The sequence below is a fragment of the Tauraco erythrolophus genome, chromosome 27 (genome assembly GCF_009769465.1).
Source record: "Tauraco erythrolophus isolate bTauEry1 chromosome 27, bTauEry1.pri, whole genome shotgun sequence".
NCBI classification, from domain to species: Eukaryota; Metazoa; Chordata; class Aves; order Musophagiformes; family Musophagidae; genus Tauraco; species Tauraco erythrolophus.
In genome coordinates, this window is record NC_141491.1 from 4,943,263 (window position 1) to 5,011,770 (window position 68,508).

Below are 68,508 nucleotides of genomic sequence, written 5' to 3' on the forward strand. Positions count from 1 at the left end.
TTGGGATTCAGTGAGGTTCTCAGCGATGCGCCAGAGTTGCAGGGCTGGTCGAAGTGGGAGGATGGACAGACAGACGAAGGGAGGAAGGACGGACAGGCAGCACTAGAAACCGATGCCCCTCGCCGCGCTCGCGTGGAAGGGGAAACTGGATTTTAACTGGTTTTAGGGGAAACTCCCCAGTTTATTGACTTCATTCTTGGCACCATCTTGATGAACTCCTCTCTTCCATTTCTTAAAAGAATTCCTTCAGTAAAAAAAATACAAAAAACATAAAACCCCACCCAGCTCATTCTAAAAAGCACAATATTAAACTTAAATTAAATTTAAATTAAACCCCTCCGCTGTACGCTGCCTCGTGCTCTAATTTTGTGAGTTATTTTGGGCACTGAAAAGACAAAAAATAATAAAAATTAGGTAAGTCCTGCTGTTGGTATTTCGAACTTTTATACCTTAATTTGGAGTCCTGCAACCAGGAAGGGTTTATGTGTGCGCTGGCGGAGGGAGAGCTGCAGATGTAGGTGAAAATATTAAAAAGGGATTTCTTCACTTTTTTTTTTCCCCTTATGATTTCCACCTGTTGCAAGAAACAGGGGGAGAAGGAGAATTTAGCAAGAAGGGATAAATATCTATTTATTATATATAATATATCTGGGAAGCTGCTTCTCCAGAGGAAAGTACCGAAAACCAGCAGCCGCCCACCTCCCTCCGCCCAGCTGCTGCCGATTAACTTCCCTGCTGGCATTTTGGGATGCCATAATAAACCAGCTTCCCCTCCTCCCGCCCCTCTTTTCCTCTTTAACAAATGAAATTCTGCCTCACCGAATTGCTCTGTGGCTAAAAGGTTTCCATGACGATGGCATCTTCCAGGCACCGCAGCAGCTCCGGCCCCGGTGTTTGCCCCTGGATTCAGCCCCCCGACCTGAAATTGGGGAGACGAAGGAGTGCGAGGAGCCACGTCAAGGAATTGGCACCACGCAGGGCGAGGAGGATGCGTTGGTGGCAGGGGATAGCCCAAAGGGGCATGGAGTGAGTTGTGCAGGGTCTCAGCACAGGTGGGTGGCTTTTTTGGGTGGTCTGTGATGGGGGGGGGTCCCCGTTGGCATTGCCCCAGCTCCTTGCTGAGCAGGAGAAGGACAACAGGTCCCAAAAATCCCATCGAGGTAAAGAAGCTGAGCCACAAATTAGTGGCTTGGAGACTGATTGCAGGGATTTGGAGCTGTTGGAGGGGGGCAATTTCCATGCCCCCCAAACAAACCAGCGCTTTTCACAGCTGTGTAATAAATCCAACTTTTGTTTCCTTGCACCATTGACCCCTTGAAGCCACTGGCTTTGCCCCCCTCCTCGCCAGCCCCTTGCTGAGGGTACCCAGGGGTGAAACCCCCTGCGAAACCCCCAACAGGAGGGCTGGAACATGCCCCCGCCCCACAGCCAGGGCTCACCCATCCTCTGCACCACAATGTGCTGCTTTACCCAGGGCTGGAAAACTCTTCTCCTCTTCCAGCTCGTGCGGGAGAGTTTGCAATTTAATGGCAAACCCCAGAAATCAGGAGGAAAAAGCCCCAATGAACCCAGTTTGGGTGAAATTTTCCAGGAAAATCAATTATCTCCGTTATTTTTGGGCGCTGTGCAAGGGGATGTGCAATGCAAAGGAGATTCCATGTGTCATCCCCCCCCTCCCCCAGCTAACTTCTGAGTTATTTTTTTTCCGCTTTTAAACTGATTTTGCACTCAAATTTTAGGCATTTCTATCCCCAGTTGCACCCCAACGCCCCGGTTACTCCTCCTTGGTGGGAACTGCCCCCTCCTGCCCCAGGCCCCGGGGTACGGGGGATGCTCCAGCCCCGGCAGTGGGGCTGGGGTGGCAGAGGCAGCGCAGCCGCCCCAGAGCCCCGGCACCATTGGAAAAAGGGAAGAAAATGGAGCCAGTGTCCACTTGTCCTCAAGCAATCGGTGTCTCTGGGAGCCAAGATCCCACTGCTCGACCTCTCCCCATCCCCTGGGAGAAGGCGACCGGACCCCCTTTGGGTGCTGGGTTTGGCCCTTTCCACATCCTGGAAGAAACCCTAAATATCCTGAACTGTTGGAAAACTTTTCCCCCTCCCAAAAAGGCTTCGGAAAGAGCCAGTAAGTGGCTGGCACAGACAGCACGTGCCACGAGGACCGAGGCAGGGAGCAGGATTTGGGGGAACGAGGCTGCGGCACAGCCGGTGCACGCGGTGTTTGCCAGGGCAAACCGGACAAACCTCTGGGTCTGGTCCCGAGAAAGGGCCAGGAGGAGATGCAGCTGGGCTCCTTGGATTTGAAGCCACTTGGCACCCCCTCTCCAGCTCTGGGCTGGCTGCAGCCCAGTTCCCGGTGGGACCATTCCGCTCACCGGGTTTGAAACCACGGACTGCAAGTGGGAGAGACATGAACCACTGTCCCATGTCCCTGGCAGCACTCTGAGCTGGGGGCGAGGGGTTGGGATTGGGGAGCCCTTCCTCCTCCTCCAGCCCATCCACTACTCTTCAAGGCTCTTTTCCCACCTCTCATCCCATATTTTAGGGCGGCTCTGGTCTCACCGCGATGGCTTCTGCTCTCCTCCACCCTCCTCTCCATTTTATTTTGTCCTCAGGACGTGCCTCAGCCCACTCACCTGCGACGGCAGGAATCGCTCGGGGCTCCGTGACTGCAGCTCCTCAGACCCCACACTTCAATAAAGCCCCGGTCGCAGCCAACAGGAAAAGGATTGCAGATACAGGTGCTGTTTATCCTCACGAACGGGGCGGCACGGGAACGTAGTGCAATTTTTCCCTGTCAATTCCATAAAAGCATCATTTGGGAGAGCAAAATAAAACCACCGCAAACTCGCTCTTGGGTTACCGAGCTCCATGAAGCCATCCCGAGGTGTTTCAGCCCTCGAGCATCCCGGCTCTGCTGCGGAGAAAAGCTGCAGCCGCCAGACCTGGGACCGGAGAATTTGCTCCCGTTAACACTCAAAAGTGTTTATTCCCACGAGGCTTTGCCGAAGCAGGGAGAGGGGCTGCACCGTGCCAGGACACGGGTGAGCCAGGGAGGTCCCCGCTGTGGGGGACAAGCAGGACACGGGCACTGGACCATGTCCACCGCGGTGGTGGCTGGCCCTGGGGAGGTCGGGGACCTGCCCCCCCTGCCAGGCTCTCCCCGGCCGGCGGCGCCGCCGCTTCGCTCATCCGGAGCCCGTGATGGAGCCGAACATATTTCCGTCGCCGGACCACACGTGGCTGTGGCACGAGGCCACATTAAAGGTGATAATTAACGGAGAAATAACGAGTCCTGCAGTTCATGGAGTCCCTGCAGTGGCTCCCTGCCTCTTCTGCTCCATGCCAGGCAGGACCTGCAGCTCCTAAAACCCGGGTGAATCCCCAACTGCCGGTGGGTGCCCCTGGTGCCCCCAGTGCCCCGGTGCGGCGGTGACGCTGTGCCTCCCGCAGACGCAGAGGTCAGCAGGGAGGTCACCGTCACGGCAGCGCAGCCAGGCCCCTCCAGTGCCACCGGCCACTGGGACGCTCCGCTCCACTCCCCTCCCCGCAGGGACCCGACTTTTCATCCGGAGCCACGTTGGTGTTTCCAGGCTGGGAGGAGAAATCCCACTGGGGCAGGATGGGGCCTCATCCTGGCACGTCCTGGGACAGGGATGCTCAGCAGGATCAGGGGTACGGTCACTCCCGGCTGTAGCAGCCTCAGTTTCCAAAGGACAACAGGGTGCTCACTCCAAAAAGGGTGCTGAGCCCGCAGCAGGATCCGGCCCGGTCAGGGAAGGCAATCCGAAATCCAGAGCATCTCCCGCCAGTGCTGAGGCCAGAAACAACCCTGATGGCTCTCCTGGCCCAGACTCAATTAAACCTCTCTGCAAGGCTGAGGGTGCAGGGAGCAGAGCTTGGGAGAGGTGTCTGGGGACCCACGTGGTGCTGGGGACACGGGTGTGATGGGACACAGACCCTGGCCGGGGACAGGGTTGCATGGATCTGGTGCCACCCACGGGAAGGAGCTGGAGAGCCAGCCCTTCGGAAGCGATGACAACAAAGCTGGGGCAACCAACGCAGTTAATTAGACTCGTCCGGAAGTAATTATATTTGTTCCACTCCACTGAACTTTAAAAAGTAATTAATGGGATAGAAGGTGACTGAGGGGGGTTAAAGGTTTGTCGACAGCAGCACAGAGGGGCACAGAGGGAGGTTGATCCTCCCACGAGCTGCTCCGACCGACAGCGAACTCGGATGACTACGCCGAGTCTCCCAGCACAATACAAAGACGAGAATCTCGTCCTTATTTTCCAGGTGGGGAAACTGAGGCACAAGGGGGGGTACTTGCCCAAAGCCCCTCATCAGGCCAAACAAGGACTCACCCCCCAACCCCACCACAAACACTGGCCAGATCACGTAGTTCAGTTGTTGGGTTTGGGTTTGGTTGGGTTTTTTTCTTTTTCTTTTTTTAATTCCTCATGTTAAACTAAGGACCACCAGCTCCGTCGCTCGGGAGAAAACAACAAAAGGCACAACAAAAATAAAGTAAAAGTCCAAATACTTGAGAAAAACAACTCCACGTTAGGAAAGGATTTCTTGAGACACTGTTTGGAGTTTTATTGGCAACAAGGCTCTGCCTTTCACATGCTTGGCCCCGGCCTCGTGACCCGCTGCCTTTTCCCACTGGGAACCGGAACGGAAAGCAGAGGGACCAGGAACCTCCGTGTGCTGCCGAGACAGCCCGCAGCGCCCCGCTGGAGCGCCGGGAGAACCCGGGTCTGTCCCCCACGCCCCCCCGCATTCAGCCCTTGGCACAACGGCGACGGCGCTTGCCTGCGGGAAGAAAACGGCCCGGTAAAACATTCAGAACTGGTTTGATTTAAAAGCAGACGGTGGGGAGGCCAGCCTGGTCCTTGCCAGCCCCGCGGGAGACGTCCCGGGAGGATGCGTCCGCACGGCTGGGGAATGCCGGATCCGGGATCATTCCTCCTCGGAGTCCCGCAGCAGCACCGGCACAGTTCTGCCCTGCAGCACTCGGCCAGGCACGTACCAGCAGCCAACGGCCTGGATACCCTGTTTCCTCGACACGGCTCTCCCCTGCTTCCCGCTGGGAGCTCCCATCTCCTGTAAACACCCAAATTCTCTTGTAGGGGAAGCCTTGAGATCCGTATTTCCATTGCAACCTCTTCCTGGCAGATCCAACACTGCAAAAAACACGTCGGGGCAGAAACGCCTGTGGCTTCCAACTGTCCCCCACCTCTGGAGGGGTCCAAAGCCCCGGGACGCCGTACCCAGGGGCCCTTCCCAGGCGTGGAGAGGATGGGGAGAACAAGGATTGCAACGTTATAAATATAAAATCATTATCTGCTACAAACAGAAAACGTATATTGTACATCTTGACCCATATACACAAGAACACAATATACATGGAACGCCTCGGAGGAGCGGGGGCTTTGCAAGGGGATTTGGGAGATGCTGCTCCCCTACCAGTCCTGCCCCCCCCCCCCATGCTGGAGGGGACTGTACCGACAGCACATCAGTCACCAAAAGTCTCGTCAAGCAGCCGCACATGATTCGAACCGTGCGTGGATGGAGTGGTCTCCCCCATCGCCGTGCCCACCCCGCTGCCCTGGGGGAGAGGGAGGCGAAGAGGATGGAGAGGAGAGAGGGCAGGCGCGAGGGGTTCTCTCGCAAACCCACAAAGTGCTGGGGGTCTCCAGACCCTCGGAGCGAAGCTTAGGCCCTGAGAGAAACTTCTTGCCCTGCTGCCCTCGGGGGGAAGGTGTTCCGGCCAGGTGGGTCTCTGATAAGGCATTTTCATCCGGGAGTTGGAGCGAACGGTGTCGAGGAGAGAAAGGAGCAGATGGGGCAGCGCACGTGGTGGCGGGTTAACACGAGGCAGCCAAGCCAAGGTGGTCCCAGGTGGCCAAGCCAGGGCAAGGGGTGGAGAGGACAGGAGGGCTTTGTCCTCGGCTCAGTTTATCTGTAACGCTGCCCCCCCGTCCCCCTCTCCTCTCTTCAAGCCTCTTTCCCTGGCTCGAGCCACCGGCACGGCGTGGAACACTGACGGTTGTTGGAGTGGCACATCCAGGCGCGTGGAGTGGCAGACAGGCACACGTTAAGAGTTAAGACAAGAGTCGATGTGAGCTTTGTACAGCGAGGAGCAGCTCCCGGCCGGAGTGTCCGAGGACTTGGGACGACAAAAATGCCACAGTGATCAGATCGGGCCAGGAAGGAGGAGTGGGACTGGGGAAGAGGAGGGAGTCGAGTCCTGGCACCTATCGGCGGTAATGATTGGGGGCGTCTGCAAACATGTACTTGAGTCTGTAGGCTTCAGCAAGCAGCAGTCCGATCTCTTCGTTACCCCAGTGTATCGTGGGCAGGTTTTGTAACAACATCAGAAGGCCCTGAAAGAGGGGATGGTGCTTAGTCTGGGGCGGCTGAAGGCAGAGCACAGATCCAGAGCAGGCTCGAGGCCAGTACGACCAGAGGCAGCAGCACCCAGTAACTTTCGCTCACCACCACTCGCAGGTCTGAAAGGCTCAGAGACAGCATTAAGACGTGCTTGTCTTTAGATACGAATCGGTGAAGCACCTCAGATGCCACCAAACCCCTTGAGATGAAGGGTGCTACCACAGCGTCACAGCTGGACACCAGAGGGCAAACACGAAGGGACTTACTGTCATCACAGCCCAGGCCCAGGGAAGAGCTGGTATTTGATGTCTGAACCCTCCAACAGCTCAGTTCTCTGTCCTCAGCGCTGAGGTTACTTTTAGGCAAAGCTCCTGAGACTGGATGATACTGGAGCCAACTTTGAGATGACTGTTGACTGTGTCCACACTGAGCTTCCAACCGGAGCAATTCCCACCCCTCTACCCCCAGGGAATTAGCCCCGGCCCCAGGGACTTACTTGGAAGTCTTCCTCATCGAGGATCTCCTTTCCGCCACTTGATCAAGAAGGCGGCGCAGACGTACAGGTGGAAATGTGAGAATCCTTCCGGCTCCGACTGCGGACAGCAAAACTCTGGATCAGCTCTTGCAGCTCAGCTGGAACACGACTAACCAGGACACAGACGTCCTACTGGGCCACCCATCACCCAACTGACTATAAATGTCCCTGGGCCACACTGCTTCGCTCCCCTCATCTCCCCAGCTGCACGGTGCTGCCAGGAGACCTCCATCCCCCCGTCTGCGGGGAACTGGTCCCCCAGTGACCAGCCCAGCAGGGAAGGCGATGTGAGCCTGCGTACCTGGTAGGTGTCCCAGAGGCGGATGGTGCAGCGAAGAGGCAGCTCCCTCATAAGCAGATTGTTCATCCAGCGAAAGGCAAACTGCAGGTATTCGACCTCGTACTTCCTAAAGTGATTATGTACCTGCTCTGAAACAGCACATTTCACTTACACACCTGGGGACCACAGTGCCCCAGCTCCCACACATGGCACTGACCCCGGCACGCCGGCTGTCACGTGCTTTCAGGCTGAGACCTTGCTCTCCCTAACACCTCCACTTCTCACCCTGTGCTACCTGGCCAGCAAAACCCCGTCCCCAGCAGGTTTCTAGCCGCCTCCACGCTGCCCTGGTTCCACCTGTGTTGTAGGCAAGTGTCTACCCCTGCCCTGAAGGTACTACTTGCAAAAGAGGCCTGCCGCTGTTGTGACAAGAGTCTCCAACCTGCTCAGACCCCTTTGTCACCTACCATCGATCCGGCTGACGAGTTCTTCCAGGGCTTTGACTTTCTTCTGGATCCCCGGCTGTGCAAAGGTGTAGTTATCCTGTGAGGAGAGGCCACGAGTCAGAAGCAGCAGCTCTAACAACAGCTAGAAATGCCCAAAACCAGATCCCCCCCTCCACAGGTAGCCGAGATCACCACGAGACGAGGAGACACAGCTCTTGAGCACCAGGATCATCTGTCCGCTGTGAGGTCCCTAGTCAGGGACCCTAGTCAGATTTAGCCCAGTGAAGCAGCAAATCTCCTTAATGCTAGGACATACAGATCGCTCAAACACAGCGAGATGACAGCACTGCTACCCAGCAAGGAGAGAAAAACCTCCACATCCCAGAGGCTCACCTGTATCCCGTCCAGCAGCTTGCTCATGCACCAGAAGCTATCGGCTTCGATGCTCCGTAAAACATCCTGCGACAGGTTCGCCACGTCAAAGTTCTCCACATCCTCTTCTGCAAAACAGAGGGAAGAGCATTAGGAGGACGGGACACACCAAGGGGCTTTATATAGCCGAGGCAGGGCAAAAGGCACTACAAGCTCCCTGTGTGATGTGTGGCCTGCCTGGCACAGCACCCATGCCCTGACCTACTCCTCCAACCCAGGCAAAGGGCTGAAGGACCCCAAAAGACTCAGCAGCCACGATCCCAACCCAGCCCAGCACCCCAGGGGACTGCGGGAGGGATCCTACAGCACTGCTGCTGTTGTTGTCCCTCTGGGGCGAGGGCTGTGCATGGACAAAGCTCCTGGCATGTGGGACCCTGCCCTGGGTGACAGCAGGTCTCTGCCAGTTGGCAGCACCACAGGGAGAACCAGGAGAGGAGAATCCCTCACCGCAGCCAGAAACCAGGGAAGCAAACGCTGCCCTTGGCCTGGGGCAGCACAACAGAGCTCAGTTCCCACTCCAGTCAGATTCATCAGCATCATCCCAGGACTGAAGCACAATAGTGGCACCCAAAAAGCAGCTGCCAACCCTGAGGACCCATGAGGAAGAAGTGCCAAAGCCTCAGAAACCTCTACAGGAGAGCAGGACTCTTGGGCACAGTTGCAAGAACCCAAAAGCACACAAACACTTTCTTGAAGAGCAAAAGCCTCCAAGTTACACCCAGCACGGAGCTTCACAGCAGGGCCACGCAGCAGAGAGACTGCTCAGCTTCATAGAGCTGCTCTTCCTCCTTGAGCCCCGGCTGGCAGGAGAGCTCCAGCACACAGAAGCAGCCCTGTGCATGGAAGAGCTTTGCTGCAGGGCAAGCAGAGATTCGTGCAAGCTTGTTTTTTGAACCCAGTGAATTGGCAGCCTAAGAGCTAACAAGGGTTAGTGGCAGCTCCGTCCCCAAAAGGCACTCACAGAGTGCAAAAGGCTTCCCTTGCTTTTAAAAGGGCTTATGAACCCCCAGGAAGGGCCAGGGAGAGAGCAGGGGCCTCGAGGGTGGCACGGTGGTGAGGCTGGCTGAGTTTGAAGCAGGGATCACCTGCTCCACGCCAGGCTCCCCTTAACCTGGACTCCAGAGGGCAACAGGCATGGGAAGGCAGTGGAAGGTAGGGATAGCCAGGAGACACAGGTCTGGCCCTCCTGGTTCGGCTGACCCAGCAGCTCCCTGCCTTCCTCCTCGGGAGGAGAGCACCCGTCACGCTGCTGATGGAGGCCTTGGAGGGAGCTGTCACACCGCTAAATCGGATCAACAGACACCAGGGCTGAACTGGCTCATCTGCAAACCCAGAGGCTCAAAAGATGCTTGTTAGAATTTCTATCTTCCTTGGAAAAGAGCAAGAGAGGGAGAAGATGGGGCTCAGGGCTGGAGCTGGGCCACCCTCTTGGCTCAGATACGGCACAGGGCAGCCATCACAGGTTGGCAACATTGTGGAAACCAGCGCTCACAGATCCTGCCCGCAGGAGGATGGGACGCACAGAGCCAGAGACTGCAACGCTGTACCTACCTCTGCCCTTCCTCTGGGGCAGAGCTCAGCTCCAGAGCAAACTGCCACCAGGAGCTTTAGGGACAAGCAAGGGCCTAACCCTGTGTTAATCTGGCAATTTTGCACTGCAGAAAGAGCAGCAAAGCTGTTTTCCAGCTGCAAGTCACCATCCAAAACTATCACTCTTCTGCTGGCTTCTCCGCAGCCACTCTCAAACGTTCCAGGCAATGAGAAAGGCAGGCAAAATCTGTTTAATGCCCATCTCCTTCCCTAGATAATGTCCCACACAGAGGAAGGAGGATGGACAGGTGAAGGAGCAGGACAGGGCCGCATGTGTACGGCCAGGCCTGGTGGGAGAAGCAGGCTCAGCCACGTAGGAATGCAGAAGACCTCCCTGTGCAGCTTCAGGTATGAGGGCAGTTATGGCACCAATCATTCTTATCCAGCTGGACTGAGTTGAGATAATGAACTACTAATTACTAATCAACTCAAGGTACCTATCCTGCCTACAAGAGGCAGGCCATTTCCTCCTGGCTGCGGAGGATGCAACAGCGTCCTTGGTGCCGCAGCCCAGGCTGGTGAGCGACAGGCAGTGATGGAGAAGGGGATGCGGCGACCTGCCCAGGTGATGGGGGGACACCCTGCTGCTTGCACCAGTATGGGGACAAGAGGAGCAACCCTGCCAGCACCCCAGTGTCAAAGCAGAACAGTGGCAGGAGATCCCCAGCATGAGCCAATGAACATTGCAAGAAGCCTTGGAAAAAAAAACAACCACTCCAGGTCTCTGGAGCGTGTGGCTCAGCACAAACATCTGCTCAGCGGCACCATTAGAGGCCCCGTGGAAAGAGTGAGATACTCAACATATGGCTCCAACAGGGACTGAGAAAGAGCCAGTGGCGCAGTGACAGCCGCCTGCCGTGGGGCTGGGGGCAGCCAGGACACTGCTGCCAGTGCCACAGGGTGCCCAAGGGCAGTGGGGCTTGGGGGAAGGAAGGTTCCTGTGAATGACACTTTGACAGGACTCAAGGCTGACATAGAAGGGACATCAAAGTCTCCCCCAAACCCTGGCCTCAAGTGCCAGGTAGGGCATAGCTTGGAGCAGATTAGAGGAGCCAGGGCTCCAGCCTCCCACATCCCTGCTTTCTGCAGGGCAGCTTTAATGACTCCCCATATTGTGCCAGCTGGGGCCTGGAGCAGGATTAGACCCCTGGAAAACAGTTAAACCCAGTCTCAGCTCACAGCTCTGCACAGCAGTGGGCAAGTCTGCACCACGTGCAGTGAGCGACAGGTCCAGGGCAAAACCAGAGCTCAGAACAAGGCTGACATTACACCCTGTCGCAGGGCGATCAGTGACGCCGAGGTACAAGGCTCCCTTCCCTTCATCCAGGCTCCACTTCTGCTCCTGGTTACAGGGAAACACAGTCTGAGTTAACCATGACTAGGACTCAGTAACAAAGCCAGTTAGGAGCGAGTAAGATCAATGTTTTCCACAGCACTGTTCCTCTCTGCAGACTTGGTGAAATGCTAAACAGGTCCCAAAGCTGGGAAAATTCCCTTAAGCAAGGCCTTGAACTGGGGATGGAAGTGGTGTCGTACGTCGAGATGGGCAGAGAGCACTGGGAGTGGGTGCAGGGGCCAGCACTGACACTGCCTGGGAGTGCTGAACTCCCTTGAGCTCCCTCACTGCCATTTCAAATGCAAACACAGGCCAGGAGAGCTGGGAGTGACTCTGCAGCACGAGAGGCTGCGGGACCTGAGCTGTTTTAGCAGCACTGACAGCTCAGCATCCCTGTGCTTGCTGGGCCCTCTCTGATCACCTAGGAAAAGGGGCAAGCTGTTTCCTCCGGCAGGTGCCGAGGTGCCATCCCTGCTCCAGTTCCTCAGATGCCAGACTGCCTCTCCGTCCTCACCGCTCAGCTCTGCCTCCCCAGCAGCACTGGCATCCCATCCGGAGGGCAGCAACAGCAGCTCAGCTGCTCCTGCAGCCTCTACACCTCCCTCGAGCTGTTTCCTCAAGGCACCACCAGCTGAAAACAAGCAGTGCTCAGCAATCTGTGGCATCCATCAGCCAGGATGAGGAATTGCTCCAGCTGTGGATCCAGCAGCAGGGGCCCAAAGTGCCCATGCTTGCTGCTATGTAGCCGAGGGAGCCGTGTTTGTGGAGGAGGCAGGCAGAGCATCACAGGAGAAGGTGGGCCAGCTTGCAACGCTGGGGGAAAGGGGAAAACACAGCAGTTAACTCTAACCCATCTGCCAAGGGCTCACAGCAGTCTGCCCAGCACCTGGAAGGAGCACGAGTTTTGCATCCAGACTGGGTGCAAGTACAGGAAAAACAACGGATCCCAACCAGCACTGGAGAAGGGGGCAGGGGAGTTCGGACATGGGGACTGGAAGCTCGGGGAAGAGCTGCTTCTCCTTGCTTCAGCCCAGTTGGTGTCTTCTGAAGCTGGTCAAAAGGGCACACACACTGGATTCCAGGCATTGCTCAGAAAAGAGGGAAGCAGCATCAACGGGACCCTTTCAGTCAGATGGGAGATGCAGGTTAATAACAGTCATCCAGTTCCCAAAGCATCCCTGGGCAGCCAGAAAAAGAGCTTCCTGTGAATGTTTTTCACTCATTGGTCTGTTTACCTCCTTCAGGACCTGGAGGGGCTTACACCCTTCCTCCCCACACCACTACGGTGACGATGGAAAGGCCATACTACAGCAGTACGGCCAGCCAAGCTGCTCCAGCTACACCCTGAGCTGCGTTTAGTCCCTCTGCACACAAGGGCCTGGGAGTTTGCTGGGTTACCACTGGCTGCTGGTTTGCTGCTCGTGTCCACTTCAATGAAAGGAAGCTGCCAAATCGTTCCCTGAGTGTGTCTGGCAAGCTACAGATCATCCCCTACCCGAACCACCCACCTTTTCCCCCGGATATGGTTTAGCCCTTGGTGGGAAGCCAGACATGCCCTCTGAAGGACGTTTTAGGCCTTGGTCGAGTAACTGATACATAACAGAGACACCGTCAACCAGACACATGAATCAGCTGACAAGCTCCAAGGAGATATTTTAATTGTTCTGCAAGTTCATTTGTTGTCTGCAAATGCAATGCCTGCCTGAAGCGTGGGATGATGGGTTAGAAGCTACAATGAACTTGGAGACGGGGACCAGCCGTTATCAGAGGTGTGACTGCTTTATAAAGAAGCCACGAGATTGACCGGTGGAAGATCAGGGTGTCAGCCCGGCCTTGTGCTGAACAACTAACCAAAGTCAACAGCTTGTCACCTCCCACCTCCGCCTGTCAGCTCTGAACCACACACACGTCATGGTCCTGGAGGGCTGCGATGGTCCTGCTGAGCCAGCTGCTGCAGGAGACAGCCCTTCGAAGGCTCCGACACAAACTGCTCAGCAAGGACAGCGGGCAGCTAAGCAGAGGAGCCAGCTGGCAGCACAGTGGGTCCCTTCCAACATCTTGCAGTCAGCAAAACACCGGCTCTGAAAGGAGAGCAGGGGCAACAAACCCATGAGGTTTGAGAACAAAAAAAGCTGGTGTCGATGTCCCAGAGCCAGCTTTCAGGAAAGGTGAGGGAACCTTTTCCAGGCCAGTTGTACAGACACTTCGAACATGGAAATACCCTCAGATGACATACAGGTGTACAAGCCCCCAGTGGCTCTGTGGGCAGGGGCTGCCTGAGCCACATAGATTGTCCCCTTTCCCAAGGGGGAAACAGCTTGAAGAATACAAGCAGAACTTCCTTTGAACGAGAGATTGCCCACAGTACGGAGAGATGGCCCATGGCACGTGCAAAACCATGGAAGGCCTCTTTCGGCTCTCCTGCTGCAAGGACTCGGGTGTAGGGCAGACTTAGCTGATCTAGGGATCCCAAGAATTAGTGATCCAACACAGAGAGCCTCCAGACCTGCCCTGCCCAGAACCAGCCCTGCAGGGGCTGCTGTAGAGAGGAGCCAACGCTCCAAATCAGCGACTTCAGTCCTGTTGCAAAAGTGACACTAAGCACTGCCAGTTCTTCCCCACATACATTCAAGGCAATTACTGATCCTGACCTTCAACCCTGACTGCTACACAGCCAGACCAGGGAGGAGGTGACCACTGAGAGGAGAACATGGTGCTTCTGACCGAAAGGCTGGCTTTCAATCCCAGGCTCCAGGCACAGAAAGGCATGTGTGATGTTGCTTGGCCAAATTCAACTCAACGGGTCTCACGCAGAGGGTTTTTTCCTCCAACAAAAGTTTCAGAGATAGTTGGAAACAGGAAGGCCACATTCAGAGTGGAAGCTTCAGTCAGGGGTGAAAACAGCCCTGGAAGATGGCAAGAAGCACGACCCCCAGCACATGATGGACAGGTCTGATGCAGCATGAAGAGAGTTGAGCCCCGACACCCAACACAGTACAGGACTCCAGGAAGCCACACCAGGTACCTGCAAGCAGCTCTGATGCTTCAGACCAGCTCCCTTCTTGCACTGATAACTCACTGTGCACAACTCTGCTTCTAAGCCAATAAATCAATCCTGAGGAACCAGTCTCCATCACGACTAAGTGCCACCAAAGCCTCTCAAGCAATACGGCACAGGAGAAGCTGCTCAAAGGGAAGCTGCTCAGACCTGACCCGCCAGGCTCTTCACCTCCCAGGAAAGGGAACTCACTCCAGCTGGTAGCAGAGGCACATTTGTGCTTTCTTCTTCAGGCTGTAAGGAGCAACAGCACCTCCTAGGGATCAATCCTGACCACACTGGCTACCACAGTGGAGACTAAGGTGTCTCACCTCTTTGCAACATCCTTAGAAGAGGCAGATTGGTACTAGTTCATAAAGCCTTAGCTAGATAGTGGAAGGTTTCCAACGACTTCAACAAGCTTTGGATCAGACCTTAAAAATACTTGTTCAACAGGATTTCTCTGTCACTATACAGTCTTATAAATTCCTTTTTCCTTCTCTTTACAATGAAAACTGAGAGCCTTTAGGCAGAGGGATTATGGCATCCCACTGTTCATGTCAACTCCAAAACGCAGCTGGAGCTGCATAAAGAATAAATATGCTACGGGTGGAAATGCCTTGATCTCCGGCTAAAAGCAAACAGCTGACAAGAAAGCCAAAAGCAGCAGGGAGGAGCCAATTTGCTTTTTGGAACTCTCAGCTCGAGAAGCACACCTGTACTAGCAGCACGGCACAGGAATCTTGATTTCAACAGTTATTTTACCTTCTCAGCAGGGTCTCTTTACACTTCACTCCTTCCTCCTAGAGCAGGAACTAGCTCCAAGCCCAAGTTCTGAGAGCAAGACTCTCCCCTCCTCCAGCTCTGTGTATCCAAGGCTTTGCCTAAATCCCCTCGGCTCCTAAAAGAGCCCATTCTCCTCCAAGCCGTAAGGATGTAAGCACATTCAAATGCAAATCCACCCTTAGCACTTCAAATTCCGTGGAGCTCAGCAAGGTTATGAAACTGAAGTCAATCCAACCAGCAGCAAAGAGGTCAAGATGCATCTCCAGCCTGGTACAGGTGCTGAAGGAAGAACTCATCATCCCCTCCAGCAAGGCAAGCTTTTCTGATGCCAGCACTTCACACCATTTCAAACACCGTGGTTGAGAGGCAGCACCGTGCTTCAAGCAGCAAATGTCACTTACCAACATACTCAGAGAGGAACACAACAAAGAACGGAGTGACCAGGTCATTGATTCCCTGTACATAGCCGCTGGCTGGGTGTCGAATGGCCCAGATAAACAGGATTCTTTCAAAGATCTAGGGAAGAAGGAGGGAAAGCAGGTACCTGCATTAGCCGTGCACAAGGAAAGGCAGAAAGCATAACTGCTAAGCTCAGGGAACAGAGGTCATGCACTGACAGGCTCTTCTGCAGCGATATGGGTAAGATAAGAAGCATACAAGTCCTAGGAGAGACTCCTGTATGATGCACAGATCCTCTACACAGGCCAGCCCACACTTGCCAAAATCAGGCAGTCCAGGCTCCTCATCAAAGCCTCCACTGAACACCACGTGGGAAGCGAAGGTTGTTACCTGCTATCAGCACAACACTCCCAGTAAACGTCTCAGACTGGGACAGTTCTCAACAGAGCAGCCTCCCCTCAACAACGTGTTATTTCCAGACTGCCCCAGCCCAGGACACCATGCTCTGACATACCACGTACACAGGCTGAGCTTGTTTCCAAAGAGGACAGATGCTCACACCTCCTGGCCACCTCTCAAACCTGCCCCTGCTGGGCTTCTCACATACTGCTCTGCACAAAAGAGGTTTCACAGCAAAAGAGAACCAATGCCCTGTTCTGGCTCAATGCCTTGAATTTGTCTCAAAACAGAAGCTTCAGTTCTTTTACCAACTCTTGGCTATGTCTTGCCACAACGGAGCTGATCTCATAACTTCTGAGCTTCAAGTCTGATGTCTTTCAGAAACACAGGACAAGACCAGACAGTTTCAGCAGGTATTTGCATCAAGTGTTCAGTCACAAATTCCCTGCAAAACTAACTCACTAGTGGTTGCACTGGTCTAACTCCACACACACACCCCCCAAAGGCAAGGTGGGGCAGGAGCTTCACTCCCCCTTACCTCCTGGACAAGCGGCTGCTGGAAGAGGGGGATGAGTGGGTTGGTCCTTGGAATGTCGATGTGGATCTGGAAGAGAGGACGGGTTACACACACCAGCCATGCTTTCCAGGGGCACAATAACTCATCACAGGCTAACAGAGGGAATCCACCCCTCAGTGTCCCCCCAGGAGAGAGCTGCACTTGCTGACAAGCACAGCAAAGGCTACGGATGACAGCTGCACTGAGAAATGATCTACAGTTTTATCTCCAGCCTCCACTGTACAGGTGTGGGCAGGTGGTCAGAGCTGGAAAAGAGCTGAGGTCTGAAATCTAGGCACTAGATGAATTTAGGGAAGGCTTAAGCTAATATCCATAAGAAGGTGGACAGAAACATGGTGCCTTGTCTCCAAGGAGAAGACTCCTAACAGCTACAGCTAGAGCAAGTCCTGGCATGACCCCAACCGCATGGACAAGCAGCAGCAAGAGGGAGGAAAGAGATACGACCAAGGCAGAAAGCCAGGCAATGGGCAGAGGGCTTGTACCTGTCGGTAGGTGTCTTGATGGTGCTCCTCATTCCGGGAATCATAATACTGCTGGATGAAGCCAAAGTACTCCTCCCGCTTGCGCTGCAAAGTCAGCTTTCGCCGCTCCATGTTTGCAGGGAGATAACCCTGCGGCAGGAAAATCCATGTCAGGGCAGAGCCTCTTCCCTCACCACAAACCATCCCTGAAATCCTGCCAGTCAGCTGTGCACCCGCAAGCATCAGGCACAGAGACTCAGGAGCTGGGGAAAGAGCTTTCATGGGATTTGGCTTTCCCAGCCCTTGGTGCCTTTAGTGATCTTGGAGCAACTCAACTTCACGGGATTCAGTTTCCCAAAAACAGTGAACCACATACTCCCAGCACCAGTCTGGGCTTCATGCTCAAAGGGAATGGAGCGATTACACTCCCCAGTCAAAAAACTACGGCTCACCCGTAGGCTGGGCACAGATACAACACGAGCAAACCTGGTTATGGGACACATGAAGGTCTAGAAGCGCGTGTCCCTGGCTTGGCAGGCACATTCCCCCCAGACTCCTGCGTCACAGCTCCGAGTACTCACGGAGAGGAGACGCCACGTCACGGGCCGGACCTCTCTGGGCACACCAGGCCAGCTGCATTTCCTCAGCTCATCTGCAAACGGACAGTGGTGGCAATGGATTAGATCCTAGGCACGTCCAGGCACCACTATACCTAGAAGGAGAGGAAAGCCCAGTCTGCTCCTGCAGGCTCTGGAGACACTGAGCCTCCAGGAAGGCTCAACATTAGCAACGCCTGGGGATGTGGGTCTGCGGTAAGGGGAGCAGAGATGATTTCAGCTCAGCCTGGGCACAGAACTGGCAGCTGCAGAGGCTCCGCCGCGCCAGAACCTCAGTTCTCATGCAGAGCCCAACAGACCCCAGAGATGACAACCACCATTTGTGAGACGTGGAAAGACTGGGAACAGACAGGGAGCTGGTGGAGGACATCACCATCTGCCAACAGAGCAGCTCATGCAGCCATCCCACCTGGTGCAATTGCAGGTAGTTATTTTTTCCACCCTGGAGCAGACCCCGATCACAACCTGAAGCAGGCAGCAGGCCCCCTCTGCCTTCCCCTACCCACCCACAGGCTGCCCTGTTTTGCCACACTCACCCAGGTCCGTGTTGTGGCTGGAAAGGAGCTGTCGAAACTTCTCCAAGCGGGTTTTTTCCCTCACCGTCATGGGGGGAGCACCTGAGGCGTTTTGGTCAGAGATTCGGGCGACGAGTGGAATGACAGGCCGAAGGGGAAGAGACTGCTGCTTCTGAAGAGGGGTCCGCACACAGGCCTCCTCTGCAAGGAGCAGATGCTGCAGTGAGGTGGGGAAGGAGACGGCACCGCTCCAACCCTGCCTCGCTCCTCTGGCCACTGTCAGAGACCTGCCACTGCAGATTTCACCCTTCTCTTCCCCAGCCTCAGCAAACAGAGCATCACTGGCCCACTCCGAGGGATCAGCCGGTTCACAGGCACCTGTCGTGGCTCTTCCATTACTCCTCCTTCTCTTTCTTCCTCCTACAGCCAGACACCTCGCTGCCAGCGGATCAGACTTCTCTGTTCACATGGGAAGCCATGGGCAGAGATGAGGCAGAAGGAGTCCATGGGAATCCCAGAGGAAATGACCTTCAGATCTGCCCCTGCTCGTCTCTGATCTAAACAGTGATCAAGCTAATTGCTAGTGCAGAGGAGCTGCCAATGCCACCTGCTGGCAGCAGGGACCTGCTGGGTTACTCCCACAGCACAGGCAGCTGTCTGCCTGCAACAAGGCAGAGCGAGCAGGGGCTGATGCTGCCCGGTTCCCTGCCCAAACTGGGGTCAACAGGACCTCATCCAGACCTTTACTAAGAGCAGCACACTGGGCCACAAAGGAAGCAGATGGTGAGCAACCCTGAGCAAGAACTTAACAGATCTCCAAAATCCCTTGGCACCCAAAGCATGGATCCTCTGGGACAAACATGCCTGTATGCAGGATTCTGAACAGGAGAGGATACTGAAGCATTAAGGCCAGGCCTCCAAAAATGGCTCCTTGAAGTACAGGATACTACAAGGAGGAAAAAGTCTCTGTTGAGCTTACAAGCTGTGCCACAGCCTCTTGCCCACAACATGTGAGTAGCAGCAAGTGGCCGAGTTCAGGGGCCAAGCAGGAGAGCACTGGAGCTACACCTGAAGACAGCTCTTACCAGATGTCCTAGAGAGCTGTGCCTCACTGCTGGACTTGATGACCTTGCAGTTGGTGGGCATGTCGCTGAGAGCAGACTGGGCCCGCTCGGGTTTTGCCCGCAGCTTGCTGTGGTTCTCCAGGACCTGGGCTGCCGTGGCCTTGGCCACTTTAGAGTTCAGAGTTTGCAAAGAGGAAGAGGAGGAAGAGAAGTCCTCATCTTCATCATCGCCGATGTCCCAGGCATCACTGGTATTGCGAGCAAACTCGTGAAAGCTGGAGGCCTTCTTGCTTTTCATAGGCAGCGCGTTGGCTTTGGAGCGGTCCTTGATGAAGCTGGGAGCCAGAGAGAGAAGCAGTTATCAGAACCATGCTGTCAGGTGAATCCATTTTCTTTCCTTCCCTATGTCCTCACTCCAATCAGCCACTCCCTTTTTCCAATTTCCCTGTTCCTCCTCCCAAATCCAAGGAACATATTAAGTCTCTCCAGGCTGCCCGGAGGCAGAGCCCGAGCTGGTATGATGGCAGGGCACAGAGGCCACAGTGCCAGCAGACAGCTGGAAAGGCGCCAGGCTTCCCGGCTCAGAAGGGCAAGGGGTGAGATGTACAATTCCTCCAGCTTTGCCTCCCCTCACCCTAGAGAAAACTGGTAGATTAACACCCAAAAGCCTTGCGACCTGGGGAGAGGCATGTCAGAGGTCAGACGGAGCCAGTCTGCACTGACGGACACTCCTGACGGCTCCTGGCATACAGACCAGCCTGGCTCTTTTCTCAGGCAAAGGAGGAGCCTTCGGATTTACCTTCAAGCTACAGGAGTCAAAGTCCAGCACCTGAAGCGTCACAGCAAACGAGGAACCTTCACCGCCACACAGCACCAGACAGAGACAAGGAGGCAGTTCAGATCAGCTCTGCCTTTTCCTGCCAGGAAAGGTGCTGCGGTTCTCCAGCCTCGTAACTCCCCCTCCACGTAATTTTTCTGTTTCCCAAGGGGAGCACAGTGCTCAGACACCATTGCTAAAAAATACACCTGTCTCCTTCGATGTGGCTGGTACGACATGGATTTCTGGCCATAAAGGGCACCAGGAGACAAGCTTTCCCTGCAAGCATTCGCAGAGCTCAAGACAGCACCACACACCACTGCCAGAACATCACAGTGCCAGGGGATGCTGGAGACCTCCACCTGCTGCAGGACAGAACCAAAAACCTGCAAAGCCTCATGGCCTGGGTCTCCAGAAGACAAACACTTACTTTTTGGTGAGCCGGGGATCCAGCGGCGGATGCTGTGCTCCATAGACAGGTTGAATGCTGCAGGAAAATGAGAGAAAAAGACAATGCAAAAATCCACAGAGCACCCATGAATAATCTCTGCAGCCTAGACTGGGGTCACACTTCCTGCCTGCTGTTGGGAGCTGAACACAGACCAAAAGCAACTTCAACAACCTTCTGTCTCCAAAGCCTTAGGTCCAAAGTGCCACATTCAGCTGAAGATTTGTTCCCTGCAGCAGCAAAGAGAAGCCTTGTTCAAACTCTTCGGCTCTCTCCAGCCTGAGCTGGGATTTGAGACCTGCTCCTTCTGCACCACTGATTCACTCCGAGCGACCACGTGTCTCAGCTCCCCCTGCCTTACACACCGATGTTCACTCTCTTTTTCCGTCAAGGGGTTTTCCAGGTTTGGGAATTTATCCTTCCAAGTCCTGTGGGTCAGGGAAGGACTCTAGCCAGCAACACTGGGGCTCCTCCACAACACAGCTGAGGGACTGAACCCCACACTGGCTCTTGGGCTTGTGGCCAACGCTACGGCAAAGTGGCCTCCTGTACAGTAGACGGTTTGACTTGGGTCCAAATCCCACCTTAATCGACTACGTCCTACATGGCCTGAAATGAGTCACCACGCCTCAGTCCTGCAGCTCCCCTCTCTGAGGATTGGGTCTAGTGGGACAGGGAGCCCGAGGGCTGCAGGCATCAACACGGGGAGCATCACCTTGGAGAGGAGCTACTAGACAAGAGCTCACCACTAGTTTTACGGGCTCTGGATGTGAGACAGGGATCCTGAATTATTACCTCCCTTTGGGTAAATATTCACAGCCACCTCACCCCGAAAAATCAACTCTGGAAAACAAGTCTTCCCCATCCCCTGGTACACAGCACGGTCCCGCATCCCACTGCAGAGACAAGGGCCTATTCAGAGCTGGCACACAAGGGACAGGCTCCTCTTGGGTCAACAGAGCTGGCCCGGTTTCCAGGAGCTGCAGATGGTGCCCGGCAGTAAAACAAGCAGAGCCCAGTCGTGTAGGAGGAGAACAGCAGCCTGCTGCAGCTGGAAAGCGTGCTGGAGACCAGTTGATGCTGGGGAGGTGGCAGTAATAGGCCCAGCTGGCAAGGGAGAGTTGCAGAGATCCATGGCAGAGCACAGAGGGATCCTGGTGGTGAAGCCTGGTGAGGGGTGGGCTCGCTGCTGCAGCCGCCACCCCTCATGGCTGGAAGCACTGAAAAGGCTCACTGTGTTTACCCACCAGCGATCAAGCCTAGGAAAGAGTTTGCTGACTAATTAGCATCTAGGAGTCAGGACAGCTATTAAGCAGAGGCACCCCCGTGGGTGGGCATAGCAAGCTGATTACCAGGAGTAAGAAAAACAACCCCTCCAGATCAGCGCTGCTTCCCAATGACTCATGGCAGCTCCTTGCAGAAGAGGAGCCAGCAGAGCCTCTCCGATACCCAGCACCAAGCTCACACCATCTCGTGACAGCAGTCACAACACTGCTTCCCTCCGTGCAGGGATCCACACGCCGCTTCCCTCCGTGCAGGGATCCACGCCGCTTCCCTCCGTGCAGGGATCCACGCCGCTCCCCTCCGTGCAGGGATCCACGCGCCGCTCCCCTCCGTGCAGGGATCCACGCCGCTCCCCTCCGTGCAGGGATCCCCACGCTGCCAGCAGTGACCGCTCTGATCCACGTGCGAAGGCCTCAACTTCGCAAGCCAAGCAAACGATGTGTCTTAGAGATAGAGGAGGGGATGTGGCAGCCAGCTCTGGGTGAGGAAACCCTTTCCTGGGGCTCTGAAGCAACCGGCCGAAGCCTTCAGCAGCTAACGGCTGACACAACAGCAGAGGGTCCTACCTCCGAGGCAGCTCTTTAAAAAGAATTTGAAGTCAGTCTTCCCCAAACAAAGCATCCTGAGCTGATCTAATTGCACAGCCCACCAGTCTGTGCTCCCACACAAGTGGCTGAAGACGACAGTCTGGTTTCCAGCAGGCTACAGAGACAGGGCTGAACACCACCATCCTGCCTCAGTGAGCTCGAACTGCTGCATGAAGCGGATGGTCCCCATGTTTGGCCCATCTTGGCCGATTCTCCGCCCTGTCCACCCAAGCAGAGAGTGTAACAGACTGGACAAGAGGAGTTCAAATGCTCCGAGGTGTGGGACAGGTCACTTCTGAGGTCACAAATTGAGGCAGGAGGAGTGACACCACCAAATCATGCTCAGTAACTTTATTTACTCACTCTTGTGTGCTGTTATCTGATGCAGCTCAGCTAGATGAATCTGCTGTCTCCAAGCTTAACCCCCTGTCCGAAGCCGTCTTCACCTGACTTTAACATGGCCAGAAAGCTCCGGGCAGGCACTACATCTCAGAGAACACACCACTGGATCAGGAGCAGAGACCTAAGCTGATGCTGTGCTCCCAAATTGACTAGTTCCCTGTCCTACCTCAGTTTCAGTTCTTTGGGACAGATGTTTCTGTATGTTCAGCATCTGGTACAACAGCTGTGGTATCTGCATTACACCACAGATCGTCACAGGGTGTGGGTTACTGACACTGCAGCAGAAAGCATATCCAGGAAATCTCTGCCACTTCGAACACAGAACATATTTATTCCTAGCAGACTGTCTCTCCCCTTTTAAAACAGCACAGAAATATCCCGAGCAGAGCCTGGCTGCCCACCTCTCTATAGGGCAGGAAATGACACATCGCACAGGATAAACCCAGCAGACCATCCTGCCAACGCATCCCCCGAAAATCACTGGGGTGAGAATTCCCATTGTAAAAACCACAGGGCAGTACTGGAAACATGAAACAACATTTACTAGTTCTGTCACCCTAAATCTAGAGGGAAAACACACCAGCTGAAAGCAAATACAACTAAGTGACCAAACGCACAAAGTGTCATGGAAAACAAAGCTAGCACAGTCTCCAAATCTTTCCAAAGCTTCCCCCTGCCAGCCTGTCAGGGCAAAGAAAGGAGAGAGCCAAGAATCTGTACAGGAAGATCTCTCCAAGCTCCGACAAAAAAGAGGAACAGGAGCTTCTCATCTAGCAACCATGGATGCAGCACGTCCCACCTCCACCTTTCGCAGCTGCGTTGCCTGAAACCCGTTGGCAACTGTTCCTGGAAAGGACTGGCACGCAGGGTATTTCGAGGTGGTAACAAGCGTCCTGGATAGCAGGATATTTGCCAAGCAGCCAGTTAGGAGCAGGGGAGAACTTTGCCAAAAACTTGACGTAGGAGTGTATTGTCTAGGCAGGGCCGGCGGCCTCCCAGACCGGTTCACCTGGTTACAGCTTTCCAAGTCAAAGCTCACAGTCACCCACTGCTGTCTGAGACCACCAGCTGGGAGCGCGGCCGGGACCTCCGGCCGAGGGATGGGGGCAAGCGGGAGGCAAATGACCCCAGGAGAGCACAGCATTTTCCTCCCCCCGAGCAAAACAGGAGGAAGGCACAGTGCTCGGTGCTTTCCCTCTGCTTGTGCAGACCCGGGTTGTCCCACCGAGCAGCCCGAGGGAGCCGGTGCAGCGACCAGGACCGAGTGGAAGCGCGTTCGAAAGGGAGATGGAACCAGCCCAGCGGGATTTAGATCCAACTGAGCATTTCGGACGGCACCCACACACCAGGAGGGGAAGGGCAGGGTTTGGATAAGGCCAAGGAGAGCAAACATGAGGAGCACCAGATGGGAACAGCACTTGAAGGCCTCCCCAGAGAGGTGGGTGCCCCGTCCCTGTGACATCCTTGCTCCCAAGGCCTAATAGGGAGCATCTCCACAACCATGAGTCTCTTCTTCCTAAACCCAGCTTAAAACAGACATTTCACTTGTTTGGCCCATCCATGAGGTGAGTGTGGGTGACATGACAGGAACCAGGACATTGCAGCCACAGGAACTGAAGCAGGGCAGGTGCACACAGTGAACCTCCACACCCCTCGTATCGAGCAGAGCGGAACCAGGAGTGACATCCCACAGAGGATATGATAACTGGGGGGGCACATGGATCGACAGGGGCACCTGCTTGGACCCCAGTTGCTGCCACCCAAGGCGACATCTCTAAGAGCTTCAGGAAGCAATAAGGTTTCCTCAGTGCCTGTGGAAAGGAGGACGGTACAGACCCAGCTTAAAGAACGTTGCAGGGGGGATTTCAAGACCTTGACCAACTCCCCCCATGCTTCCCACGGGGAGAGGGGACACACAGGTGTCCCCAGAGGGCCTGTCCTGCCCTGCAGCTGAGGGGGCAATCCTGGCACTATCCTTGTCCCCTGTACAGGGGCTCTCTCCAGCAAAACTGCCCTGCCTCACAGCCGAGGGTGCCCCTGGCATTGCCCCTTTGCAGGGGGCACCCCAGCCCCCAGCCAGCTTCCCTGCCCCAGAGCCGGGGCACGTACCCCTGGGACCCCTCCCCCACCCTCGCAGGTGGCACCCCGGAGCCCCCAGCCAGGGTGGGTGCCCCTTCCCGCGGCAGAGCGGCTGCTCAGACCCCAGCCCCGCGCCCCCCGCCGGGAAGGGGCTGCGGCCCGGACACCCCCTGCAGGGGCACCCCCGGCCGCGCAGCCACCGCCCCCCCTCAGCGCAGGGACAGGGACAGACCCGGCCCCGCCGCCCCCCGACACCCCTTCCCCGCGAAGGGCGGCCCGTACCCGCCGGGCCGGGCCCGCGCTCACCTGCCCGGCAGCTTGGCGCTCCGCTTCCAGAACTGCCTGCCGCTCTCGGCCGCCATGGCGGAGGCGAGCAGAGGGGCGGGCACGCCCGCCCGGCCGGCCAGCGAGAGGGACAGAGAGAGGGAGAGAGAGAGGGAGCCCCCGGCCGGCCCCGCGGCGCGGCGGCGGAGCGCGGAGGAAGGCGGCGGCCGCCCGCAGGCCCTCAGCGCCGCCGGCCCGCAGCCCCCGCCGCCGCCATCTTGGGGCCGGGCGGCCACAGCGCCGCCATTGGCTGCTGCGGGCGAGGCGGCGCCGATCGGCCAATCACGAGCGGGACGAGGGAGGGGCGGCCCGAACGGGCGGGAGGGGCCATCTGAGGCGGGGAGGGCGGGAGAGACCATGTCGCCCCGGGCGGGGGGAGCGTGGAGCGAACCACCGGCACTGAGGAGCGGGGCGCGGGGGCGGCCGAGCCGGGGGACAGCGGGGACCCTGACCGGGGAGGGCGGGCGGGGTGACACACTGTCCTGGGCCGGCCCCGGGGAACGAGCAGCCGCTGCTCACGGTCAGCCGTGCCCTGCCTGAGCCAGCGCCTCACGCAGTGCCTCAGTTTCCCCTGCTGGGAGTCATAGAATCATAGAATGGTTAGGGCTGCAAGGGACCTTCAAAGGTCACCTAGTCCAACCCCCCTGCAAGGAACAGGGATATCTCCAACTAGATCAGGTTGCTCAGGGCCTCGTCCAACCTGGCCTTGAACGTCTCCAGGGACGGAGCATCCACCACCTCTCCGGGCAACCTGTTCCAGTGTTCTACAACTCTCATGGTAAAAAATTTTTCCTAATATCCAACCTGAATCTACCTCCCTCTATTTTAAAACCATTACCCCTTGTCCTATCACAACAGGCCCTCCTGAACAGCCTCTCCCCCTCTTTCTTGCAGGCCCCCTTGAGGTACTGGAAGACCGCTATAAGGTCACCCCGGAGCCTCCTCTTCTCCAGGCTGAACAGCCCCAACTCTTTCAGCCTGTCCTCATAGGGAAGGTGCTCCAGCCCTCGCATCATCTTCGTGGCGCTCCTCTGGACCCTCTCCAACTGGTCCATGTCTTTCTTATGTTGGGGACTCCAGAACTGGACGCAATACTCCAGGTGAGGTCTCACGAGGGCAGAGTAGAGGGGGAGAATCACCTCCCTCGACCTACTGGCCACGCTCCTCTTGATGCAGCCCAGGATGCGGTCGGCCTTCTGGGCCGCAAGAGCACATTGCCGGCTCATATTGAGCTTCTCGTCCACCAGTACTCCCAAGTCCTTCTCCTCAGGGCTGCTCTCGATCCATTCACCACCCAGTCTGTATTTGTGCCTGGGATTGCCACGACTCAGATGTAGAACCTTGCATTTGGCCTGTTGAACTTCATGAGGTTGACACAGGCCCACCTCTCCAGCCTGTCGAGGTCCCTCTGGATGGCATCCCTCCCTCCCAGCGTGTCGACGGCACCACACAGCTTGGTGTCATCGGCGAACTTGCTGAGGTCTCGGCTGGAGACAAACCGTTGGTCCCCACAGGAGCCATAGCGCGGTCACCCGTAGCCGGCACGCTCACAGCATCCTTCATCCCGCCCCACCAGAAAGGAATGTCTGCATCACATTAAGTGGTTACTTTTTATTTAAAATCGCATTAAAAAAATAAGATTTCTGAATTCTCCTGTACAATATTTACAAAAATCCCGCTGACGATTCCGCACCTTCGCCAAACCGCCCACAGAAACACTACGGGCCCGGGGACGGACACGGGACGGACACGGAGGGAAGACTCGAATGGAAAACTGACCGATCAGCGGCTGTAGAAGCAAGGAGCGGGTTAGAAACCCACAGGAATTATAAATAAATAAATAAGTTATCCTACAGGCTAGGACTCTTTAAAAAACAAACACAAATTCATGAAAATAAATTAAAAACAAGACCTGGAACAAAGAAGAACAAAAGGTCACACGTGACCACTATTAACAACGGTAACTCGAGCTTTGCTCCCAGAGAACTTTGTGCACATTCACAGCTCTGTTGGTTTGCATCGTTTGTGCATTCGTGAGGGCACAAGAAGCAAAGAAGCCCAGAAAACCCACGCGAGATGGAGGCACGAGAGGCGAGGCATCGTCCGCTTGGCTCCCAAGTGTCTTCTACCCTGTTCTCTTTTTCAAAGGGAAAAGGAACTGTAGCCTTGGAGAAGCAGTAGGGTAGGAAAATTCAAGTATTTCCTCCAGCACAGCCCAGATCACAACCCAAGGCGCTCGAGCACGGCGACAGCGGAGAAGAGACGGTCACTCGGCCGCGGTACCTGCCCACCCCCACCCCACCCCCCAGTCAGTTTTCCCCCGTTGAAGCTTTTCTTGCAGTAAGGTCTCCGATCCTCTTGCGGTCTCCAATTCAGCAGGTCGGGAAGACACTAGGGAGCCTCAAAAAACAGAACCCAAACAGAAACGACCAAAAAAATTTACTGTTAAGACATCAAATGAGTTGAGGTCATTCAGATGGGTATCCAGGATAGCTGGGTTGCACAGCGACCACCAACGCCTGCAAGATCAGTTCTCCAGCCCAGCTCCAGGACACGATGGGCGTGTTCCCATCTGATGATCCCTCCTCGGTGGTACAGCCACAAGCAAAAAGTGGTGGTCTTTGCTTCCTGTGGTCAGGAGATGTGGGGAGCTGTTATGTGCCAGGCTCCTGGATGAAACTGTGCAGGTGGGCCTCTGTGGTCTACTGAGGCAGATGAACGCCTTGCAGCCAAGGATGGTTGAAAATGTCTTCCACGGACGGCCGATCCAAGGCGCGCCAGGACAAGCACCACCTGATGAGGTGCTGGCACTCTGGGGAGAGAAACCAGAAACCACCGGTCAGTTGGAGAAGGCTCCTGCCCACCTTGTACCACTGTCCGCATGGCCCAGGCCGAGCTGGGTGTGCTCAGAGCTGCACCCAAACCTCCCAACTGATTATCTGTTTTGCAGGAGAGCAGCATGGCACGACACGTGCCACCTCCTCCAGCTAACGACGGGAGATCAAGCTCCTCCATAGCTGTAAGAGCGGGATGCTCCTGTGCCTGGTGCCATCTCCCAAAACCCGCTATCTCCCGCCACCACAAAGCCGAGTACCCACCTGGAGAGATCCGCTGCCGGAAGACAAGCCGGGCCCGAACGATGTCCTTCTCCTGCTCAAAGGGGACATCCCCGCAGACCATGACGTAGAGCAGGATGCCCAGGGACCAGACTGCTGCCGGACGCCCATAGTAGCGGTGGTAGCAGAACCACTCCGGCGGGCTGTACGCCTGTGTTCCTATGGGATACACGCAGGGCGCTTCAGGCAGATGCTCACTAGTCCCGGGGCCTCACCTGAGCATTCCTGGGGTTGCAGGGGCTGCACTGGTGGCCGGGGACACACACACACACACACAACGTGACCCACCACCCCCTCTCCAGCATGTGACTCTTGCTTACAAACTTTGGGTTGCAAAATGAAGCCGCCGGTGCCGGAAGAGGGCAGCACGGGCCCGGGGAAGGCCCGACCGTTACATGCAAAAAAAAAAAACACCCACGGGTGGGTAAAAACCACGCCTTTCCCTGCCCTGCCTTGGCCAAAAAAATAAAAAAAAAATAAGCCAAGGCAAACGAGGGGAGCGGAGCAGCCCGAGCCCTTCCGCGCCTGCAAACCAGACCAGCCAGTGCACGGGCTTTGCACACACCCCCCACCCCGTGCTACCCCCACGGGTGTCTGTTTTCTGGGAGCCGGGCTGGCTCCCCCCAGCCCAGGGCAGGGTGGGTGGCAGAGGCTGTCGGCAGGGCCAGCAGCTGGCTCCCGTTTCACAACACCCGCCTCGCGCCAAAAAGCAACTTGGCAGCCGGTTGAATAATTAATTCCACCCCCCAGCAAACGGGGGAACCTCTGGTGCCCAGGCAGACCGGGCTGTGCAACGCGTGGTACAGGGAGCATCCCCCTGGGTGTGGGCTTACCGGCAAATTGGGTGTAGACGGTCTCCTTGAGGAACGTGCCAACACCAAAGTCGATGAGCTTCAGCTCACCGGTGTCGAGGTTGACGATGATGTTTTCGTCCTTGATATCCCGGTGCAGGACACCGCAGTTATGGCAGTGCCACACGGCCTCCAGCACCTGGCGGAAAAGCCCCCGCGCCACATCCTCCGACAGGCACCCTCGCTCCGCGATGAAGTCAAAGAGATCCTGGCATGGCTCCGGACGTTCCATTACCAGCACGAAGCTGTCCGGGAGCTCAAACCAGTCCAGGAGCTGGATGACACCGTGGAAGCCGGAGCCCACCTTGTTCAGGAGCACTATCTCCATGGGCGCACGGGTGCCGTCGGGCTGCGGGAGGACCACGATGCTGTCAGGGGGGCTGATGCTGCGCTGGGGGTCTAGTACCCCCTGGCCTGGGATGCTCTGGTGCCTGGCATCACCCCACCCAAGGGATGCTTCATTGCACCCCTGCTTGGGGCCACCGGTTCCTGGGCATCCCCCCATGCAGGGGATGCTCCAGTGCTCCACTACCCTTCCCCACCAGTACCAGGCATCGCCCCGGTGACCCCATGCCCACTCCCTCTGTGCTGGCCCGGTTTCCACCCTCCCGGGCCTCGGCTTATCCCCGTCCGTGATGCCCCCGGTTCTCCCGGTGCCCTCGCTCACTCACCAGCTCGCCCCAGTGGGAAATGCTCTTCCGGGCCACATATTTGATGGCCACCTGCAAGCCAAGGGGAGCAGCGGGCTGAGCACAATGCCCACCCCGCCGACTCCCCCTCTTCCTCCTCTGCCCCACCTCCTTCCCCTCCGCTTACCGGGGTCCCGTCGGAGAGGCGGATACCAGCGTAGACGGAGCCGTAACCGCCGCTCCCCAGCAGCGGGCCCACCTGGTAGAGCTTCTCCAGCGGCTCCTTCTCGTTCCCTGCGGGCGAGACCCGGCCGTCAGCGTCCCGCCCGGGGCCCCGACCGTCCCCCGACCGCACCGAACCGCGCAAAACCGGGCCGGATCTGTCACCTGGTTGGAGTTCAGGGGCGTTTTGCTCCCCGCCGGTCCCAGAACATCGATGCGATCCCGGGGCCGGGGCCGGCACCTCTGCAACCGCAGCGGGCCCCGGGGGCTCGGTGCCGGCGGGCGGGCTGCCGAGCGGGCGGGCGGGGGAGCCCGGAGAGCGGGGGGCTCGGTCCCGGCCAGCCGCGGCGCGCCCGCTCCGCGCACTGTCGGACTCCGGGATGGCCCCGCGGCCGCCGGCCGGTCCCCGCAGTCGCAGCCACCGGGGGCGGAGCAGGGAAAGCTGCGGGGCGGCGCTGCCGCGGAACGACCAGCCGCACCGGCCCGCCCAGCGCCGCCACAGCCAGTACGGCGACACGCGGGCGGAGCCGGGGCGGGCCGCGGCGCGGCGGGCAGGACCCGGCGCGCGGGGGGCGCGGGGCTCCGTTTTGGCACTTGGGATGCGGGAGTAGGCGACGAAAAGGGCGAGCGGGGCGCGGAGAGCGGCTGCTGCCGTCCGTTCGCGTCCCGGTCCTCAGCGGGAGTGCCGCCGGATCCCCGTCCTCAGCGGGAGTGCCGCCGCGTCCCCCGGTTGCCGGGGCTGGACCGGCTCGGCCGTTTGTTCGGTAAGCGCGAGCGTTTGTTCGGTAAGCGCGCGCTAGAACGCGGGGGCGGGGGGGGCGAGAACCCACCGGAGCGGCGGTGCGGGCACCCCGTGGGCTCGTCCCGGCCCTGAGGCAGCCCCGGGCTCGGGCTCTCCGGGGCCGCGGGCGCGCTGCCCGCTCTGCCCGTCCGGCCGCAGCGTCCCCGAGGCCGGGGCGGCAGAACCCGCCGGGCGGGAGCCGCTGCGGGAGGAAGATGCTGCCCGAGAGCAGCAGCTGGGAGCGCAGCCGGCACCTCCGGCTGAGCCCTATCTCCGTGGGGGCCTTGCTCCCAAGGCCTTGTAGGGAGCATCCCTTCATCAGCATCAGCCTCTTCCTCCTAAGCACTGCTTGAATCAGACAAGCCACTTGTTTCTCCCATCCCCGCGGTGAGTGGGGATGCCTCGACAGGAACCGGGACATCGCAGCCAGAGGAACCGAAGTGGGGCAGGTGCTGCACACAGAGAGCCCCCCGCACGCTGCCGCTCGCCCAGTCCTCCCCCTCGGTGAGATGGGGAGGAGAAAACCAGAAGGAAAAGGGTTAAACTCTTGTACAGGGATAAGGACAGTTTAATAGGACAGTACAAAAAACCAAGAAGGGATGTTATATCCACAAGAATACTAATAAATGAACGATCCAAAACGAGCGGTACGATTGCTCACCACGTCACCCAGAACCCAGCTGGCTCCTGCTCTGTGATGCCCCCCCCGGGCAGATCCCCCCATATAGATTCGGAGCATGACGTCCTACGGCATCGAACAGCCCCCGGCTAGTCCGGGTCAGCTGCCACAGCTGTGTCCCCTGGCAGTTTTCCTGTGAAAAGTTACCTCTATCCCAGCCAAACCCAGGACAGCCCCCAGCCCCTCGTATCGAGCAGAGCGGGACCAGGAGTGACACCCCGCACAGGGGACGATAACGGGGGGCACATGCACCAGCAGGGGCACCTGCCTGGGACAGAGTTGCTGCCACCCAAGGCGGCATATCTAAGAGCTTCAGGAAACGATGCCATTTCTCCAGTATCTGTGCAAAGGAGGACGGTCCAGCCCCGGCTCTGAGGCCATTCCAGAGGGGGCTTTCAAGATCTCGACCCCCTCCCCACCTTGCTTCCCACGGGGAGAGGGGGGACACAGGGGCACACAGGTGTCCCCAGAGGGCCTGCTCTGCCCTGCAGCTGAGGGAGCAATCCTGGCACTATCCTTGTCCCCTGTACAGGGGCTCTCTCCAGCAAAACTGCCCTGCCCCCAGCTTCCCTGCCCCAGAGCCGGGGCACGTACCCTTGGGACCCCCCCACCCTCGCAGGGGGCACCCCGGAGCCCCCAGCCAGCGTGGGTGCCCCTTCCCGCGGCAGAGCGGCTGCTCAGACCCCAGCCCCGCGCCCCCCGCCGGGAAGGGGCTGCGGCCCGGACACCCCCTGCAGGGGCACCCCCGGCCGCGCAGCCACCGCCCCCCCTCAGCGCAGGGACAGGGACACACCCGGCCCCGCCGCCCCCCGACACCCCTTCCCCGCGAAGGGCGGCCCGTACCCGCCGGGCCGGGCCCGCGCTCACCTGCCCGGCAGCTTGGCGCTCCGCTTCCAGAACTGCCTGCCGCTCTCGGCCGCCATGGCGGAGGGGAGCAGAGGGGCGGGCCCGCCCGCCCGGCCGGCCAGCCAGCGAGAGGGACAGAGAGAGGGAGAGAGGGAGCCCCCGGCCGGCCGGCCCCGCGGCGCGGCGGCGGAGCGCGGAGGAAGGCGGCGGCCGCCCGCAGGCCCTCAGCGCCGCCGGCCCGCAGCCCCCGCCGCCGCCATCTTGGGGCCGGGCGGCCAAAGCGCCGCCATTGGCTGCTGCGGGCGAGGCGGCGCCGATCGGCCAATCACGAGCGGGACGAGGGAGGGGCGGCCCGAACGGGCGGGAGGGGCCATCTGAGGCGGGGAGGGCGGGAGAGACCATGTCGCCCCGGGCGGGGGGAGCGTGGAGTGAACCACCGGCACTGAGGAGCGGGGCGCGGGGGCGGCCGAGCCGGGGGACAGCGGGGACCCTGACCGGGGAGGGCGGGCGGGGTGACACACTGTCCTGGGCCGGCCCCGGGGAACGAGCAGCCGCTGCTCACGGTCAGCCGTGCCCTGCCTGAGCCAGCGCCTCACGCAGTGCCTCAGTTTCCCCTGCTGGGAGTCATAGAATCATAGAATGGTTAGGGCTGCAAGGGACCTTCAAAGGTCACCTAGTCCAACCCCCCTGCAAGGAACAGGGATATCTCCAACTAGATCAGGTTGCTCAGGGCCTTGTCCAACCTGGCCTTGAACGTCTCCAGGGACGGAGCATCCACCACCTCTCCGGGCAACCTGTTCCAGTGTTCTACAACTCTCATGGTAAAAAATTTTTTCCTAATATCCAACCTGAATCTACCTCCCTCTATTTTAAAACCATTACCCCTTGTCCTATCACAACAGGCCCTCCTGAACAGCCTCTCCCCCTCTTTCTTGCAGGCCCCCTTGAGGTACTGGAAGACCGCTATAAGGTCACCCCGGAGCCTCCTCTTCTCCAGGCTGAACAGCCCCAACTCTTTCAGCCTGTCCTCATAGGGAAGGTGCTCCAGCCCTCGCATCATCTTCGTGGCGCTCCTCTGGACCCTCTCCAACTGGTCCATGTCCTTCTTATGTTGGGGACTCCAGAACTGGACGCAATACTCCAGGTGAGGTCTCACGAGGGCAGAGTAGAGGGGGAGAATCACCTCCCTCGACCTACTGGCCACGCTCCTCTTGATGCAGCCCAGGATGCGGTCGGCCTTCTGGGCCGCAAGAGCACATTGCCGGCTCATATTGAGCTTCTCGTCCACCAGTACTCCCAAGTCCTTCTCCTCAGGGCTGCTCTCGATCCATTCACCACCCAGTCTGTATTTGTGCCTGGGATTGCCACGACTCAGATGTAGAACCTTGCATTTGGCCTGTTGAACTTCATGAGGTTGACACGGGCCCACCTCTCCAGCCTGTCGAGGTCCCTCTGGATGGCATCCCTCCCTCCCAGCGTGTCGACGGCACCACACAGCTTGGTGTCATCGGCGAACTTGCTGAGGTCTCGGCTGGAGACAAACCGTTGGTCCCCACAGGAGCCATAGCGCGGTCACCCGTAGCCGGCACGCTCACAGCATCCTTCATCCCGCCCCACCAGAAAGGAATGTCTGCATCACATTAAGTGGTTACTTTTTATTTAAAATCGCATTAAAAAAATAAGATTTCTGAATTCTCCTGTACAATATTTACAAAAATCCCGCTGACGATTCCGCACCTTCGCCAAACCGCCCACAGAAACACTACGGGCCCGGGGACGGACACGGGACGGACACGGAGGGAAGACTCGAATGGAAAACTGACCGATCAGCGGCTGTAGAAGCAAGGAGCGGGTTAGAAACCCACAGGAATTATAAATAAATAAATAAGTTATCCTACAGGCTAGGACTCTTTAAAAAACAAACACAAATTCATGAAAATAAATTAAAAACAAGACCTGGAACAAAGAAGAACAAAAGGTCACACGTGACCACTATTAACAACGGTAACTCGAGCTTTGCTCCCAGAGAACTTTGTGCACATTCACAGCTCTGTTGGTTTGCATCGTTTGTGCATTCGTGAGGGCACAAGAAGCAAAGAAGCCCAGAAAACCCACGCGAGATGGAGGCACGAGAGGCGAGGCATCGTCCGCTTGGCTCCCAAGTGTCTTCTACCCTGTTCTCTTTTTCAAAGGGAAAAGGAACTGTAGCCTTGGAGAAGCAGTAGGGTAGGAAAATTCAAGTATTTCCTCCAGCACAGCCCAGATCACAACCCAAGGCGCTCGAGCACGGCGACAGCGGAGAAGAGACGGTCACTCGGCCGCAGGTACCTGCCCACCCCCACCCACCCCCAGTCAGTTTTCCCCCGTTGAAGCTTTTCTTGCAGTAAGGTCTCCGATCCTCTTGCGGTCTCCAATTCAGCAGGTCGGGAAGACACTAGGGAGCCTCAAAAAACAGAACCCAAACAGAAACGACCAAAAAAATTTACTGTTAAGACATCAAATGAGTTGAGGTCATTCAGATGGGTATCCAGGATAGCTGGGTTGCACAGCGACCACCAACGCCTGCAAGATCAGTTCTCCAGCCCAGCTCCAGGACACGATGGGCGTGTTCCCATCTGATGATCCCTCCTCGGTGGTACAGCCACAAGCAAAAAGTGGTGGTCTTTGCTTCCTGTGGCCAGGAGATGTGGGGAGCTGTTATGTGCCAGGCTCCTGGATGAAACTGTGCAGGTGGGCCTCTGTGGTCTACTGAGGCAGATGAACGCCTTGCAGCCAAGGATGGTTGAAAATGTCTTCCACGGACGGCCGATCCAAGGCGCGCCAGGACAAGCACCACCTGATGAGGTGCTGGCACTCTGGGGAGAGAAACCAGAAACCACCGGTCAGTTGGAGAAGGCTCCTGCCCACCTTGTACCACTGTCCGCATGGCCCAGGCCGAGCTGGGTGTGCTCAGAGCTGCACCCAAACCTCCCAACTGATTATCTGTTTTGCAGGAGAGCAGCATGGCACGACACGTGCCACCTCCTCCAGCTAACGACGGGAGATCAAGCTCCTCCATAGCTGTAAGAGCGGGATGCTCCTGTGCCTGGTGCCATCTCCCAAAACCCGCTATCTCCCGCCACCACAAAGCCGAGTACCCACCTGGAGAGATCCGCTGCCGGAAGACAAGCCGGGCCCGAACGATGTCCTTCTCCTGCTCAAAGGGGACATCCCCGCAGACCATGACGTAGAGCAGGATGCCCAGGGACCAGACTGCTGCCGGACGCCCATAGTAGCGGTGGTAGCAGAACCACTCCGGCGGGCTGTACGCCTGTGTTCCTATGGGATACACGCAGGGCGCTTCAGGCAGATGCTCACTAGTCCCGGGGCCTCACCTGAGCATTCCTGGGGTTGCAGGGGCTGCACTGGTGGCCGGGGACACACACACACACACACAACGTGACCCACCACCCCCTCTCCAGCATGTGACTCTTGCTTACAAACTTTGGGTTGCAAAATGAAGCCGCCGGTGCCGGAAGAGGGCAGCACGGGCATGGGGAAGGCCCGACCGTTACATGCAAAAAAAAAAAACACCCACGGGTGGGTAAAAACCACGCCTTTCCCTGCCCTGCCTTGGCCAAAAAAATAAAAAAAAAAAATAAGCCAAGGCAAACGAGGGGAGCGGAGCAGCCCGAGCCCTTCCGCGCCTGCAAACCAGACCAGCCAGTGCACGGGCTTTGCACACACCCCCCACCCCGTGCTACCCCCACGGGTGTCTGTTTTCTGGGAGCCGGGCTGGCTCCCCCCAGCCCAGGGCAGGGTGGGTGGCAGAGGCTGTCGGCAGGGCCAGCAGCCGGCTCCCGTTTCACAAGACCCGCCTCGCGCCAAAAAGCAACTTGGCAGCCGGTTGAATAATTAATTCCACCCCCCAGCAAACGGGGGAACCTCTGGTGCCCAGGCAGACCGGGCTGTGCAACGCGTGGTACAGGGAGCATCCCCCTGGGTGTGGGCTTACCGGCAAATTGGGTGTAGACGGTCTCCTTGAGGAACGTGCCAACACCAAAGTCGATGAGCTTCAGCTCACCGGTGTCGAGGTTGACGATGATGTTTTCGTCCTTGATATCCCGGTGCAGGACACCGCAGTTATGGCAGTGCCACACGGCCTCCAGCACCTGGCGGAAAAGCCCCCGCGCCACATCCTCCGACAGGCACCCTCGCTCCGCGATGAAGTCAAAGAGATCCTGGCATGGCTCCGGACGTTCCATTACCAGCACGAAGCTGTCCGGGAGCTCAAACCAGTCCAGGAGCTGGATGACACCGTGGAAGCCGGAGCCCACCTTGTTCAGGAGCACTATCTCCATGGGCGCACGGGTGCCGTCGGGCTGCGGGAGGACCACGATGCTGTCAGGGGGGCTGATGCTGCGCTGGGGGTCTAGTACCCCCTGGGCCTGGGATGCTCTGGTGCCTGGCATCACCCCACCCAAGGGATGCTTCATTGCACCCCTGCTTGGGGCCACCGGTGCCTGGGCATCCCCCCATGCAGGGGATGCTCCAGTGCTCCACTATCCTTCCCCACCAGTACCAGGCATCGCCCCGGTGACCCCATGCCCACTCCCTCTGTGCTGGCCCGGTTTCCACCCTCCCGGGCCTCGGCTTATCCCCGTCCGTGATGCCCCCGGTTCTCCCGGTGCCCTCGCTCACTCACCAGCTCGCCCCAGTGGGAAATGCTCTTCCGGGCCACATATTTGATGGCCACCTGCAAGCCAAGGGGAGCAGCGGGCTGAGCACAATGCCCACCCCGCCGACTCCCCCTCTTCCTCCTCTGCCCCACCTCCTTCCCCTCCGCTTACCGGGGTCCCGTCGGAGAGGCGGATACCAGCGTAGACGGAGCCGTAACCGCCGCTCCCCAGCAGCGGGCCCACCTGGTAGAGCTTCTCCAGCGGCTCCTTCTCGTTCCCTGCGGGCGAGACCCGGCCGTCAGCGTCCCGCCCGGGGCCCCGACCGTCCCCCGACCGCACCGAACCGCGCAAAACCGGGCCGGATCTGTCACCTGGTTGGAGTTCAGGGGCGTTTTGCTCCCCGCCGGTCCCAGAACATCGATGCGATCCCGGGGCCGGGGCCGGCACCTCTGCAACCGCAGCGGGCCCCGGGGGCTCGGTGCCGGCGGGCGGGCTGCCGAGCGGGCGGGCGGGGGAGCCCGGAGAGCGGGGGGCTCGGTCCCGGCCAGCCGCGGCGCGCCCGCTCCGCGCACTGTCGGACTCCGGGATGGCCCCGCGGCCGCCGGCCGGTCCCCGCAGTCGCAGCCACCGGGGGCGGAGCAGGGAAAGCTGCGGGGCGGCGCTGCCGCGGAACGACCAGCCGCACCGGCCCGCCCAGCGCCGCCACAGCCAGTACGGCGACACGCGGGCGGAGCCGGGGCCGGCGCCGGGGCGGGCCGCGGCGCGGCGGGCAGGACCCGGCGCGCGGGGGGCGCGGGGGGCGAGGGGCTCCGTTTTGGACACTTGGGAGGCGGGAGGAGGCGACGAAAAGGGCGAGCGGGGCGCGGAGAGCGGCTGCTGCCGTCCGTTCGCGTCCCGGTCCTCAGCGGGAGTGCCGCCGGATCCCCGTCCTCAGCGGGAGTGCCGCCGCGTCCCCCGGTTGCCGGGGCTGGACCGGCTCGGCCGTTTGTTCGGTAAGCGCGAGCGTTTGTTCGGTAAGCGCGCGCTAGAACGCGGGGGCGGGGGGGGGCGAGAACCCACCGGAGCGGCGGTGCGGGCACCCCGTGGGCTCGTCCCGGCCCTGAGGCAGCCCCGGGCTCGGGCTCTCCGGGGCCGCGGGCGCGCTGCCCGCTCTGCCCGTCCGGCCGCAGCGTCCCCGAGGCCGGGGCGGCAGAACCCGCCGGGCGGGAGCCGCTGCGGGAGGAAGATGCTGCCCGAGAGCAGCAGCTGGGAGCGCAGCCGGCACCTCCGGCTGAGCCCTATCTCCGTGGGGGCCTTGCTCCCAAGGCCTTGTAGGGAGCATCCCTTCATCAGCATCAGCCTCTTCCTCCTAAGCACTGCTTGAATCAGACAAGCCACTTGTTTCTCCCATCCCCGCGGTGAGTGGGGATGCCTCGACAGGAACCGGGACATCGCAGCCAGAGGAACCGAAGTGGGGCAGATGCTGCACACAGAGAGCCCCCCGCACGCTGCCGCTCGCCCAGTCCTCCCCCTCGGTGAGATGGGGAGGAGAAAACCAGAAGGAAAAGGGTTAAACTCTTGTACAGGGATAAGGACAGTTTAATAGGACAGTACAAAAAACCAAGAAGGGATGTTATATCCACAAGAATACTAATAAATGAACGATCCAAAACGAGCGGTACGATTGTTCACCACGTGTCACCCAGAACCCAGCTGGCTCCTGCTCTGTGATGCCCCCCCCGGGCAGATCCCCCCATATAGATTCGGAGCATGACGTCCTACGGCATCGAACAGCCCCCGGCTAGTCCGGGTCAGCTGCCACAGCTGTGTCCCCTGGCAGTTTTCCTGTGAAAAGTTACCTCTATCCCAGCCAAACCCAGGACAGCCCCCAGCCCCTCGTATCGAGCAGAGCGGGACCAGGAGTGACACCCCGCACAGGGGACAATAACGGGGGGCACATGCACCAGCAGGGGCACCTGCTTGGGACAGAGTTGCTGCCACCCAAGGTGGCATCTCTAAGAGCTTCAGGAAACGATGCCATTTCTCCAGTATCTGTGCAAAGGAGGACGGTCCAGCCCCGGCTCTGAGGCCATTCCAGAGGGGGCTTTCAAGATCTCGACCTCCTCCCCACCTTGCTTCCCACGGGGAGAGGGGGGATACAGGGGCACACAGGTGTCCCCAGAGGGCCTGCCCTGCCCTGCAGCTGAGGGGACAATCCTGGCACTATCCTTGTCCCCTGTACAGGGGCTCTCTCCAGCAAAACTGCCCTGCCTCACAGCCGAGGGTGCCCCCGGCATTGCCCCTTTGCAGGGGGCACCCCGGCCCCCAGCCAGCTTCCCTGCCCCAGAGCCGGGGCACGTACCCCTGGGACCCCCCCACCCTCGCAGGGGGCACCCCGGAGCCCCCAGCCAGCGTGGGTGCCCCTTCCCGCGGCAGAGCAGCTGCTCAGACCCCAGCCCCGCGCCCCACGGCCGGGAAGGGGCTGCGGCCCGGACACCCCCTGCAGGGGCACCCCCGGCCGCGCAGCCACCGCCCCCCCTCAGCGCAGGGACAGGGACAGCACCCGGCCCCGCCGCCCCCCGACACCCCTTCCCCGCGAAGGGCGGCCCGTACCCGCCGGGCCGGGCCCGCGCTCACCTGCCCGGCAGCTTGGCGCTCCGCTTCCAGAACTGCCTGCCGCTCTCGGCCGCCATGGCGGAGGGGAGCAGAGGGGCGGGCACGCCCGCCCGGCCGGCCGGCCAGCGAGAGGGACAGAGAGAGGAGAGGGAGGGAGCCCCCGGCCGGCCGGCCCCGCGGCGCGGCGGCGGAGCGCGGAGGAAGGCGGCGGCCGCCCGCAGGCCCTCAGCGCCGCCGGCCCGCAGCCCCCGCCGCCGCCATCTTGGGGCCGGGCGGCCACAGCGCCGCCATTGGCTGCTGCGGGCGAGGCGGCGCCGATCGGCCAATCACGAGCGGGACGAGGGAGGGGCGGCCCGAACGGGCGGGAGGGGCCATCTGAGGCGGGGAGGGCGGGAGAGACCATGTCGCCCCGGGCGGGGGGAGCGTGGAGCGAACCACCGGCACTGAGGAGCGGGGCGCGGGGGCGGCCGAGCCGGCGCGGGCCGGGGGACAGCGGGGACCCTGACCGGGGAGGGCGGGCGGGGTGACACACTGTCCTGGGCCGGCCCCGGGGAACGAGCAGCCGCTGCTCACGGTCAGCCGTGCCCTGCCCGAGCCAGCGCCTCACGCAGTGCCTCAGTTTCCCCTGTTTGCCGAAGGCAGGAGGATGGCAGGAGGGCAGCCGGGCGTCCCTCGGGGTGTCTCAGGCGCTGAGGACATCGGAAAAGGGACAATTATCCCCCCAGCTCAGCCTCCTGGCTACGGTGGGCACACAGGGTCTCGCCGTCCCCTCAGGGTCGGTTCCTGCCTTGGTGGGCTCACGGCTCCTGCCAGGCACTCCGGGAGAGGCTTGCAGAGCCTTTGAGGGCGCGGGAGGGTCGGGAGCGCTCCAAAAAAATAAAAAGCCGGCGCGTTTCTCCAAAACCGGCCTGTTCGGGCGGATGGGGCTGACGGCAGGGGGCAGCCCAGGCTCGTCGCTGGGCCTCGCCTGGCACCGGGGGCTTTGCCCTGACCCAACCCCTTGCTGCTCTTTCCCTCTCCATCAGCTGCTCTCGAGGCACGCGGAGGTATTTCGGGGGGCAGAGCGGTCCAAGACTGGCAGCGAGCCCAGGCTGCCTGGCAGCTAGCCCAGATCTCCGATAGCTTTCGATTCTGAACGAGAACGAAAGCCGAGAGAGAAGAATCAGTTCCTTTTCCCATCCTGAAGCTGAAGTAGAGAAGGGAAACTTAAGAGCTGGCAAAAATAGAGGCTTTCGAGGTAGCCAGGTGCATGGAGATCTCTGCTGTCCTGCTTAAGAGGTGCTTTGTTGGACCAGGAAAGTTTCCAGAGAAAGCTGGTTCCAACAGGGAGACATCCAGGGTGGAAACGCTGCTCCTTCCACTCAGAATTAAAAACCTGTGGGCTTCAAGATGTGACGAACAGGGTTATCACAAATCACTTCATCCCATAACACGACTGCAAACTCTGAGCAATGGAAACCCTTCCACCTTGGAGTGGGAGCCCTCGGTGTCGGGGCAAGCTGAACATTCCAGAGATTCTGTTCCTCTGTCCTAAAGTCACTTTCGGTGTCTGCACATCCCTGCAAAGCCTTTGGATGCCTGCCATCCCCTGCACCTATGCAAGGTGGGCTGGTTGGCTGCTCCCTCTCAGCCTGAGGGATAGATCCTGCTTGGAGGAATTTTCCCTCCGCTTTTCAATTGCAATTCACACATCATCTTCTCGTGCTTCCTTTATTGGTTTATCAAAACTTTGTTTGGAAACAGCTAGAAAAACAGGAGAGTGACCCCTCCACCCTAGCAAGGGAAAGTGGCTTATTGTCTCCACTCTGCCCACATCCTGCTCCTCTCCCCAAAAAGCAAGAAAACCCACCCTGAGGACGGGACAAAGGACTGAAATCCAAGTCCTTGGCATCCACGGCTGTGCTTCGATTGCCATCGGGTCTCAGCTGGTGGTGGCAGGAGCCAACCTGGGCCAAACTGAGCCAAATCTGTGTGCTTTGAGAAGATCTACACTCATCCACGCATCTGTGCGCACCCATGCGCACACACAGGGATGCTACAGCGGGTGATCTACTACGAGGAGTAGCCTGGCACCGAGATTAGGGCTGCTGTGGCACATCCGTGCCGTGTGGTTGGCAGCACGGGGGCGGTTTCCTTTGGGGTCGGTACCGATGGCTTACGAGGCCCCGCGTATGCCGGGGGGCCCAGCCCTGCCTGCCTGTTTCGGAGTGGGGGGGGAAGATGAAGAATTTCGGCAGGGCTTGACCTGAAATGACATTTTGCAGCTTCTGTTTTTCTCACAGCTTTCGCAGCGGGGTGAGATCTCCGTCCCTGCAACCTGCTCCCCTTTCAAATACACACGCGTGTGCCTGTGTGTCACTTCGGGTTAACTGAAGTGGCTGCTTCATTTTGAAACAGGAGCTGTTGTTTCATTTTTCGGGTCGCTTAACCCCCTCCTAACTGTAATAAACTCAGTGATTAAGGCCATAAAAACATTACCCTGGAGGAAGGGGACCAAAAGCTTGGAAAAGGATGAAAGAAACACTCGATTACCCCTTTTAAAAAGATGTTTCTCTAACTGAAGCTGCTAAATTTGACTCAGCTTTACACACTGGAAAGGTTTTGCGGTTTTCTGGGGTTTTTTGTTGTTTTTTTCATATTTTTTACAGTGAATAAAGTGTTTTTTCCTGATAAAAACCCCCACCAACTCTCGGGCCAAGTGATGCAGTTTCGATGTGTCACGGAGGCAGGGTTAGCACAGATCCCACTCTCGGGAGGGTCAGTGTAAACCCCAAAACACAAGACTCTGGTCTCGAGCGGGGCTCCAGGTGCCTGAAACCAGCACCTGGCCCCCCTCACTGTCACAGCATGGGTTTGTTTTTTTCAGCGAAGGTCTGGGAAGGGATATGTTTCACCTCAGGTTCATGCTGAGAGGGGTGCAGGGCTTTGGTCTCAGATCCTGGAGGACTAAAACCCCTGCTCGGGGAACGTGGGGACATGGCAGTCTGAACCCGGGAGCGCCTCCACTGCTGGTCACAGCTTGAGGAGGGACAGGGCAGGGAAAGGCAGGCAAGGCCAAGCTTCACCACAAAAGATCTGCAGTGAGTCGAGGCACCGTGCCTCAGTTTCCCCACATGCCCTGTGGAGAAAACGCTATTACTACACAGGCTGTTGGCGAAGCACTCGGAGACCGACTTCCACAAGGGATTCATTACTGGGGAGCTGGAGCAGTGGGACACCTGGTTCACTGATAATTCACCTTGTCCTAAAGCAGGTGTTTAAAATAGCTCCTGTGACTCACTGTGCCGAGAAGGGCCAAAGGGTTTCAGATGCCGCCTCCGGGGAAGCTGGATGTTTTCCTTGCCACGAGACATGGGGCAAGATGTCACCTCTGAGTCTCCAGCTCCTCAGGTCCCTGCGGTGAGCCCGGCCCCTGCTCCCTGGGTGGCTTTTCTCCTCGATGCTCATCTGCGTTTTTCCAGCCCAGGCAGACGTTTGGCTCTTGCTCATCTCCCATGCCCAGAAAGGGACGTGGAAAATGCAAATGTCCCTTTTTGCTGTGGCTCCGGGCTCCCCTGGCTGGTCCTTTCTGCATCCCCAAGCACCTTAGCTGGGGATGGGTGTGTACAGGAAGCCACAGATGTGATGAATACTGGCCCTTTGCAAGTCCTCAGTCATCCACAAGACTCTAGAGCTCCCAGGACAGAAGGTCCAATGGCCTGAAATCTCATCCTAGTCCTGCTTCATCCTTTTTTTTTTAATGCTTTCTGAATTGCAGGTGTTTCCCCTGCTGACATTGAGGAGGAATAAAAAGTTGTGAAAGGAGGTGGGAGAGCGATGCTGGCTCCAAATCGCTTCCCACTGTGTGACTCCTGCAGCTTCATCGTCTCCTGGCATAGCTGGTGTCCCAAAGGGCAGTGAACAACTCCCTGCCAAGGAAAAGTGAGGGGTGAAAAGGCTTCATCCTTTCCTCCAGCGCCTGCATGCAGTTCCCTGTGCCACAGTGTGATGGTGATGGGCAGCACGGAGGGGAGCAATGGGCAGCTGATGCTGTGGCTGCCCATCTTCAGGTCTCCCATCACATCGACTGTGGTCCTTTCCCCATGACAGAGGTCTGGGACACAAATCTGGTGGCTCTCAGCCTCGTGAAAGTATTACTGTACAGGAAGGCTGGTGCACAGGGGATCAAGCACGCTCCGATCCTTTTCCAGCACCCAAACCTTTGGTGCACCGAGTCACCCTGGCAGGACAAGATAGCACCTGGGCAGCGGGATCTTGCTGGGGGACACGATGGCACCATTCCCCTCCTGCAGCACAAGCCTGGCAGGGGCAAAATCATCAGCAACAGGTGGAAACGAAGTGACTATCAGCACCCCAGCCCCGTACCGGACCCGCTCAGCCTTTCTGCGGCGAGTTTTCTAGGAAAGAGTATACCAATGAGCAAGCGTTGATGGGAAGGGTGGGCTGAGCTCAGCCTGCAGCTGGGGCAGCTGTGATAGCATTTCGGTGGTGCCGGGGGGGACGGTGGCTGCCCGAGGGTCTCAGGCTCCTCCTGGTATCTGGTGTGTGGCGGGGAGGTTTGCTTTCGTGTAAGACCAGCTTCCCGGATGGTCCGGGGGAAAAAAAGCAAGAGAGGAGGTTAAATGCAAACCACAACTCAAAATAGGCCTAAACTTTGAAGGCGTTTGGAGCTGCGCTTCCTGCTTCTAGCAGCCCCGTGGAGGAGATGAAAGATGCAGCTGAGTGAAAAAAAAAAAAATAACAAAAGCAAAAAGCAAAACAAACCAACCAAGTTAACGCTTTCTGCTGAAGGCAGAGGCACAGTGGTGACACAGCACATCAGGTCACCCCACGAGGCTGGGACGTGGCTCCAAGACCCCCAGTTCTCTCCAGTAATAGCTCTGTGGCTCAGAAAGTGGTGCTGGCAAGCCAGGGGTGACCCTGGGGGAGGGATGGGACTCTCTGAGCACAGGGGTTTTAAGCAAGAAAGCCCTGGGGCAAGCTAAGGAAAGGCCTGTTGTGCATCAGCTCTGGTGGAGGGACTTGCAAAGTCACCTGCAGAAAGAGAATCGTGCCCCTTCCTCGGGGGAGACACGCAGCCCTGCGTGCACACTGCAGCAGGCTTTCCAGGAGGTCAAGCAGGAGCACAGCTTCAAAACTGAGCACATTAAATAAATAAAAAAAAAAAATCCCAAGCGAAAAAACCCAAACCAAAACCCAACACCCCTGAAGCCAAAGCGCTGCAGAGCTGCGAAGTGGGGTTTGAAAGTTTGGAGGGCAAGAGCTCGAGCGAAGCGTTGCCGCTGCTGACTGATAGCGACCAACTTCTCGTAATCCGAAGATCGACTTCCTCTCGCTCCGCGTTCGCCGCAGCCGAGCTGGAGGTGGGGACAGCCCGCCGGCGGCTTTCTTCACCCACCCGCACCCGGCATGCAACACCTGCTCCACGCCAACAGAGCCGGAGCAACAGGATCTGTCTTACCAAAATTGAATTTGGCTGACAACATCCGGCGTTTCGTAAGGCTGCTTTGATGTTTGTTTACTCGCTGTCCCCAGCACATGCTCTGCTCCAGCCTGCAGATGAATGGAAATGAAGAGGGCTCCACACCCCTTTGATCTCTCCCAGGAGACCTGCCAGGAGCAGTTGGAGCTGGAAAAACCCCATGGAGGGAAGGATCCAGCCTTCCCAGTGGTGCTCTCAGCTGGCTGGTCCTGGTTAAGGCTGCTCAGCAAGCCTTTGGGTGGGACTATCGGAGTCAGTCTCAGCTGGAGACAAACTGGTGGTCCCCACAGTAGCCACGGTGTGGTCACTGCTACCTGGCTCACTCACAGCATCCTTCATCCCACCCCACCATAAAGGAACGTCTGCATAGCATCAAGTGGTTTCTTTTTATTTAAAACCGCATTAAAAAAAATAAGATTTTTGAATTCCCCTGTACAATATTAACAAAAAACCCGCCGGCTACACACTTGGTTACACGTAAAGACTTGACAGCGCGGACAGCCCGGGCCAGCTCCCCCCTCCCCAGCCCCAGCCAAGACACCCGTGGAGAAAACCAAAACTCATCTGCAAACTGAGATCTGCACGTGGCGAGGAAACAGCAGCACCCAGAGCTACGTACACAGACGGCTGGGGAGCGGGCGGCCGCTCTGCACCTCCGCCAAACCGCCCACAGAAACACTACGGGCCTGGGGACGGACACGGGACGGACACGGAGGGAAGACTCGAACGGAAAACTGAGCGATCAGCGGCTGTAGAAGCAAGGAGCGGGTTGGAAACCCACAGGAATCATAAATAAATAAATAAGTTATCCTACAGGCTAGGACTCTTTAAAAAACAAACACAAATTCATGAAAATAAATTAAAAACAAGACCTGGAACAAAGAACAAAAGGTAAAACTTGATCACTATTAACAACGGTAACTCAAGCTTTGCTCCCAGAGAACTTTGTACACATTTACAGCTCTGTTGGTTTGCATTGTTTGTGCATTCGTGAGGGCACAATAAGCAAAGAAGCCCAGAAAACCCACGCGAGATGGAGGCACGAGAGGCGAGGCATCGTCCCCTTGGCTCCCAAGTGTCTTCTACCCTGTTCTCTTTTTCAAAGGGAAAAGGAACTGTAGCCTTGGAAAAGCAGCAGCGTAGGAAAATTCAAGTATTTCCTCCAGCACAGCCCAGATCGAAACCCAAGGCGCTCGAGCACGGCGACAGCGGAGAAGAGACGGTCACTCGGCCGCGGTACCTGCCCACCCCCACCCCACCCCCCAGTCAGTTTTCCCCCGTTGAAGCTTTTCTTGCAATAAGGTCTCCGACCCTCTTGCGGCCCCAATTCAGCAGGAAGACACTAGGGATCCTCGAAAAACAAAACCAAAATGACCAAAAAATTTACTGTCGAGACATCAAATGAGTTGGGGTCATTCGATGGGTGTCCACAACGCCTGGGTTGGACGGTGACCACCAATGCCTGGAAGATCAGTTCTCCAGCCCAGCTCCAGGACACGATGTGCATGTTCCCATCTGATGATCCCTGCTCGGTGGTACAGCCACAAGCAAAACGTGGTCTTCTTTGCTTCCTGTGGCCAGGAGATGCGTGGAGCTGTTACTTGCCAGGCTCCTGGATGAAACTGCGCAGGTGTATCTCTGCCGTCTCCTGGGGTAGATGAACACCTTGCAGCCAAGAATGGTTGAAAATGTCTTCCAAGGACGGCCGATCCAAGGCACGCAAGGACAAGCACCACCTGATGAGGTGCTGGCACTCTGGGGAGAGAAACCAGAAACCACCGGTCAGTTGGAGAAGGCTCCTGCCCATCGTGTACCACTGTCCGCATGGCCCAGGCCGAGCTGGTTGTGCTCAGAGCTGTACCCAAACCTCCCAACTGATTATCTGTTTTGCAGGAGAGCAGCATGGCACGACACGTGCCACCTCCTCCAGCTAACGACGGGAGATCAAGCTCCTCCATAGCTGTAAGAGCAGGATGCTCCTGTGCCTGGTGCCATCTCCCAAAACCCGTTATCCCTCACCGCTAAGAAGCCAGGTACCCACCTGGAGAGATCCGCCGCCGGAAGAAGAGCTGGCCCCGCATGATGTCCTCGTCCTGCTCAAAGGGGACATCCCCGCAGACCATGTCGTAGAGCAGGACGCCCAGGGACCAGACTGTTGCCGGACGCCCATAGTAGCGGTGGTAGCGGACCCACTCCGGTGGGCTGTAAACCCGTGTTCCTATGGGATACACGCAGGGCGCGTCAGGCAGATGCTCACTACTCCCGGGGCCTCACCTGGGCTCCGGGGGCTGCACCGGTGGCAGGGGGGACACACACACACACACGGCGTGACCCACCACCCCCTCTTCAGCACGTGACTCTTGTTTACAAACTTTGGGTTGTAAAATGAAGCCGCCGGTGCCGGAAGAGGGCAGCACGGGCCCGGGGAAGGCCCGACCGTTATATGCAAAAAAAAAAACCACCCACGGGTGGGTAAAAACCACGCCTTTCCCTGCCCTGCCTTGGTCAAAAAAGAAAAAAATAATAAGCCAAAGCAAACGAGGGGAGCGGAGCAGCCCGAGCCCTTCCGCGCCTGCAAACCAGACCAGCCAGTGCACGGGCTTTGCACACACCCCCCACCCCGTGCTACCCCCACGGGTGTCTGTTTTCTGGGAGCCGGGCTGGCTCCCCCCAGCCCAGGGCAGGGTGGGTGGCAGAGGCTGTCGGCAGGGCCAGCAGCCGGCTCCCGTTTCACAACACCCGCCTCGCGCCAAAAAGCAACTTGGCAGCCGGTTGAACAATTAATTCCACCCCCCAGCAAACGGGGGAACCTCTGGTGCCCAGGCAGACCGGGCTGTGCAACGCGTGGTACAGGGAGCATCCCCCTGGGTGTGGGCTCACCATCAAATTCAGTGTAGACGGTGTCCTTGAGGAAGGTGCCGGCACCGAAGTCGATGAGCTTGAGCTCGCCAGTGCCGAGGTCGACGATGATGTTCTCGTCCTTGATGTCGCGGTGCAGGACACCGCAGTTCTGGCAGTGCCGCACGGCCTCCAGCACCTGGCGGAAAAGCCCCCGCGCCACATCCTCTGACAGGCACCCTCGCTCCGTGATGAAGTCAAAGAGATCCTGGGATCGCTCCGGACGTTCCAGTACCAGCACGAAGCTGTCGGGCAGCTCAAACCAGTCCAGAAGGTGGATGACGCCGTGGAAGCTGGAGCCCACCTTGTTGAGCAGCACGATCTCCATGGGCACACAGGTGCCGTTGGGCTGCAGGGGGACCATGATGCTGTCAGGGGGGCTGATGCTGCGCTGGAGGTCTGGTACCCCCTGCCTGGGATGCTCCGGTCTGACCCCTTATCTGACCCCACCGGTGCCTGGGCATTCCCCCCACCCAAGGGATGCTCCGGTGCTCCCCTATCCAACCCCACCAGTACTGGGCAACCCTCCCGTCCGGGATGCTCCATGTCCCCCGGTGACCCCATGCCCACACCCTCTGTGCTGGCCCGGTTTCTGTCCTCCCGGGCCTCGGCTTATCCCCGTCCGTGATGCCCCCAGTTCTCCCGGTGCCCTCGCTCACTCACCAGCTCGCCCCAGTCGGAGATGCGGTCCCGGGCCACGTGTTTGATGGCCACCTGCAAGCCAAGGGAGCGGCGGGCTGAGCAAGCCGTCCGCGCCGCCGACTCCCCCTCGTCCTCCGCCCCGCCGCCCTCCCCTCCGCTTACCGGGGTCCCGTCGGAGAGGCGGATACCAGCGTAGACGGAGCCGTAACCGCCGCTCCCCAGCAGCGGGCCCACCTGGTAGAGCTTCTCCAGCGGCTCCTTCTCTTTCCCTGCGGGCGAGACCCGGCCGTCAGCGTCCCGCCCGGGGCCCCGACCGTCCCCCGACCGCACCGAACCGCGCAAAAGCGGGCCGGATCTGTCACCTGGTTGGAGTTTAGGGGTGCTCAGCTCCCCGCCGGTCCCAGAACGTAGATGGGCCAACGAATTAATATTCGAAAGCAGCATCCCGGCCCCCTCGCACGATTCCGGGGCCGGTTCCGTCACCTCTCCAACCGGACCGGGCCCTGGGGGCTCGGTTCCGGCGGGCGGGGGAGCCCGGAGAGCGGGGGGCTCGGTCCCGGCCAGCCGCGGCGCGCCCGCTCCGCGCACTGTCGGACTCCGGGATGGCCCCGCGGCCGCCGGCCGGTCCCCGCAGTCGCAGCCACCGGGGGCGGAGCAGGGAAAGCTGCGGGGCGGCGCTGCCGCGGAACGACCAGCCGCACCGGCCCGCCCAGCGCCGCCACAGCCAGTACGGCGACACGCGGGCGGAGCCGGGGCCGGCGCCGGGGCGGGCCGCGGCGCGGCGGGCAGGACCCGGCGCGCGGGGGGCGCGGGGGGCGAGGGGCTCCGTTTTGGCACTTGGGAGGCGGGAGGAGGCGAGGAAAAGGGCGAGCGGGGCGCGGAGAGCGGCTGCTGCCGTCCGTTCGCGTCCCCGTCCTCAGCGGGAGTGCCGCCGCGTCCCCCGGTTGCCGGGGCTGGACCGGCTGCGGCGGCGCGAGCGTTTGTCCGTTAAGCGCGCGCGAGCAGGCGGCGGGGGGCGAGAACCCACCGGAGCGGCGGTGCGGGCACCCGGAGTCTCGTCCCGGCCCTGAGGCAGCCCCGGGCTCGGGCTCTCCGGGGCCGCGGGCGCGCTGCCCGCTCTGCCCGTCCGGCCGCAGCGTCCCTGAGGTCGGGGCGCAGAACCCGCCGGGCGGGGTCACTGCGGAACTCCTCTTCCTCCTGAAATCCACCCAAAAATCCGAGTTCTTTTATCTTGCGCTTCGCTTTATTATTGTTTCCCTATAATCTCACAACTTCCCAGTGATGCTCGGCATCCGTTGCACCCCATCCCGCCCGCTCGCCCTGTGCTGCCGTTACTTCATCGCGGGCAAACCGGTGTCTGTACTTTTCCCTTTTCTAGTAAAAGTGACGAGTCCATCTGGGCACTCTTGCCTAACAACTCTTTTTTATTTTTTTTTTCTCTCTTTTTCTTTTTTTTCTTCCCCTCAGAAGTCACTGGCTGAGATGCTTTCCCGAGTTCCAGAGATAAGATAAATAATTTACTGGACGGAGGTCTCTGGTTACTCACTCTATTAGCATTTAGAGCAAAGAGCTCCAGCCACCGGGACCTGAATTATTCCAGACGAAGCTCATCTGGGCTCCCGCGCCCGAGCAAGACCAAGGAGTTCCCAGCATCCCACACATACTTGTGGGATGAATTGCTTGAAATCGAATGGAGTTTACTGGAAATGCTGATGAGCTCCCGACTCCTTTAGTATTTCTTTTTAAAACAAACCAAAAAAAAACTAATAAAACACAACCAAAACGCAAACCCCAAAGTCAGCTATGGAGCTGCGGCTCGGCCCTCGTGCCGGCCGGGAAGGGCTCGTCACCGCTGTTGCCTCTTTTAGATTTACCAAGAACGCGGCACATCCTCTTTCAGGGACTGAGAGAACTAAAAACCTAAAACCTGAAAAACCTACCTTGGTTTTTACCCAGAAGGTGACATTTTTATTTGGGGGAAAGTGTGGAGAATGTGACGCAGCAGCCTCCATCTCTTTTTTTTTATATATATTTTAAATATATTATTGTTGTTATTTGGCGTGATCCAAGCTGAGGGTGGAGGAGAGGGGCAGGCAGCGCCTTTCTCCTACCTTATTCCCACCTGACGCCCGGGCATATTTGGGACAACTGGTTCTGCCAGTCAGTGCTCAGCCATGGGATGAGGTGACTCAGCATCTGGCCCCAAACTCATTACCAAATTCCTTGCTGGGATGATGAAAGGTACCAAAGGGGCTGCCCTGGAAACCCGGGCTCTTTATTGACAAACAAAGCTCACCCCGGGAGTGGCAGGGCTTTCCTGGGGGCTGCCTTCCCCTGACCTCTTTGGGAGGTGCAACCTTCTTCCTCGCTCTGCCCAAACCTGCTAATTAGCGTCGAAGGGAGCAGCATGTCTTACAACCCGGATGATCTGGGGCCAAATCATCCTTGTGCATAAACCTGCCCAACTGCTGATTTCCCCAGGGGGGAACTGAGTCAGCGGCGCCTCTTCCTGCCGGCGTGGAGGGGTTGCATCCCCTCTGGGTTGGGGAAAAAACCCACTTCTTAGAGGTGATGGGGAGACGTTTCTCCATGCCCTGGCCATGCGGAGCGGGGATGCAGCCCTGTTTCCCAGCTGTATCCATCTCTTTACAGAATAACCCACCCAGACACAACCCTTTTCCCCAGATGACCCCAAACCAGGGCTGGGAGCCACCTTTTCCTCTCAAACCCATCCCACGTACTCACCTTTCCATACCAAGCATGGGTGAGGCCATTGGGATGTGTCAGACATTCAAGCTAACATGAAACAAACCCCATCCTGCTGCTACCTGCTTTGCCCTCATCCGCAGGGATCACCTCTTTTCCCAGCCTTCTTCCTCCAGGATGAAAGGCCACCCAGGATGGCAGGTGCAGGAGAGCAGCCCGCATCTTTTTGCACACCTTGGACTTGCATGGACACAGGGATGTGTGAGCACTGCAGCTCCTGTCCCAGCCAGGCAGCAGCATCCCTGACCCAGGCTGCCTCTTTCCACCCTTGAGTCAAACCCAGTGCTTGATGTGAAGCCCCCAGAGAGCAGTTTGCAGCTCAGAGGAGCTCGCACAGGGCTTGCAAGGAGGAAAAATCCGAGCAGGACCATGCTTGGGGAGAAGTGGGACCCAAGGGTGGGACATGGTGCTGGTGGCAAGTCTGTGGGAGAGGAGCTCCCAGCAGACATCAAAAGATCAGTTCTCAGCACTGGAAACAATCCCGGCAGCTTTCGGGCTCTTCAGCGGCATTCCAGTCTAACCAGGGCTGCCTTGCATGATAATCAGGCTTAATTACTGCTTTATCGCTTGATTGCTGTGCTGGGCCCTTGGAGCTGCAGTGTTGCTTTGCAGTTTACTTTTTGTATTTCCTCCCCCTCCCCTTCCCCGCCAGCACAATTAGTAAACAGGTGAAAATGGGGAGGGCCAGGGCCATACCCAGGAGGGAGACACGGGCACTTTGCCTCCCAGGAGTCCCTGGGGTGGAGGGGGAGCAGATTTGCAGCCCGTGGAGGCTTAAAATTGAGGTCTCCACTAGTGTCCTGTAGACAAAATAGCAAGGTCAATGCCAAGCCAGGAGCACAATCCTGTATCAGCCCCATGAGCATCCCTCTCCGGAGGGATGGAAGAGGGAGAGGAGGGTTGCAGGGCGATGAAAGCCGTGACACAGAAGGGCTGTGGTTTTCCTAACATGAGCTGTGAGTCATTGTGTGACCTTGGCTGCGTCTGCCCGTGGCTCCCTTCACTTGGGCTCGGTCGCCCGCAGAACCGGCTGGCCCAGGGTGTGGGGCGAAGCGGTGGCACGGACCTGCCGGGTCCCCGGGGAAAGCGTGAAACCTTCCTCAGTCGGGCCAGCAAAGATGCTCCCACCTACGCGCTGTGAGCAATCCCTGGCCACACCAGTGAGGAAGCGGGCACAGCCCTTGGGCAGGCAGTGGGTGCCGCGGTTGGGACATCCCCAGTGTGCCGTCACTTGCTCCAAGTCACCTCTACAGCAGCAAAAAGGTGTCCTGGTGTCTCATGGGTGACTTTGGAAATGCAATAAAATACGTGTGCATCCCCCAGCATTGTGGGGGTGCTGGTGATGGGCATCGCCCTGCGGGATGTGGCTGATCCCGGGGTGCACGGAGGGACTGGGGGGGCTGTGGAGGTGCTGAGCTCTCCCCCCACTCATGGATTGAGATTGTGGATGCCAGCAGCCAGCGCAGCCACAGGGTGCTGGCTGGGTGCTGCTTCCCATCTCCAGGGTCCCCCCCAGACCCAGCCAAGACCCCAGTGCAGCGACGACAGCTTGGGAACCACAGATCCCATCCTGGGACTGGAGTCACTCAAGGACAGGGAGGGGAAAGGTCCTTGCTGGTGTGCTGGAGCACCCCAAAAACCCTCTAAGTCAGCACCCAGCCCTGGCCCTTTGGGTGCTGATCCCTGCTGGCTTAGCAAGACAATGGGACCTGCAATGTGGGGACCCATCCCACTCCCCGGGAGGCGCAAACGTGGGGATTTCTTCTTCTTAATTGATTTTTTCGTGTGTGTCTGCTGGCTTTTCGCGCGGGCTTTTCGGGAGAGGTGTGCGTGGAGGCGGCAGCATGGCTAATCTGCTTTGTGAATGGAGCCGCACGGGGGGCGGCGGAGGGGATGGGGAGGTGGAGGGAGCCACATATTTGGGATTCCTTCATCTGGGTGGGCTCCTTCTCCCCAGACTCTCAGGATGTGGGAAATGGAAGATGAAAGGAGCTGCATTTCCAGCCTCTCGGGTTACAATGTCTAAAGCAGAAAAGGGTGGTTGGGGAGTAAGGGGAGGGGAGGTGGTGGAAGAAGGGGGGGATGCTATAGGGAAACCTGGGTTGGGAAATGGCCCCGGCGAGGTTGGGGCAGGGAAGGGGGCGGCTGGGGCCGAACCGCTCGTGTTTCACATCACGTCAGGGCTGAGGAATTTCCTCTGCTCTGGGGGTGCCTCGCAGAGAAAAAGGGGGAGGCTTTAAGGTTAGCTGGGGCTGAATAATAGCCAAGAGGCGAGGGATTAAAAGTGTTACTCAGGGGCTGCTGTTTACAAGCAAATCTTCTTGAAGAGCAAGAGGGGAAAGAGGGGTACATTGGGGTGACAACGGGGACCCTGGGCCGTGCATTGCCAGTATCCCTTTCCTGGTGAGCACAGCGGGGCGATAGCCCCTGCTCCCTGTGTGATTTTCCTCCCTGGCAGCCCCTTCACAGTGAGATCCCAGCAGCTGGTCCCCTGCATGCATGGCGTGTCCTGGGGTCCCACCCCTGGCTTCCCCTCCATGTCCTCCCTTGGCCTCAGGAGGCTTCCCATCCCTCCTGTTCCTCTGAGTTGCAGACACCCGAATCATCCCCATGGACAGGCAGGAAAATCCGCTTCTCCTAGAGAGCTTGTGCCACCCACTGAGTGCCCCAGGAAAGGGGCAGGGAGAGGGGGCACGAGCAGCGGGGAGGCGGCAGCCAGAGATACAGGGCTCTGTGCAGGGCACATGGGCTGGGCGCTGTGCCTGGGTGCAGGGTTTGTACCTTTCCGGGTGATGGGAGCAGCCCTGGACCTGGGCATCGCCTGGCATCATCCCTCCACCTCCTGAGCCGGGGCCCAGGATTTGTCCCTGGTCACTTCATTTTAATTTCCCTTTGTTGTTGTTTTGGGTGCTGCAAGGTCAGGGTGGGGATCAGGGGAGGGAAACATGTTTCTCCTGTATAATTCCCTATTATCCTCCATCTCTGATACGACAGTTGGGATGGGACCGTTGCAGGGTGGAAGTGCAGCCCCCAGCCTGGGCCAAGGGATGCTGCAGGACCAGACCTGGCTGCCCACCCTGGGAAGGCAGAGATGCAACCAGGTTCCATTTCCAGGGGGTATGTTGTAGGGACAGGCTGTTCTCTCTGATTTAACCCAGGACAATGAAGGCACAGGGCTAGAGCGGGGAGATGGACTTGTTCCACCCCAAAAAGGGGATGAAAGGGCAAAAAACATTTGCAAGTCAGGAAAGATGTGGATGGGCTCAGCCCAAGTGCTGTTTAGAGAGGGCTGAGCGGGTGCACCTGCACTGACGGCAATGCTGGGGGAGACCCTGCACCGAGGCGAGACCCCTGCCCATGCCTGGGGACTCAGGATCCGGCCCGGTGACCAGCACCATGGGCTGGCATCACCTGGGGGAAAGGACACAAATTATGTCTATGTCTTGGGTCACCCCCAGCCTGCCCCAGCGTAACAGGTTTCTTTCTGCAGAACATTGACACGAGAAAAGCATCTTTTAAAAATGTTTAAAATCATTTTTGGTGGCTGATGGGGGACCGAAGGGTGCCCAGCTCTCCTTTTCCTCCTCCGCCCTGCAAAGTCCTGCCTATTCCCAGGTACATTCCTGGCATTGCTCTGACCGGGAGTGCGGGGAGGTTGCTGACCTCCTGAGCATGGGAAAAATGTCTGTCTGTGTGCGGGAAAGGAGGTGCAAATAGTGTGGGGTGAGGAGGTCAGCCGGGAAATCCCTTTCATCTTTTCCCGGGCCTTTAGCTGACACACGGCTGGGGAGCACGTGGGGTTTTTGTCTCCAGCTGGAAAAGGGGGGGCTTCTGGGAGGCTCCTGGGAGGCTGGATGGTGTTTCCAAGCTGCAGGAGGCTGAGTTGCCACGTGGGGTGGACGGTGTGGAGACAGGATGGATGGGATGGATGGGTCACAGCGGTGACTCCCGGGACAGGTGATGGGCAATTAGGTTTGGCCTTCATCACTTTGCACAACTCAGCGGGATGCTGGGACCCCCCACACACCCCCGGGTGATGGAGGCGAAGGGGCACCGTCCCCCGTGATGCCCACGACACACAGGTGTTGGCTCTCGGTGCTGGTGGCTCAGCCCCATTAGAGACATGGAGGTCCCCGGGTACCAGCTGGTGCCCCAGCATCACCCTGGGGGGCTCTGGGTGCCAGAGGGAGCTGGGCCAGGGTGTTGCCCCCAGCCTGGAGAAACCCTGGTGGAAACCCAGCCCTGTCCCCATGAGGGCAGCCTGCAGACCGGGCTCTCTCTTCTCTGGGTACGGAGGTTCGGAGCAGCCTTGGCGCAAAAGCTGGGCTGATGCTGCACGCGGCTGTTGGGGCAGGCCCAGGTCTCTTGGGAAGAGCGTAATGAAAGGCAGATCTCACCCTCCCTGCCTGCTTGGCAAAAAAATCCTGAGTGGAGGAGATGGAGGGAAGCCCTGAGGAGATGTAGGGCCATCCCCTCCTCTGCCACAGACCGCCTGCGTGCCCTTGGCCAGATCCCTCCATGCCTTTATCCCAGCTGGACTATACTAAATCCCTCCCCATGGCTTGAACCCCAACATCTCTCTCCTGGCAGCCCCTGGGCACTGCGGGGCCGGTGCCGCTGTCGCCTGCCCTTGTTGGTCAAAGGAGGAGTCCCAGTGCAGCCCTGCCCCGCGCTGAGCCGGATCCAGCCTGGCTTCCAGGAATTGGGGCTGGCGCAGGCGGCTGGGTGACAGCTGGCGCCTTGGGTGGCATCCGCTTCTCCTAAGGTGCTCAGGTCCCTGCTCACCCCTTTCCCAAAGCACCCATGTCCTGATGCACCTGGGTCCTGCTGTGCCATGGGACTCCAGCTCTCGCCAAGGGTTTCCATCGCCTCTTCCCGGCTGTGCCACGGGGCGAAGACTTCTCCTCCTTGTACAAAGCAGATGGTAAAACACAGACTAATGAGATCAGAGATTAATCTGCACTTTGCTTCCAAATCACATAATCATGTAATTATTCTCGGTATCGAGGTGGAGCAGGATCCAGGCTCCAGTCCCTGCTCCCTCCTGGGGCGCTTTGCATGGCAGGATGGCAGCAGGGGGTCGGATCCTGCCCCGGTGCTGCTCCAGGGCCCCTTTAGTTTGGTGGGACTGCCCGGTGCCCTGCCGATTTGCCAGCCTTCGGGACCGTGTCTGCTGGGAGATGGTGGGAGAGGACCCAGGCATCCCCGAGCATCTCCTCCCACCCCCTGGCACAGCCCAGGAGCAAACTCAGCCCGGCAGCTCTCAGTTCCCACCAGTAAGAGACACTGGGATGGAACTGGGGCTTTGCTGGTGTGCGATGCTGCTCTGCATCCCACACAAGAGCTGGGCGGCATCAGCATCGGCACTGGCCATGGTTCGGCCGGCTTTTCTGGGAGAGGAAACGGGGAAATCTCATGTTTCGGGTGGCGTGTGCGGCTGGTGGCCCCGAACTCCTGCGCGGCCAGTGGCACAGTCCCGTTATCAGCACGCCCAGGCTGTTTGCTGGAAAAGGGTGGCAGTGGGGCTGGGTGACCCCACACTTCCTTCCTTTCCTGGAAGCCGAGTGTGATGCCGGGGCTCTGATAACCAGCTGCTTTCACAACATGGGCCAGCAAGCACGGGGCCGGGGCCAGGTTCGCGCCCTGCTCTGCTGCTGTCCTTCGTGCCTGCCTTGCAATGCCCTGTGGGCATCTGCTTGCCCTGCCTCAGTTTCCCCCCTCTGTAGAGGTGGAAACACAGCCCTGAGCACTGCAAACCCTGGGTGCTTGCAAGAAGAGCGGCAACTTGGATGTGTTTCACTGCAAGGTGTAATGAAGCGTGTTGGGTCTCAGCCTCACTCCCCCTCCATCCAGCTACCTGAGTGGCAAGGGCCATACTGGAAACTGCCCTTTGCAAAACTTGGAGAGGGGAAGATGAGGAGAAGGGGTGTCCTTCATCTCCTTGGCAGCACCCATGAAAGGGCTGGTGGGTCCCAGGGGCTGAACCATGGGGTTACGCTCACAGCCAGGCACCCACTGGTCCCCCTGTCCCGTGGGGTGGATGTAGGACTTTGATGCGAAGTGTGGGATGGGACAGGAGTGGGTTGGGGACTTCTTGGTCCCCCCCACATCCAGGGCAGAGCAGCCAGTGGCTCCCACTTGCAGCAGGGGGGCTGAGCAGTCCCACCTGCCTTTGAAGCCGCCAGCAGTGGAAGCAGCAGGCAGGGTCCTGCCTGAGCCAGGCAGCGTAATGGCCGGGCACGTACCTGGTGCGGTCCCCTCCCTGCACGGCGGCAGGTCCCTGCATGCCACAGAAGCCACCGCCACGGGTCAGGGAGGGACGCGTGGGGCAGGTAAACCTGGCCAAGGGGGAAACTGAGGCAGTGACATGGGTGCCATGACCTGTGTAAACCCTCCTGGAAGGGGATCCAGCAGCCCTGCCTGCTCCCTGGACACCAGTTTGCAGCCTCTGGGGCCACTCGGAGACAGGCTGGTGTTAACAGGGTTCAGCCCCATGCTCAAAGACCTGGCAGGGGCTGGGTGCTGGTCCTAAGCAGCTCACATCACCCAAAACCCCACTGGGATCCACTCTGCTGCCCGCAGCACTGCCCTGTGCCAGGACCAAGGCGTCCCCAGGGGATCACCATCTCCCTGGGACACCCAGCTCGGGGTCAGTGGTGAGGCTGGGGTGCCAGGGTCCTCCCTACGAGGCCAAGCGCAGCTCCTTCACCTTATCTGGGCAGTGCGAGGAGGAAGTTTGCAGGGTGGATTCCAGCAGGCTGGTAAACAGCAGCCAGATGGGACCCAGATACCTGCCCAGAGACACCCGCTGAGCCAGGTTTGCACAGCTCAGCTGCTTATTTGCTCTAGGTAGGGTTTTTCCCTCCATCAGACGTCAGCAGCAATGCTGGGACGTCACCCCAGCAGCCTTGCCGGACTTTTCCATCACCTTGCTGGCCTGGTGCCTGCATCCGGGGTGTGGATGCTTCTGTGGCATGGTGGGGCTGGGAGGCTGTGCCACTGACCTGGGTACCACAGCCTCATCTCCCATAGCGAGGGATCAGCGTGATGCTCAAGTCTGCTCCACCGTGGCCAAAAGGGATTGAGGAGCCTTGGGTGCCCAGCTGCACTGGGGTTGGCATGGGAGGGTGCACCGTCCTAGTCCCACTGGACTCTGCTGCAGGGAGAGATGCTGCTGCCATGCCCCATCTCAGGTGGAGGAGGCAGCCGGGCAGGGCTGAGCTGCTGGCAGAGGACACCAGGCATGCCCTGGCACACGTGCAGGTGCACCTCACACCCAGCCCTGGTCTGCAGCACTGGCAGGATGTTCCCAGCCCTGGTTGCGAGATCCTCTCTTGGCTCATCTGGCTCACCCTTCTCCTGCCACCCCCAGAAAGCCCACACCCTTCCCTGCTCCAAGGGGGAAACTGAGGCACTGCGATGTGCAGGACTGATGCCAGGACATGGAGGGGAGCTGCCAGGGAGGGCTGAGCCCAGCACCAGCACTGCCTGCACTGAGCATCACCCATGTGTTGGACCACAGCACCCTCCATCCCAGGCTGCTACTGTGTTATCTGAAGCCCCAGGACATTTTATGCCTCTCCCATCCAGTGGATGCTGCTGTGGTGTTTCTTCTCCCAGGTCTCCATCTCTATCCCCCGATCCCTTCCCTGTCCCCACAGCCTAGGTCCCTGGGCTGGGACAGCTCCGGGGCACGGTGCCCACGGTGGCATCACCCACGTTTCCCTGCGCTTTGCGCCGTGGTAAATAACACAAAGCCCAGAGCGAGCCCCGCGAGACGCTGCTCCCTCCGCCTGCCAGGGCACGCAGGGGAAACGCCAGGTCGGGACCCCGTCGGCCGCTCGGAGCGTGTTTACTGTGTCAGAAGGAGAAGCCGTAAATTCGCCCGGTTTAATTGAAAGCCGGTGCTGCGGGTTTGGCTTAATCCACCCTCCTCCTCCTCCTCCATTAGATAACGTCTCGCTGAAACCACTTTGCAAACTCACGGCATTCCTGCGTGCTGAGCGCCGAGGCAGCTGGCCGTGGCTGCGATGGGTGCTCACACGCTGCGGGGCCACTTCGCCGCCTCCGCACTCATCCCGCCGCGGTCCAGGTCCCGGCTGGGAAGGGGTGTTCCAGCAGTGCAGAGAACTGACCCGCTCATGACACGTAACCTGGATGGCGAGGAGATGGGCTGGCTGGGGGTGGTGGGATTCGGGGAGACAGAGGGCTGTGCCAGGGGGAGCAGCCCGAGGGTCCCCAGGAGCAAAGTCAAAGGGCTCAAGCTGGAAAGACAAAGGGAAATATTTTGGGAGGCAGGGGGAAAATCTGAGCAGCAACAGGGATTGGACATGCCAAATCTCTCACCTCTGTGCACAGCAGAGGGATCAGCACCGCTTCCTGGCACAGGGAAACTGAGGCACAGAGCCAGGCAGGGCTTGGGGAGCACCCGGGGCAGGGCCATATCGGGGAGCCCCTTCCTCTTCAGGGTTCTCCAGAACCAGTGATGGAAAAGGAGGAAATCCGCAGGTTGCGGAGAGGCTGGTTTGCCAGCACGAACACTGCCACGGACTCCATCACCCGTCCCTGTCCGGGTCACGCCGGGAGGACCTGGCTGCCTCTCCCCTGCCCAGTGCAACCACAGGGCCAAGGACCCCCCGGCATCCGGTGCAGGGGGGAAATTTGCTTTGCCAGCGGAGTTCAGCTGGAGGGCAGGGGCGGCGAGGGCTGGCGGGGTGTCCTCCAGCTGCTGCTGACCTGCGAGGAATGCTGAGAGTCATGGGGAAGGCAGCCCCCCGCCGCCAGCCCCTCTCTGTGCCTCCCAGCTGGCAGCACAGCGCACCAGGGGATGGCAACTTGAGGCTGCGAGTCCTGCATCCTGGGTTTTGGGGTGAGCCGGGGTGCGTGGTGCCCTGAGACACTTCCGTTACATCCTACAGAGGTGCCCAGGGAAGGCACAGAGCCCACCTGGGCCGCATGTCCAGCTGAGATGCCGGTGTTGCAGAGGTGGCCATCACCCTAGCATCTGGGCACGGGATGGGATGGGCAGGTCAGGCACAGTCCCCAGGCTCTGGGGAAGCCAGACATGAACTCAGCCTCTCTGAGCAGGGAGAGATGACGTGATGCTGGGAAGCTGTCCCAGCCCTGCACTCAGGGCTCTCCCGCTCGGCCACCTCCGTCCCACAGGATGGAAGGGGACAGATGCTCCCCAAGGCAGCTCCCGCTCCGGTCCTTCACCCGGGAAAGCCGGTGGTTTTGGCTTTATCAGCTCACCGCAGCTTCGTGCCTGGCGTTGGAGAGGACAGAAAGGTTTTTCCCCTGCGGTGCCTTATCGAGGTGCTGAGCCCCGGACGCGGCTTTGTTTCAGGTCACGTCGTAAAATTAAAGAGGCAAATGGCGTTTGGGGCAAGAATAGCAAATTCCTGGCAGATTATCAGAGCGTGGCAGCTGCCTCTGGCACAGGGCGGTGGGAGGTGGCATGAGTGAGGAGCCTGCCAGGAGCGAGCATGGAGCAGGAATCCCAGGAGGACACAAACCCCCCCAAGCATCCCTCCATAGCAGAGCACCCAGAGCCCTCCCGGCTGCCTCCACACCTGGATATGTCCTGAACCAGGAGGAATGTGCTGTTTTTGCAGATATCTCAGCCCTGGGCTCCTCCCTGATGCTGGGAGGATACTGGGAGGACACTGGCTGTAGGTGGGAAGGGCTGCAGGGAGGAGCCATGGTGCTGAGCAAGGCACCAGCATCAGCCACTTCCTCGAGAGCAGCCGCTGCTTTTGCTCTGTGCAATAAAACACGGCGGGTTATCGAAGGGCCGAGCGAGGGACAGCAGGAACCTGTTGTCACCTCCTGCCTGTCCCCAGAGCCAGGGCAGGAGACCCAGGAGGTGACAGGGAAGGGGACAGCTGGGCAGTGGCTGGGTGCAGAAGGATGGTGACCTCCAGGGATGACAGTGGCATCATAAGGGACATGCGGTCGCCTCCCAGCAGCTGGAGCTCCTCTCCCCTCCCCAGGGCATCTCTGGCTCCGAGGTGCCTCCCCAAAGGACAACTTCATCATCCCATCCCTCCTCATCTTCCCAGTGAGAGCAAAGACCTGATGCTGTTGTGACACCTAATGGCAGTTCCTGTTATCAGGCTGAGCTCGTGACAGAGCCACAGACCGAGGGATGGTCTGGTACCCAGCCCCGGCTGGTACTGCTGAGCCCGGGCGGGGCTGCCAGAGGGGTTTGGGAGATGGCCATATCCTCAAAAACAAGCCCAGGAGCTGCTTTTTCTCCCCATTCCTTATGGAAACACAGGCTGCCACTGCGCTGGTTGTCTTCTCGCCTCCTCCCAGGGACTTCTGAACCTGGTGGCCTCCTCCAACTCCAAACCGAGTGGTGCCTGCAGAGCTGAGAAGACCCGGGCAGGTGTACAGGCAGGAGACACCCCGACTTTTGCTCTTCCATCCTCCCGCCACATGAAGGGAAAGGCAGGAGCCTGCCCATGACCGCAGCATCAGACATCAGAGAATCCACGCCAAAGCGCCACAGACCAGCCCTCACTCCCCAAATCCTGCTGCCAGGGGAATGCCCTGATAAATCCAGCCCCGTCCCTGGGGAAGAGGATGTGTCCCCTCACATCACGGCATCAAAACCTCGGCCGAGGGCTTGCCACAAGGTCACATCACCCAGGTTGGAAAACACCCGGACTGGCCCCAAATCCAGGCCCTAAGGGGTTAAACCTTTTGAATTCCTCAGCACCCCCTGGCTCCAGAACCCCCACCCTCCTGTGCCAGGACACATCCCTCATTTTCCCATTTCCTCAGATCCCACTGCCCCACAGCCACGTTCCAAACCCACCCATGGGGATGGGCTCATCCCACAGCCCCCCAGGCCCCACTGGGGTGATGGGGGCTCCGGGACCCCCTTCCCAGTGATGGCAGAGCAGGATCCTGCCTGCCGGATGCTTTTATTTTTTGCTCCGTGCATCCAGCTCAGGGATTAGCATCCTAAGGGGCTGCAAGGTCCTTCTCCCCCCACCATTCCCCTTCTCCCAACACAGGGCTGTCCTGGGTTCAAGGGACACGGGTGATGCCAAGGGAGGCAGTGGCAGAGGATGTTTTGGGGAATTAACTACCAGACCACACACCACATTCTCCACTACTTCTGTTCCTCAGAAACGAGGTGACAGGTGACACAAGCAGCACCCATAGGTGGCCCCAGGCAGCACTGCAGGAGGGATGGGGAAACTGAGGCACAGAGCAGGTACATGGGGTACCCATGGGGTACACTGGCTGGTGTCACTGCAGCTCTCTGAAGGAAACACAGGTACCAAAGGTGGCAGCTGGCCCAGAAGCTGACCCTGGAGCTGGGAAAGGATCCTCCAGGCTGGACCTGGCTCCGGGGGACACAGCCCTGGGGCCTCCTCGCTGCCCCTCCCTGCGCTTCCACCCACCTTCAGGCCATTTTCCCTTCCTGAAGTGGCTCTTTGCAGGGCGGCTGGCAGAGGGGGGCACTGGCTTTAAGTGTATTTGATGGATAATTCCTCATTACCTTAATGCATTTGCAAGCTGGGATAATTGATGGATGTTTAACAGGATGCGTTTCCGACAGTCGGGCTGGAGAAATGGACTCCCATTACTCCACAAACGTTTCTTTTTACCATTGAACTCCTTTGTTCCGATTGATCCTCGCCTTTCCCAGCACTCGCTGCTCATTAATAATCCCCAAAGCAGCTGCTTCCCTGCTCCAGCTCCTCCCGGCCCCGCCGGCTCGACCTGCGATGCCGGAGGCTTTTGCCGGGTTTGGAAGCAGATCCGGGCACGGCTGCAGGTCTCCGTTTTATCACAAGATTATTTTCCCTCCTAAAACGTGGCCAAACCTTCGTAAGAGCAAGGGAAGGGCACGCCTGGGGTATCACCCGGGTCAATCAGCGATGCCAGCTGCTTATCCGGGGAGGGGAAATTTGGGGCGAAGCGGAGGAGGTGGCCGGTCCGCTGGGCTGAGCCAAGCCCAGGGGAGAGGTGGCCCTTTGGAGCCGGTATCAGCCCAAGCCAGGCCTGGAGCTGAGCCCCGCTCTGCCCCACAGGGCTTTTATCTGCGGCTCCCTCTGCCCGGGGAGGGCAGCCCGGGGGGTTATCGGCTCTGCCCGTCCCCCTGCAAGGCTCTGTTCCCCCCTTGGCACAGGGTCTCTGCATCCGCACCTTGCTGAGCCGCCTCAGGGGTTTTGGGGTGGAGAGGAGCACCCGGGGGTCTCCCACCCTGTGCCACTGGCCAGGAGCAGCCCGACATTTAACTCCCCCAGGGTTTCTGCAATAAAGCTGCGGCAAACAGGGCTCCTTCCTCGGCTGGAGACACACCTGCCTCAGAACTGAGGCAAGCTGAAGCCCCCGTGCCCTTTTCCAGGCTGCCACGAGGAGCCAGTGGGTGTCCCAAGGGGCTGTTTTCCCCCTGGTGCTGAGCTCTTCCCATTCCCCACCCCGGTGCACCCCAAACTGCAGTGCTCCCCCCACACGCTCAGGCTGACGCTCCCATCCACATCCCTGCTCCATCCGTGGCCACTCTCACCCCACAAACCTGGATTTGGGACTCACACTCCCCCCCCCCGCCCCGCTTCCCCAGCAGACCTCAAGTCCTGCATGACCCTTGCTCACACCCTCACTTCTCCTTCCCAGTTCCCCCCTCGAGCTGCAGACAAACCTGCAGCATCTCCACCAGCTTTTCTGCTCTCACTCGCATTACAGCACTCAACCATGCACCTCACCAGGGGGAGAGCCTCTGCTGCTGCTCACACCATTTACTTCCCACGATCTGACCCACCTTGCAGCATCCCTGAGCCTTCCAGCTCTTTTCCCATCCACATCTTGCCCAGGATAAAGCAGAACAACTCTAGCACAGGAGATGAGCAGCTACAGGCCTGGTTTAAGGCAGAATTAGAAAGAAAAAAGCAAATCCCAGAGAGGGAAAAATCAGCTGGGGCTGCTGAGGGTTTATATAGCCCTGGGTGGGTGGGGTGAGGGGAATTGGGCCAGATCCTGGCCAGCTGGGAAGGTGGGGTGGGTTAGGGCTGTGAGAGTTGCAACTGGAGGTGATTGGGATGGAGAGTGGGGAATAGGGGGCCTGGAGGACATGTCCTTGTCTCCAGGGTGCACTCGGGGCACCCAAAGTGCCACATCCCAGGGCATGGACCAACCTGATGGAGCCTGTGCTGCGGAGCCGTACCAGCAGGAGTGATGGGAACCTCAGTCCCAAACACATCGCTGCTGTGGCTGAAGCATGAGATCGAGCCCCACGTGCTCCCTAAAACGTCGGCTGCACCCTGTGCTCCAGAGAAAATGGGTCTGGGGGATGCAGCTGATCCCCCAAATCTCTGTGCTGGGAAGCAGCTGGCTGCAACCTCCCCCATGCCCACTTGCACAACCCCCCAGGGAGGCAATAACCCACTCTGGGGGCTCTGCCTCTTGGGGTCTCAGCTCGGGAGGACCTGGGGGTGAGAGAGGACCCCACAACCCACGTCCAGCCTCCTCCGTAGGATTAACACCCTCACCAACAGTGAATATCCCTCTAGGAAGAGATGAGCTCCATGAGCAGAGATGGATGAGACCCCTCTTGTTGCCACCGAGGTGCTGAGCAGGAGGGGGACTGGGGGGCCAGCAGGAACCGGGGCTCATCACCATTAAGGCACACCCCAGGGCAGATATCCAAACCAGGCTCGTGCCCCAGAGATGCCCCCATTGCCTCAGTAGCTGCCCCACAGACACCCACAGTTTTGCCCCATATGGGGCATTTCCAAGCCAGGAGCAGGCTTCACCCCGGGGCAAACCTGGGGGGTCCCATGGAGCTGCCAACCGCGGCTCCGATGCCCTCCTGGACCGCAGAGCCGGTCTTAAATCATCGCGGGAAAGCTGGTGAAAGCCTCGGTGCCTTCGAGCATGAAACACAAAGCACTCACCGCCCCTTTCAGCCTCTTCCCTGAGTGCCCCTCTCACCACATGAAACCTTTTATATCCCCCCTCCCCATTTTTCCCCGCCAGTCCGGAGAGTGCCGGCACGCCGCCAGCCCCTCCGCGAGCGGCACAATCCCAAATTACTCCCTGCCTTTATTATTTAAATAAAAAAGCCAAAAAAAGAGGAGGAAAACCAAGGATGCGATTTCTTTTCTCACCTCTGAAACACCACGGGGGGTGAGGAGGAGGGGTGGGAGGACAAATCCTCCCCCTTGCCCCATCCCCGGTGTTCACCCCAAACCCAAACGTGTTGAAGGGTTTGATTTTAACGGGAAGGGCTCCGGGAGGCATTTTGCAACAAGGGAGGGAGTGACTGCAGATGGTTGTTGAGGATGTGGAAAGGTCCCTGTGGCTTCATCACTGAATCAGCCTCCAGCAGAGCTGGTACCTGCCAGGCACCGCGGCGAGGGGGCAGGTGGACCCCCAAGATGCTTCGCCGAAACGGGGATTGCATCAGGATGCACAGTCCCACCGTGGTCCGATGGGGATGGAGGCAGCCGAGGGTGCTGCAGGGTGCTGGGGAGCATCAGCCCTGCGTCCCGGTAGTGGTGGGGTGGGGATGGCTCCGTGGGGCGATGCCATCGCAGGCAGATGGGGCTGCGGGAGGGCGGGTGGCACGGGGGTGTCCCTGGGTGCTGGGGGAGGATGCAGATGGCGCGGGGTGGGATGCTGTCGTGCTGCTATCAATCAGCGGCGGCTTTACCGAGCGCGGCAGCGTCTCCAGGGTGTAAATCAGACCTGAACGAGGCTGAAGGTTTCTCTGCAAGATCTGGCCTCGCCGTCAGCGTTCGCTCTGGTGACAGCGTCGGGATGGGGAGAGCTTGCGTCCCCGCCGGCTCGGCGAAGGGTGTGTGAGAACGTCTGCGTGAGGATGCTGAGCGCGGCGCCGATCTGCTACTGGGGGGAAATGACCTGGGGAGCCCGAACAGCCGCCCTCGGCAGCCTGAACCCCTTTTCAGCATCTTCTCTGTTTTCCACTCTCCCATGTCCTGCTGGTGGAGTCCCAGCCAAGCACACGTCTCCACCCTGCCATGGCCCTGCGGGTCTTTGTAGGCAGCAATAAGGCCCCTGAGGTTTCTGCGCCGCACCTGCTCCCTTCCCAGGGCAACACCAGTGTTTGCTCCCAAACTGCCCCAAAGAGACACTGGGATGAAACAGGGGCTCTCTGGGAAGCCCTTGGGTGGCCAGAGGCCGTCTGGCCTCTGCAGGTGGCCTGTCCCCTTGTCCCCATCTGCCTGGGATGGGACTAGGGATGTGGCTGGGGGGGGTTTTGTTCCCCCCTTTCCATTTTCCTTAGCATCCCTTCGATGTGGTGTAGCCCCAGGTAGCACAGCATCCCTGGTCCTCATGGCAGCGAGGACAAACCCAGGGAGCTGCATTCCTGCCCTGAACCCCTCCTTTGGCCATGGAGATGGGGATCATTTCCGTTTTCCCCACATCAGGCAATATTTCTCCAATTGCAAGACTTCAAGGAATTGATTTCAAGGGCCTGGAGCCGGCCCCGGTCTGAGCTCACTGCCGGTCACGCTTGAGCTTTTCCTTCCCTTTATTCCCCCTCCCAACGCCGTAGGTGCCTGGTGAGGCGGGTGCTGCCGAATTGCTCCATCTCCTTCCCAACGGCGCCCGCCTGGAAGCCAGCCCAGCCCTCGAATGGTGCCGCACAGGCATCCCCGTGCCATGCCGTGCCGTGCCCGGTCCGAGCACCGCTGGCTTCACCGCCATTCAGCTGGAAGCGCCGCTCTTCGCCGTCACTGTTTGCTCCGCAGGGTTTCACCTTCCTTCTCCTGCCACTCCCCCGTTCTCCCCCAGGTTTCCCCCATCACCCCTACGCTCCCTCCTGTCTGTCCTTCAGCTGCCGCCCCGAAGCCCGGGCATTTCCCTGCTCCTGATGAAAAGTGGCTGTATCTGCTCCTTCCGTGCCGCGGCGGCGGCTGGAGCGGAGCCTTCGGCGGGAGGGAGAGCAGGCGAGCTCCCTGCCTTGGCTCATGGGAGCATCTTTCATCCCTGCACAAACGTGCTCACATTTAAGGTGTAATTACCGCGTGAGTCAGCCGTTTTGGCAAACGCCTGACGGCTTCGTCCCCGATTCCTCCCGCAGCTCCCCCCCTCCCATTTTCCCCATCCCGGCCCTGGGGGTGCAAACTCAGGGCATCACCCCAGCAGCAGTTTTTGGGCTGGGTTTTGGGGGAAGCAGAGCATTGTGTCCCCCCGGGATATGTTCAGACAGCGATGCCGGCGAAGGGGCCGTGGTCCAGCATCCGCCTGACGCATCCCGGGCTGGGGCTGCCAGCGGGTGCCTGGGAGCAGGGGAGGGCTGGGCGGCTGCGATTATTCAATCTGGAGCAACCCTGACCTGCTGACAAAGGCAGAGTTATTTTTAAAAAGCAACCACTCAGCGAAATTCGCCTCTGCTGCCCGTCCTGCTGCCGCTGCCCGCCGCTGGTGACAAATCCATCCCGGGAAACGTGGCTCTTGGATGTCTAAAATGGGGGGCAGGAGTGTGATCCCTACCCCACGTCCTCCCAGCCCTCCTCCCTGGGCTCCGTTGGCTTTTTGGGCTGCCAAATCCTCCGTGGAGTGACGGGAGCATCACAACCTGCTTTCCAGCACTGTTTATAGCCCCACGTGCCTGGTGAGCCCAGGGGTCCTGGTGTGGCAGAGAGGAGGGTACCCCCCATGCATCCCCCCCCCAGGGCTCCCCGTACCATTGCCCCCCACACCCTCCACAAGCAGCAGGATGGATCCTGCCCGGCCCAGGGGCCTTTTTATTGCAGGATGATACCCGCCGTGGTGATGGCCACAGTGCCAGGACTGGAATGGCACAGCAGTGGGATTCCCTGGTCCTTGCCCTTGCACAGGGTGGGAGCACGGGGATCCCCCGTCCTCACTCCCCCCTGCTCGGTCTATGAGCCAGGAGCAGCCCCAGGCTCTGCCTGTGCTGGGGGGTTTCCCGTTCCATGCCAAGGCCGGTTGGAATCAGGGATGGATGTGGTCAGAGGAGGGTTTGATGTTTGCAGGGGAAGAGCTGGACCTGCTCCAGATTTCCAGGGCGAGAAAATCACCCCAAGCCGTGCTCCAGCTCCTTTCCGACAGCACACGAACGCCTGACTCGAGGGGCCAGCGATGCTTCACCCCCCAGCTGGGCGAGACCCCGGCGCTCCCACCTTGCAGCCCCTCCGCTTTCAGTCCAAAAAGACTCAGGGGGGGGTTAATTCCCAGTTACCGGAGGGTCTGCTCCAAGCCCAGCAGAAGCCGTGCTCTCCAGCCCCGTTTGCCTTCGCTCCCCCGAGGCAGCCGCGCTGCCCGGGACCCCTCCTTCCCTTTTATTGCCACGATGTGAATTAATACCCATTTCCTGAAGCTTTTACGGTTTCCTCCCAAATGGCTCTTGCATCAGGGGGATATTGGGTTACAGCAAATACCAGCAGCGAGGAATGAGCCCAGGCTCTGCCCGCTCCTAAATCCACCCGTGCACTTGGGCACCGTCAGCCTCCGGTCCCACTCCCCCCAACTGTCCCTTCCCCAGAGCTGGACAGATGCTGCCAGCAGCAAATCAGCCCCG

The 68,508-nt window shown here is 58.9% G+C and overlaps 4 protein-coding genes across 6 annotated transcripts; all 4 read right to left on the reverse strand.

Moving 5' to 3' along the window:
• Positions 1–4,784: 4,784 nt before the first annotated feature.
• TBC1D22B (TBC1 domain family member 22B) lies at positions 4,785–24,867 on the reverse strand. Its single transcript, XM_086627286.1, is given in 14 exon segments — positions 4,785–6,391; positions 6,895–6,924; positions 6,926–6,991; positions 7,235–7,362; positions 7,681–7,756; positions 8,053–8,159; positions 15,242–15,356; positions 16,177–16,242; positions 16,698–16,826; positions 17,258–17,328; positions 17,830–18,009; positions 18,894–19,207; positions 20,120–20,176; positions 24,796–24,867. Coding segments are annotated over 14 exon segments (1,524 nt in total). The 5' UTR covers positions 24,852–24,867; the 3' UTR covers positions 4,785–6,262.
• Positions 24,868–26,409: 1,542 nt separating this feature from the next.
• On the reverse strand, positions 26,410–29,487 carry LOC104372626 (serine/threonine-protein kinase pim-1). Its single transcript, XM_086627176.1, has 4 exons — positions 29,452–29,487; positions 28,763–29,129; positions 27,912–28,088; positions 26,410–27,625 (listed from the first exon to the last, which is right to left on the reverse strand). Exons 2-4 carry the CDS (start codon positions 29,106–29,108, stop codon positions 27,516–27,518), a joined length of 633 nt encoding a protein of 210 aa, XP_086483302.1. The 5' UTR covers positions 29,109–29,129; positions 29,452–29,487; the 3' UTR covers positions 26,410–27,515.
• A 4,913-nt stretch (positions 29,488–34,400) lies between these two features.
• On the reverse strand, positions 34,401–39,267 carry LOC147526827 (serine/threonine-protein kinase pim-1-like). Its single transcript, XM_086627127.1, is given in 7 exon segments — positions 34,401–34,792; positions 35,079–35,255; positions 35,932–36,298; positions 36,622–36,672; positions 36,767–36,873; positions 36,967–37,088; positions 39,212–39,267. Coding segments are annotated over 7 exon segments (1,038 nt in total). The 3' UTR covers positions 34,401–34,634.
• A 5,777-nt stretch (positions 39,268–45,044) lies between these two features.
• PIM1 (Pim-1 proto-oncogene, serine/threonine kinase) lies at positions 45,045–48,760 on the reverse strand. Of its 3 annotated transcripts, none has more exons than XM_086627178.1 (6): positions 48,611–48,692; positions 48,375–48,487; positions 48,234–48,284; positions 47,553–47,919; positions 46,714–46,890; positions 45,045–46,427 (listed from the first exon to the last, which is right to left on the reverse strand). In XM_086627178.1, the coding sequence occupies exons 1-6, from the start codon at positions 48,654–48,656 to the stop codon at positions 46,270–46,272; spliced, it is 912 nt and encodes a 303-aa protein (XP_086483304.1). In that variant the 5' UTR covers positions 48,657–48,692; the 3' UTR covers positions 45,045–46,269. The 3 variants fall into 3 exon arrangements, with proteins under 3 accessions (XP_086483304.1, XP_086483303.1, XP_086483305.1); XM_086627177.1 differs by having other exon boundaries at positions 48,375–48,481; positions 48,575–48,692; XM_086627179.1 differs by having other exon boundaries at positions 48,375–48,760.
• Positions 48,761–68,508: the final 19,748 nt, after the last annotated feature.

Coding starts and splice junctions, on each gene's coding strand:
- PIM1 (XM_086627179.1), bottom strand. CDS start 48,656: ATGCTGCTTTCGAATATTAATTCGTTGGCCCATCTACGTTCTGGGACC. Junction 46,891..47,552: donor CGTCTACACTGAATTTGATG/GTGAGCCCACAC, acceptor TGTATCCCATAG/GAACACGGGTTTACAGCCCA. Junction 46,428..46,713: donor CCGGCGGCGGATCTCTCCAG/GTGGGTACCTGG, acceptor TTCTCTCCCCAG/AGTGCCAGCACCTCATCAGG.
- LOC104372626 (XM_086627176.1), bottom strand. CDS start 29,108: ATGGAGATAGTGCTCCTGAACAAGGTGGGCTCCGGCTTCCACGGTGTC. Junction 28,089..28,762: donor CGTCTACACCCAATTTGCCG/GTAAGCCCACAC, acceptor TGTATCCCATAG/GAACACAGGCGTACAGCCCG. Junction 27,626..27,911: donor CCGGCAGCGGATCTCTCCAG/GTGGGTACTCGG, acceptor TTCTCTCCCCAG/AGTGCCAGCACCTCATCAGG.